This window comes from Schistocerca nitens, chromosome 8 (genome assembly GCF_023898315.1).
Source record: "Schistocerca nitens isolate TAMUIC-IGC-003100 chromosome 8, iqSchNite1.1, whole genome shotgun sequence".
NCBI lineage: Eukaryota > Metazoa > Arthropoda > Insecta > Orthoptera > Acrididae > Schistocerca > Schistocerca nitens.
Genome location: NC_064621.1, coordinates 580,988,836 through 581,060,924, shown reverse-complemented (window position 1 = coordinate 581,060,924; position 72,089 = coordinate 580,988,836).

Here is a 72,089-nt window from a genome sequence, read left to right as displayed (position 1 = left end):
GTTACACTTTTCTATGATAGCAACTAGCACAAACTCTGAATCACTTCACATGTTAGATAACTTGAAAGTAATAAGATATTTTCCAACAGGAGCGTCAGTTCACGCTGGACGCTGTTTTTGTGGAGTTGCTACAGAAGCGGCTGCAGGAGGAGGATTAAAGCCGTGCTGTCACGGTGAGTGGTACTTCGATCTGTGTAGAGAACAACAGATTTTGGTTTCTAAGTGTATTTCTCGTTTCATGACCACATGGTAGCTTTCTTCAGAAGGGGAATCTTGAAGATATTTTCCGAGTCTACAGTTTTACTATTTTTAATATAACTGAAATGCTATCAGCTTAGATATATCACCATGGCTACCAAATTCTATGGTCGACCCATAAATTTTGTCGGTACCCAGAGACTGCCCTTGTTTTATACCAGTTGTGAACTATGACGAGATACATAATCCTTTCGCGACCTACATATCTTTTCGCTCTAGTATTGGTAGGATATGCTTAATCTCAAGAATCAATGGTACATACAATACGGTTGGCTACCCTTTCACATTACGGAGAGCCTTTCAGAAAACATTCTCGTATGTCCCCTTATAAAATAAATAAAATAAAATATAATAAATGAAATATTTCAATTATTGACTATTTGTGATGTATATGATTGTGATTGGTTGTAATTGATATTTCCTTATCTGGAACGTGGACGTTTAATTATTCGGAATCAGACGCTTGACAATGGCTATTTGGCAAAGGCAATGTTACTCGTAGTTGACCGTGAAATAAAACTGAAATAATCGGACTTCGTAATTAAATCGTTTCCAAAGACTGCTGCGGTAGGTACGGACTCATAATCTAATCTCAATATTACAATGATTTGCCAGCCATGCCAATACGTCGTACAGAGGTGATTGTCTACTGAACATAAAAAAGTTACATAGTTAGTTAAATCAGATATATTCAATGAAATTGTCTACAGTTCATAATCCTACTTACTTTTACAAATTCAAATTCTTTTCAGAATCGAGTGCCTAGTGTGGTTGCAACTCGCAGTATTCTTCTATAGCATGAAAATATGGCGGTGTGCCAGACAATAAAATAAAATACGTGCTTCTCGCACCACTTCTACCAGAGCTCTCTCTTCTTAATCAAACATAAGAGTAACGTAATTATGCTTTTGTTTTTATCAGCGACACAGCGCTGCAGTTGTGTGCCATAGGCTTTATTTATTTGTTACTGATTATTTATTTAATTAATATTTCGCGTTTCCGCGGAAACTCACGCTCGGCATGCAAATGTGCCTTTATACCCTCCTGCCCATAAAACAGTTATTAAGTTTTCAACACAGTGTCACCTTGAGCGTCCCACGATTATACTTGGTATTTTGATCCGATTTCTTATGCAGCATGATCGTTTATTTTTTTGTTATCCTTGAAGCTCTCCGAATTGGAACTGAACATTTACACAACTTGTTTTAAGAAGCTCTACTATTTTGGTATGGATGGATTTAGCAACAGTCACAATTCTCTCCGTTCCTTAATGAATATAGTTCAGGTGAGGATAATACATGCGTCTGCGTGAGATATCGACTAACTCACAAATATTCTGGTCCGTCTAACAACTATCTACCACCATGATGCAATAATTTAGTAGATCATTTCACCACAATAGACCACACTCCGGGAGGAGTAAATAGGCAAACATTCACTGTCGGTAGTTTTCATATTTGCGATAATTAGTATTCTAGGGTTCATGTGTTGGCGCGATAGAAACACCCCTTCTATGGATACAGAAAACGACCGTTTGTTAGCATGGGGGGGGGGGGGGGCGGTCCTACGATAATATATCACTTCCCTTTACAGATGTCGTATCAACCCACCATAACAGGGCGACGTTTATAATTTTGAAATTTATTTTTGTCGGCAGATCACTCCAGTGTCCTCCGCGCCCACCTTGGAGGTCTGTACATCACACCGCGCAGCTCTTGAGAGCCGCCATGCCAGACGCTGGATGTGTTCACGCGTGGCCACCAACGCGACGTCTAGAGAAGACCGTCTGGCTGCTATAATGTGCGACCGCGATATCGCGGCCAATACCACCAGAAACCACAGTTACCAATCCAATAAATCTTTGGATTAATAACAAGTCTCGTTATTTCTTTTATTTGCAACAGGCGGCGTTGTGGTAATGCAGTTGACTTGCATGACGGTGGTTGAAGTTCTCTTTCGACCAGCAAGTTCTAGGGGTCGATGGCTTCTCTTAGTAGATTAAGGCAAACGCAATAATGGTTCCTTAGGAATAAAAATCATTCGATTTTCTCTCCAATGCGAGCCCTGTCTGCCATTACCTCTCAGTTGATGAAAGTGGAAGTTAGACGTGCATAATTCCCACTTTTTATTTTTATTAGAGTTACGAAATGAATATAAGCAATAATAGTAATAACCTGATGTGACAATGGCACTCGAATGGAAAAATCTGGAATCCACAGGACTTCTCTTTCAAAATTTGAGTATGAAGCTTAACAGGAAAATCATTGACACTAATACTAACACACAAAAGACTAGAGTGACTACAAAATGCCTGCTCCTAAGAATAACAAAGTAGTCCTTATAATACCGATATTTACTGTTCAACTCACTGAGCCACATATAATATGGCCCTACACACGCAGGAACAAAAACGTAAACAACATTTGACGCCCTCAGCATACATTGTTCACTCATTAACTACTGTCTATACTTGTACATAGAAAAGTCTGATCAGCCAGAACATTAAGACCATCTACCTAATAGCCGGTATTTCCACCTCTGGCACGGGTATCAACGGTGACGTGTCGTGGCAAGGAAAACGCAAGAAAATACTTTCGGCTCATAGTCCAATGGTGAAAAACGTACAGTGCTGCACAACAGGTAACGCCTCTTTCCGTTGCTGACGAGCAAATTTTGTGTTTCTAGGAATACATAACTTTATTTATGAAATGCTAGATTTGTATACCTCTTGAGTATGACACAGCATACCAATTAAACACCGACCCACTCGAAATCTAAGTGAGTAGTATTTTACTAATTCGGTCCGATAGAGACACGCTTGTGTACAGATACTCAGCTTTATTAAAACAGACTTTCGTCGTAAGGTTATCGTGGGTAGTTTTATCTCATTTCTTATAATACAGTGCATAATTGTCGTAGGGTTTCTTTTAGTGTTGTTTAAACAATAGTAAAGATGAGAGAGAAACTAATCATCAACGATATATACTGAAACGTCCCCTTTCAATAATAGTACACTACTGTGCTTAAACTGACGCACAATATTTTTAGCGCAACGCAATCTGACTTTAAATAATCTCTACAAGAGAATGGCCCTGACTAAAATTAACCTGTACTTTTCACAAATCACTTACCTCACAAAAATCTTGGTTACTCCCACTACTGCAATAAAGCTAGCGCCACTACTGCCAGCTAAATAAAAGATTCAAACTATGGAAGGCACTAAATACTAATAGGGATAGTTAGCAAATGAAAGATATTAATAGAGAACAACCAATGTATTTACCTCAATAGTCATAATATATATAGCAGTTCATGACAAATTTCAAAACTCCGCCATCTCTCTCCCCACATCCACCACTGCTGGCGGCTCACCTCCAACTGCGCAACGCTACGCGCTGTTCACAGCCAGCTGCCTAACACTACAATGGCGAGTATTACAACAATGCAAAGCAGCCACAGACTGCACACAGCACAGCCAGTGATTTTCATACAGAGGTGGCGTTACCAATAAAAAACCTAAACAGCCTACTTACATAGCCCCCATGCTCCCCGCAAAAAATTTTACAAATTGTGTTGGACAGTGACCAATACAGATTTGAAGAAATTTTTCATAATTACAATAACAAAGATATCAAATGCACACACTTATTGATACAATGTTGGTCAAAAGCAAAAATTTTCTCACAGTCCATAAAGATAGTCCTGATCATTCATCATAATAGTAATTACAGTTTTTTTTTCACAAAGTCTCATTAGTAAAAGAAATTGCACACAGAAGTAGTGGATTTCCATGCAGTCTTGAAGAAGTAGTGTTGTCCTTCCAACGGAAAGACAGTGCTGACTCTTGACATGCTGACAGGTAATGGGCCACAACAGAGCAAACCCACAGCAGAGTCAGTCGAAGTTTTGAAGAGTATTGGTAGGTAGGTGCAGACCCAATGCAGTCCTTGTAGAAATAATGGTATTGGTGGGTCATGAGAGGTGCAGACCCACTGCAGTCCTTGTAGAAATAATGGTATTGGTGGGTCATCAAAGATGCAGACCCACTGTAGTCCTTGTAGAGATGGCCAGCAGCCATCTGTTGTGACTGTGCAGGTGCACAATCACCAATGAAGAGTCTTGCAGATAATATAGCAAGTCCATAACCACCACTTGTGCACTCACAAAGTTTTTGGAATTGTCCTTAGAACCAGCAGTGCTGTTATCCAGTCCCTTGAGGAATTATTAACACACGTGCAAACACTATCAGTCCCTACTTCTCACATATTGTCCATATACTATGACCAACAGAAACGTGTGCAGTGAAATGTAACTTACAAGTTAATAATATGATGAACTGGTGTCAATTACAATTGTATAACATGAGAATACAATAACAAAGGTACAAAATACATCATTAAATAACATAACAATACAGATAACATTTGTAATAGAGGCTTTACAAAAGAATCGAAATAACATATACATCAGTGTAAAAAAAATAATGACATAAGTACATACATAAAAGATCAGAATAACTTTTGGAATATCAACTTCACACATGAGCATTAAAACAAAACAGAATAAATAATGTCTAAGCATATTTACAAGGTAAATAACATATTATTAATGCCAATTATATTTGAGGATAACAGTATTCCTCATCATAGTGAATGTAGCTTAGTATTAGAAAAATTCTACAACATAAGTCTTATCAGATAAACATATAAATACAGGAAAAACATAAATACACAAGGGAACACAAACACATAGTGGGATAACACAAGGAAAGGACAGGGTTTCTTTTACTGCAGTATTTTGCAAACAAAACTTTCTTTACTTCTCAGAGATCTCCCTTCGTTCCTCACTATTTCCAAAAAGTCCTGTCTATACCTGTTTTCTGTATTCTAACCATATTTCTTTCAAAATAATTATGGCTCATTGTACAATACTCATTTTGGCCCAAATCTTTTTTTATATACCTTGTCAATGCATTGCTTCCAATTCATCATAGTTAGTTTCTTATATAGTCTACCCCCTCTTAAGCTAACTTAAATCTACTGAGCTCAGATGCTAAACTAAGGGACGAGGCAATGCACTAGCACAAAACAATTAACACAAACATCAATGACAAAAAATTTAAATAGGTAAAGCAATTGCAATATTACAACTAATATAAGGCACTGAGCAGCAAACAAGAAAAATAAATCAGTAGTAAACTGGCTTAAAAGAATAATACAAAGTGAAATTTAGTAGCACTATGCATGGCAAACAGCAGCAGCAAATGCTGTAATTATTACCTAAGCATGGCAAAGATCAAGCAGAAAAAATATTACACTAAAAATGGCCATGTCTAATACCTAGGTCACATCTTAACACTAGAGTGAAGCATCACGATAACTTACTCTACCAAAAAAATTACCAAGTAGTTGAAAAGAAAATTATGTATGCAGTTCCTGTTACTAGTCCCTTCTTATTGTTCTTTCCATTCCAAGAGCTCCTTTTCCGAAGAATGTGGATCATAAAGTAATTATTTAATAGATCTGTTGACAGAAAGTGTTCACATTAGCAAATGCATTTAATTTTATTTTATGAAACCAATGCTGCGAGACAGCTGGAAACCAGATATCAAATGAAATGAGCAATTACGCAAACCAAAGCATAAAAATATCATTCAATAGTCATGTGACATTTCATAAGTTAGTAGAAATTCTGTCAACTCTCGTAGAAAGACGCTTGTCAGAATCAGGCGTGCAGATGTAAAAATATTTCTCGTCATTTCATTAGGCATTTCTGTAAATATCATAAATTAAGAGCTCCACAGTGTCAACATATGTTTTCAAGTTCGACCGTGTCGTTTTTGCAATGCTCTCTACAAAGGAACGTGAATAGCGAGGATAATGGCCTCCCTTTTTTTTTTTACCTGTGCCGCTGAAAAGGGCTCGCAATAATGACTTTTTCTCCAGGCGTCTGACACACCTGGCCGCTCAGCTGGGTGCCCACGACGCATTACGTGCAGGTGGTCACTGAACTTTCGTACCGAAATATTTATGACACCAGTTTCCGCTACAGTGACAGTCTCATATAAAAATATTTCACAGGTCATGAATTTGGGTTACAAATCTGTAGAAACAAAATTCTATAAATATAACAGCGTCCAAAAAATTTTCGCCAGCATTGTGATACATTCACGCATATACACACATTTCATAACTCTTAAAGTACGATTCTTGGTTTCCAACATCCTTTTTCACAAGTCAGTGTCCCTAACCGCTACTCATTACTCCTTACCTTATTACACATATATATATTCGTCGATGCTTCTTTAATATTTCATTATATGAAATTTGTACCATAATCAAATTCCTCATATAGCATCAGCTTCTTGACCATAAACATACCTCAGCAGCATAATACACATCGTCGTCGTAAAAATAACATCATAACACCTCAGTCAACTCTCAAAATCGTCGTAGCTTCCTCCAATAGTTTCAAAACCTAAAAAAATTCTCTGCTCATTTCAACAGTGTCATCTACCTCAAACGTACTTTAAAAATTATGATCCCATACCAAATATATCATTCAAAGCTCTCATAATATCACAATGGGTCCGCAAAAATATGAACAGTTCACAAAGTACAGACAAAATACAATTTCATAAGTGTGAAATTATCCAACTGTGTCATTACGTAAACATCTGTCACTAATGTAGTAAAAAAAATGTTTATCTCTCAGTTACATGATCAGATAGCTGTGTAATTTGTGTGTTAGAGAAATATGGTAGCGATGTGTAAAGTTGTATAAGCAAATACCATATTAGCTAGGGTTCCTTGTGGTTGCCACACACATGGTACACAAAGTAAGCGTGTACCCCCCTGAGGATTAATGTAATTATACCCTCAGGTGTTACAGATTACAGCAATGGAATGAAATGTATCACGGAAAACCCTTGTATCATTGCACTTCAAATATCTTTAAAAAAATAAATGTTTTAAGTGCGAAATTAATCACTCAAATGCGTGTACTGTAGCGCTAAACTGTGCGTCATGTTGTAAGATAATCTCTGTGGAAGTCTCGTAGTTATCGTCCTCCGAAAGCTAAGTTCTGCAGAAGTCAATGTACTTACCTCATGATAAACAAAAGTGAAATGCTTTGTGTATAGATATCGTAGTTATTACGCTTATTGTTGTGATGAAGAAAGTACTGTGCTGTAATGTATTGTTGTACTACGGAAAAGGCTGTCTCATTGTTGCTATACCACAAAAGTTGCTACTAAAACATGTTTTACTTTCCAGAAGAATTCAGAAAAACTGTGCAGATATAAACAGAAACACCGCAATAGCAACATTGTAAATTGTCACTCATTAGTAGCGTCGTGATATAATCGTGTAGCTGTCAAAGAAACCAAATGCTAAGTCATCTTTAATCCCACAGAAAGTACTTCAAATAAAGGATGTATTTTCAAGCAAACGAAAATGTTGCATTAAAATCTCATTAGCAGTACCTGTATATGCTCGAAGTATGTGAGCCTTATAGTCGTTACGTAATCGTGCAACTAACAAGCTAGAATGCACACACACAATAACACTGTGTCGTCTCTTCACAATAACAATGCATTCGTAATTTCTGTTTAAATAAGTTCTCTTGGTTCTTTACTGGATATTTAACTTCAAACATTGTTGCATATTAACAGATTCTAATTCTGACAAAGCATACTAGAAACGTGAAGTGAAAAATTTTATGGCAAAGACTAAGTTAAAAAGCAGATCATCTCTCAATAAATGGTTTTACATGTGAAATATGGTGTAACCCTTTGCTCTTCCTAGTATGCAGAGTTTCAACTTTAACGCAATTGTCAAGTGGTATACGTCGGTAAAGAATACTGGAATTTTTCTCAAGGTTAGCGTCTATGTTATTTTTCCCTGAGCCAGCTGGCGCAAGCGGCTGCCTGCTGTGCGGGTCATTGTCTGTCTCTTTGTTGGCGAGCGTCGTTATTGGGATTAGGACACCCAACTTCTACAAATTCGCCTTGCCGAGAGGGCCCAGCTCTGTTAGAATCCCGCCAGTTATGATGAAATTCAGGTCTGTCGTTTTGTCGGTAGTTTACACAGTTTCTTTCTTGTCGGTCACGTGGTGGAGAATTTCTCCCTGAATCGTAACTGCGCGCTGAACTGTTGCGTCTGAAATTATTCTGTCTCCCTTGATAATAATAGTTCTGGTTACCATATTGTCTGTTTCTATGATTGTCTCTGTCATATTCATTACTACGCAAATGCGATCTTTCCCTGTAATTATTACTACTCTGCCAACGGTTGTCATACGGGTGGTGTCTGTTTTGGTCACGATTTACGTTATAAGAATAGCCTTGTCGTGTATTATTTCTGTCATCGCGGAATTGTAACAGATGTGACCTGTAATTGTTGTGCTCCTGTTCTCGCGTTCCGCGATTGTCAGTGTCAATTTCCAGTTCTTGTAACAGTCCCCGAAAAGCTTCAATGTCGTCTTTGCAACGTCCTGCTAAAATAATGTGTCGTAAATGTTCAGGCAATTTGATTAAGCAAATGCGGATAAGTTCTGAGGGGCTGTATGGGTTTGAAAGATACTGATTCTTATGCAACATGTCTTCAAAATATTTGACAAGACTGGAAAATTCAGATTGTTCAAAGTGTTTCATCATCATGATGCTATGTTTTACTCGGTCTTGTGTAGCTTGAGACCAATATGCTGAGAGGAAGGCATGGTAAAATTCTCCTTCACTGTGACAATCATGAATGACCGATCGCATTCTTACAGCTGGTTCATTCTCTAAGTAGCCACACATAAATTCTAATCTTTGTTCTAATGACCAGTTGGGAGGAAAACAATGAGAGAATTGATGAAGCCACGCTTGTGGATGAATGTCGTTGGCAGAATTCTTAAACGTTTTGAATTTACGAGTAGTAATGAACAGCTTATAGTCAAAATCATCGAGTCGGCGAGTCGCATATCGGTCATTGTTACGTCGTGTCGGCGGTTCCATCTCAAAATCCAATGCGCCTTGCCAATTTCTTTCATAAATTCCGAAGTGTCCTGTGTTATTATTTTGTGGTTGTTCCGTATTTCTATGTCCCTCTGCCCGTGTTGGAGCGCGAGTGTCCTCTGAAATACGTAATTCTTGTATTACCTGAGTCAGCTGATCTTGTACATCCCAGATTTCTCTTTGGTGTTGCGTATTAATTTGATTCTGATTTTGTTTGAATTTCCTAATTTGTTCGCACTCTTCTGTGTCATTAAAGACTACCGGTTTTGTGTCATTCAGATTATCATCTACCTTTGTAGATAAGTTAGTGAACTGATCTGAAAGTTCGGCTCCTTTGTCCGATAGTGTACTTATATCCTCAGTGTGTTTTTCTGAACCAAGTTTCAGAGTATCTACTGTGTCCTTTAAATTTTCCTGAGTTTTAGCAAGTTGCGTAACCGAATCGGTAGATGCAACTGAGTCAAATTTAGCTTGCAAGGTCTCATGATTTTCATGAACAGTAGTTTGCAGTTCTTTTATGGCTGCTTCGTGATTCTGTAGTGCATTTTCATGACGCGAAAAAATAGGTTGGAAATGCTCACAAATTTGTGTTTTTACGTCATTACAGACTTTTTGACATTTCGATTCGATGTTATGTAACTCAGTAGTTAAATCTTCACGTGTTTGATCAAGCTTATGTTCCACTGAGTCTAACTTTTGAAGCTTTTGTTCCATTGCGTCTAATTGTTGCTGTGTTTGTCTCTGGTGTTGTTCCATTGTGTCTAACTTTTTAAGATTTTGTTCCACTGTGTCTAACTTTTGAAGCTTTTGCTGTGTTTGTCTCTGATTTTGTTTCATTGTGTCTAACTGTTGCTGTGTTTGTCTCTGATTTTGTTCCATTGTGTCTAACTTTTCAAGCTTTTGTCCCATTTGTTGCATTAATTGTAATAACAATGCACTGGTGTCTGGAACATGTTCCTCTATGCTTTTCGGCAGTCATTTGCACCGGCAACATTCACATTTTGACCAGCAGAAATTGTGTCTTGACTTATTTGAGAAAACGGTGAGGACCCAAAACCTGAATCTACAGTATTTGCAAAATTGTGTCCTGTCATTCCCGATTCCTGAGGCGAGCTGTTGCCGACCGATCGATCGATAATGCTTCCCTCTTCACTAATTGTTTCACTGTCCACGCCATTGTTTGCCACTCGCTCCATTTCCCTATGCACAGTTACCAAATTACTACTTTGAATATTAGTTAATTCATTACATGGTGGCGCTAACACACTGCTTTCGTCTTCGCTGTCATTTCTCAATTTACTTTGGAGCCTAGTGTTACGTTTTTCACAGGCCATTATTGTCACAATATTTCACACGACAACACAGAAAAACACAATTTGAAGAGCAAAAATACGGGAACACATTAACATAGCACTGAAAATAATATCTAGTTAATTGCAGCTGCGAAATACTTGGTGCAAATCTACATGCGTGCCACACCTGTTTTACTGTACAACAATGAAAGACTGCAACTACAAAGTAGATTCTCTCTACAATTATGTGCTAGCAATAAACAAAATCTACACTAATTACACAAACTACAAGAAAAAAATCAGAAGATTCCAGTGAGGTATCCTGGCAGGGTCGCCATACGAAACGTCCCCTTTCAATAATAGTACACTACTGTGCTTAAACTGACGCACAATATTTTTAGCGCAACGCAATCTGACTTTAAATAATCTCTACAAGAGAATGGCCCTGACTAAAATTAACCTGTACTTTTCACAAATCACTTACCTCACAAAAATCTTGGTTACTCCCACTACTGCAATAAAGCTAGCGCCACTACTGCCAGCTAAATAAAAGATTCAAACTATGGAAGGCACTAACTACTGATAAGGATAGTTAGCAAATGAAAGATATTAATAGAGAACAACCAATGTATTTACCTCAATAGTCATAATATATATAGCAGTTCATGACAAATTACAAAACTCCGCCATCTCTCTCCCCACATCCACCACTGCTGGCAGCTCACCTCCAACTGCGCAACGCTACGCGCTGTTCACAGCCAGCTGCCTAACACTACAATGGCGAGTATTACAACAATGCAAAGCAGCCACAGACTGCACACAGCACAGCCAGTGATTTTCGTACAGAAGTGGCGTTAATAATAAAAAAACCTAAACAGCCTACTTACAATACGAATTCTCTGATGTTATCTATTAACAGTCTGACAATGCACATGCATGTAGAAAACTTATTCTGAGTTAAAGTTGTCAAACAACGTTTGAAGAAGAATAAAATGCCACTACCACATGACAGCTAATGTAGACAAAACTTTTCTGACGTATTTTGGCACTATGCGCTCTCCCCATAAATAATACAAAAGTTTCGAGATGCATCTGCTACCTGGCCGTCTATTAAACATGAAAAGAACAAAATGTCGCAGTACTTGGCCCTTTTTCCACATGCAGCTATTTGGGGTTGAGAAGTGAAGGGAATTATCTTCAAAGTTACATCAGATTGATAACTTCAGCAGACAGCAGAATTGCGTTTAAAAAATGTTACAGTGAATGTATTTGACCTCGCAACGTTTTGTCTATGGTACACTACACTGACCATTACACTACTAGCTGAACCATAGTTACTGCACCTCCAGATGTCAACAACAATTCCTCCAGAACTTCCGCATTCCACAGTGTTGTGAGATAATGCATATGGCCGGATGTAGACTTCTGAGAGACACAGTTACAGCTTTTCTTTTGGACTGCACGACGTTTTCAACAAACAGATAGAGCAATAGAGTAGCTCAAGTGCAAAGCAACACTTCCTATTTAAATTTCTGCATCATACACTGTTGGCAGTTCAGTGTAGGTGGCAGTTACGTGATTTTATTTCGGTGATTACAAAGTAGAGTCGAATGTATGCACTGGGTGCTGAGGCAGCTAGTTCATGGCGATTCGATCAACCAAGTAAATGAATGTACTGAACATACTGCAAACCACTACAGGAAGCCTGTGTGTCACAATTGTCACCCAGTGTGGCGCAACTTCATTACAATAGATAAATGAGACACAGACAAGAGGATTTGGTGGTCTGTTGGATTGCTGGTAGATACATATACGCAGGGTCTGGGTTCGTTTCCAACTTCTGCCAATGATTTTTGATAGGGAGAGACAGGTTCTATTCTCATCTGGCTACGCCAAGTGAAGAAGGCATAGTGGCACTGTGGTCTGAAACTCACATTAAACATGATATTCCTTCTCTACCAAGTAGAAATTAGGTTGAACTACAATAAGGTCAGGAGTGGCGACATGTAGAATCTCTATCACCAGTAACCTTTCTTATACTAGTTATTTATCTCTAGTGACGAAACAAACGCTATGTAGGGTCACAGGACACTTATTCCACCTTTTATTTGAACTTCTGTATCTCGATAAAATTGGTTCTGAACTGGGAATGCAACAGAGACCGCCCTTAACGCGGATTTTGATCCCTTCCTGACAATACAGCTCGACTACAATTTGTTGTTTGTTCAAAACTGCAGATTCCTCAACATCTCCACATACTGCGCATGAATGGGTTCGAATCCTGCCCAGGCACTAAAGTTTTCGTTATGTATTATCAAGCTCTAGCATGAGAAAACCTATCTGCTGGTGTATAATAATTTTGATTTTTAATGTATTTTCATTCGTTGTCAACACTTACGATGTCTGACATTTTTGACTCCCAGTGAGACACAGAACTATTTGCGAGAGCACTGTAAGTTCAAGAATGTTATTCCGAGCTGCTGGTGGAGGAAAATTGGGTAGTTGGCGTCTCTTTGTGTGTAGTCGACAACGATATGTGTGGGGTCGAATACCAGTCAGCACTGAACTCTTGGTTATATTATTTCTAGTTCAAACATGCTCACATGTCGCTGCTGGTGTAACAAACAGATATTTAACATTCGTTTTCTCTAGAATACAACAGCGATAGGTGCCTGGTTGGAGTCCTGGGAGGGAAAAAACTAATGTTTCGTCTCGTCATTTCAGTTAACACATCTTGGTACTGCCGAGAAAATCCGACATGTCACAGTTGATAGTGCTTCGATAACAATCCGATTAGGTTCTGGGTTCGAATCCCTGTCCAACACAAAGCTTTACCTCACGACATTTCAAGTAATTTACTTGTGAAGAAGCAATATTTAACATCTCTCGTAGTTCGTTAACGACAACAGATGCTGGGTAGGAATTCGTGTTTATTAAAAATGTTTACCTTACGTAATTTAAAGTTGATATTTGCTAAGTGATACTATCTGAAATCGAGGACTTTAACTCTCTGTATGACTAGTCAGGAATGACTGTTAGTTTTCGTCAGTCACGAAATCTTTGCTTAGTCTGCATGACTTGGGTTTGAATCCATATGCATATTCTCAACTAGCAGCTCGTGAATAACTTAAATTTTTAATGTAATTTTGTATTAAATAATAAGTACGGTATGTACTTTGAAGAGGAAATCATGAGTAGGACGAACTTACTATGTGCATTACCTATCTGACGTAATAATGAGAGTGGTAACATTTCAGGTATGTCGTTTATTGTAATAAATGTGAGCTTACAAGCCTTAAGGACAGTCTTATCTGTGACACGGTGTTCTCTGATATTTGTCGCATCGTGGTATTACTTTACATCTTGAGTTATTGCGATACAGAGCAGTGTTTTCTAGTGGTCATTTGTTGGAACCATTTTCCATAGTCAAACGACTTTACCGAGGAGCGATTAGAGTACCTGCTACACAGCTTCGTTATGAGGGTTGTATGCGAATCAGGCGAAATGCAATGCGGGTCGTTCGGATACTTTTGAGCAGGACTGTACATATAATCTAGCAAAGTTCTTTCACTGTTGGATTTTTGTGGTAAATCTGCGCACGCTAACGGTTGTTTATTATCTCATAAGGCCTCTGTAACCGGAGTTCGTATGACTGTAAGTCTGCTCCAGGTCGCATGTGGCTGTTGGCTACCAGGTAGCGTGGATGGGCAGCACGCCTACCTAAGCTATGACGTGGTGTGAGGTCTGCTGCAAGTTGTTTGGTGGCAGCATGGCACACCTCATGTGCCGACGATCAGAAGAAATTAGCTTTACTAACTACGTTGGTGTTGAGCAATGTACCTGAAGGGCTGGAGCAGGTAGCACTCAAAGAGTCTAAAAGGAAAACTCTACAGTCAGGCAGCTTATCAGTCAACGATGACAGCCTGGGGGCCGTCATGCGAGCCATCAGGTAAATGTACAACAGAACTCACTGTGGATCACATGGGGGTCACACACGTAAAGAAGAAAGCTTTCGTTTGCTTTTCTTGTCTCATTATCTGTATTGCCATCACGGGTACGTGAGGCCGAGTCCTCCCTCGGGCAGAGTGTGTGTGTTGTCCTTAGAATAAGTTAATTTGCGTTAGATTAAGTAGTGTGTAAGCCCAGGGACCGATGACCTCAGCCGTTTGGTCCCATAGCAACTTACCACCGTCAAGTGTGATGTCTTCCCTGATAGTGATGTCGCCTTCGAGCAGCGTAATTGTCTGTGTCACAAAGCCAGGCTACTACTAAAGTGGATTCAGTAGCGTCATGGTAAAATTACGTCTACGTCTTGGTGTGAAATTCGTCTAAAATGAACCCCATCGGGCGCATGCTCCATGTCAACAAAGTCCTAAAATTGTTAATTTCTGATTATATCACCTCAAAAAGTATTTCTTTTGTCATTTGTTATTTAACGTCAAACATGTAGTTAAAACAATGAATAGTTCTGTATTGCCGAACGGGGTAGTCGTGCGGTCTGAGGCGTCTCCCCACGTTGGTGGTTCGAATCCTCTCTCGGGCATGGGTGTGTGTGTTGTGAATAGGATAAGTTAGTTTACGTTAGATTAAGTAGTGCGTAAGCCTAGGGACCGATGACCTAAGCAGTTTGGTCCCATAGTTCTCACCCCAAATTTCCAAGTCTGTATTCGGATTGAGTGTGTCGCAACGCTAAACGTCGAAGATCACGCAAGGACTGACCATTTCAGCTGAAATGAGGCGATTAGGAATTTATCCAGTCTCTGATATCGAGCAGCGATTACTGCACATGGATATACGAATGTTTGTTGCACATACAACTTGAAACGTCGTATCTATGTGCACTAATCACTCGTTGATATCTGGCGATGGATACATTCTGAAACGCATTGTATGAGCAACAAGATCATTCTTTGCTTGATGGTTGTCTTCTACCAGCACAACAAAATCAACCTGAATAGAGAGTTGTTGATTCTTATAATAATGGTCACCTGCCTTCTGCACGACTTTATGTCACATTTATATTTTGAAATTAAAATATTATCGAAAACCTTGGACTCTCTGGGCCGATACCTTGCCGGTATCAACGTCAATAACAGACAAAAATGGTCGAGCTACTCGATTCCAGAAATGGTGACGCAACTCTCAACAAATATATTGGGTATTCAATCATAATCGATATGAGATGATTTGCAGCAAAATAATCAAAACTATAGGCACACACAACATACATCTTCTTGGGTTCACATTAGTAACTCTTTCCCATCATGTTCCTATATACAGAACTGATGTTTCCACCACTACAGCAAACGAAAAGTTGTTGAATGTGCTACATCGCAGAACATTGTGCGGCAGTTTACACCACAACAGGAGCATTTGGCATGAGGTACTCTGTAAGAAAAAGGTAATGTTTATTTCTGTGAATAATAACGACCACCCCCATGGAGTTACAAAAATCAGCTTAATACAAGGTTCTTTAGGCACGAAGTCATATTTGAGGGAATTTTGTACGATCATTGAGACAAGCAACGTGTGTGTGTTGTTTCTATGCACAGTGTGTGGTCTACGCACCAGAAACATTTACTTTGGGTGGAAACTTGGTGATGTATATTTATTTAAGTATAAGCTGAGGTATCCTTTTAATGCATGTGTCACTCCCAAGTGAACACAAAGTTCGATTCAGATGATTGAACAACAGAAGTAAAGAAAAGGATAATGCCCACCCATTCTTAACATCGAAACGCACCCTAGCATGGGGGATTGATATACTGTATGGATGACTTGGATATGAGTTTCAGCGAAACTAAGACAAGGCTCTTAACAAAATAAGGAACATAATTTAGGAACTTAAGTAACATTGTATACTTTGGTACTAAGATCAAGTGAATTTTCTATTCACAACTGAGATATGTCAGCATTCTTATATATTAAGATAAGCATCCTGCTTGTGGCATGTAACGACTGTACGTATACGGGCGAGAGTGTCATGGGATGAAAATCAGTAAGACAGTGCAATAATATTTCGGAAACCCCTACCAAGTAGGGAGGAATGACCATCACCTTAGAATAAGAAAAATCTGAACTCACATGGAAAGTTTTAGTAGTTGTTTTTTCTTTGTCCATTGTAGAAGGAAATTTTTAGTACTGTCACTTTATTAATGTATAGATATGTGCTGTCATCCCTCTTCTATACTGTTGCACAATATTTTGACAGCATGTGCTCCTCTTTCTTCTATGACAATAGATATATATAGTTTCACGTCTTCTGATATGTAGTTCTTCTATTGCAAATTCTGATTAATTTCCCCGTATACTGCTTTTTCTAACTGTATCTATAAATCACTGGATTATTACTGAAGCCGGAATTTTTAGGGATTCTGACGTGTGGTTGCAGAGATCGAAATTATAATTGTTACTTTATGGAGGGTTCGTGTAACATCAGAATTGGATATTTTCCATTGCTGCCTCGAATACTTACGAAGTGACTTATCGAATGATAAATCTCTAGAGAAATTGACTATTTTCTGTGTGTTTGCATATTGCAGGTATCCCCAGCGGCTGGGTTAGACTTCTGAAATGGATGCGCCCATGATAGATCAAGATTGGGGCTCAGACATGGAATCACCTGCATTAGGTCTACACATAAAACGACGCAATCTGCCTAGCAGTTTAAAATTGGGTAAGTCAGTTTCTAGAAAATTATTTACATCTTAGATCTATAAAGTATATAAGACATTTTGATAGCTGCAGTTAATTGGTAATCTGTTATCGACAGAGGAGACTAAAATCTGTACTATCTTTCCTAGGTAGCGATGGAGCTAGATTTTGTACGAATCAGTGAGCATAAAGGTGTATTTATCGACTAATAAATTCATTTGAAGATCAATGCAATTAGCAAAGCGATTTAGAAAAGATATCTGAATGGTGCGAAAATTGGCAGTTGACCCTAAATAACGAACAGTGTGAGGTCATCCACATGAGTGCTAAAAGGAATCCGTTAAACTTCGGTTACACGCTAACTCAGTCAAATCTAGAAGCTGTAAATTCAACTAAATACCTAGGTATTACAATTACGAACAATCCAAATTGGAAGGAACACACAGAAAATGTTGTGGGGAAGGCCAACCAGAGACTGCGTATTATTGGCAGGACACTTAGGAAATATAACACACCTACTAAGGAGACTGCCTACACTACGTTTGTTCCTCTTCTTTTAGAATACTGCTGCACGATGTGAGATCCTTACCAGATAGGACTGATGGAGTACATCCAAAATGTTCAAAGAAAGGCAGCACGTTTTGTATTATCGCGAAATATGGGAGAGAGTGTCACAGAAATGACACAGGATTTCGGCTGGAAATCATTAAAAAAAAGGAGTTTTTCGTTGCAACGGAATCTTCTCACGAAATTCCAATCACCAACTTTCTCCTCCAAATGCGAAAATATTTTGTTGACACCGATCTACATAGGGAGGAACGATCAGCACGATAAAATAAGGGAAATCAGAGCTGTTACGGAAATATATAGGTGTCTGTTCTTTCCGCACGCTATACGAGATTGGAATAATAGAGAATTGGGAAGGTGGTTCGATGAACTCTCTGCCAGGCACTTAAATGTGTTTCGCAGAGTATCCATGTAGATGTAGATGTGAATCATGGTTAACAGTCTTCTCTGTCTTCTGGGGTGACAGCATAAAAGAGACCATTTAACATCACTTACAATGACACACACAGGAACTCTAGCCTGTAAGTAATTATCTTCAACTACATGAACACAGGACCTTGTGCCTGCTCACAAATAACCTCAATAAAACAACGCATTACGTATCTTCATGTCAACAAAACTTATCTGCCCTCTGGGGGATAACAGGTGGAAGTCATCTGTCCTCTCTTATCAACTTACAGCGGTAAAACAGATCAATTCTCTTCCATCATTATAGCTCTTATCACGGTACATCGTAGCTTTGTGCATTAAGATAACCAATCAAAGAACTACCACTTACGAAAACAGAAGGCATGGACAGAAAAAGAATAAATGGTCAGGAAAGAGGATGCAGAGAGACGAGAAAGAAAAGAAAGAGAAGGTAGAAAAGTTCATACACTATTTGCGCCAACGGTTTCGAAAAACCTTGCAGATGCGGTATGATGGCACATGGCGTTACAGAGCCCTTAAAGCGCTCACGTCTGTGGAGCAAGGAGAAGGAACCTACTTTCATCATAGGGCGGAGAAATGAGGCTTACAGGAAATGAAATAAATAAGAGCTGATCATGAGATGAAAACGAAACGGGGGAAAATGCCATGAACGGCTGGGAGACTCTGTGGTTGCCAAACACATTGTGCAAGCTGGAAATCCCTGAAGATTAACTGCAAGCTCTCAAAGAAATCTTAAAAAACTTCTCATCACAACAACTACGCATGAAATACCTTGACGACAACAGAGTTTAAAACAAGGATACGAGGTTTGTGGCAGTAGAGATGTTCAATGGAAGTGTATTTTTAAACTAATATCCACCTAACATACATCTGAGGATCTTATCCACGAATTCAGCATACATCATGGCAGTTAGACCAACAAAAATTTAAAGTTCAAATCGTTCTTGTATATGAAGTCACATCCAAACAAAAGGCAAGAATTGTATAAGACGCAAAATCTATGCTCTTATTTACTGATCTCTAAGTCATTCTCTGGATAAATGGCTGCAATGCCTCAGTGCATATCAACAATGACAGTACAGAAGAGACAGTGGCGGCTGAAGTGCGGCTACAGAAGGCCGTATGCACACGGTACTCACGTAGCAGCGGCATGGGCGGTGGGGCAGCTGGCTGCACGGCACTGAAAGTATGTGCCCCGTACATTGATGCCAGGACGCAAACACAGATGGCAGTGGAGAGCTGACCGGCGGTGAATGTGGGGTGGCAGATGGGCTGCGGCAGCAGCTGGGAAGCCGTGCCAACCATGAACAGCGCGCCTGTGCGCTCAGAAAGTCATGGCACTGGAAACGGTGAGGACGCATCGCGGTTTTCCCTTAGTGCCTTGGTGCCTGGTTCAGAGGCAGCAGGAGGCGACAGAGAAAGTGGGCCGACTGCGACCGTCAAATGGGGCCGGAGCACACGACATGCACACGTATGCTGAGGATTACCTCTCGGTGGACTCAGCGGGCACGTGTAGGAGTGGCAGGTAGTAGACTTTGCTTCGTTCTCTGGTATGTGCGGACGCAGCGTCTGACACGGCGTCGGAACCGGCGCGCTGCAGCACCCTGGCTCGGCTTGTAGTGGAATAACAATGGCGAATTCTGACTGACCACACAACTTCAAAAATGAACCAAAAGTAAACGGCTACCCTGTGGAATGAACGGTGGGAGCGAATCGCGATTCTGACTTCTGACAGCAATGTTAATGTATATGGGCAGGAAGGGGGGGGGGAGGAGAAAGTTGTTACATAATCCTCGTGGCGGCAGTGTGTAGGTGGTCGAGCGGTCAGGATTTGAGAGTGTGCATCCAGGGCTGCCGTTAAAAGTACGGTGTAGAAGGGGTGCACCTAGTGTACAAGGAGCACACCTAGAGTCGGAAGTTACCAGGTACAGGCGAGTCTAGGCGGTCGAACAATTAACTGCAATGAGCAATGGAAGGGGAAGTGGTTCATGTTAACTTATGTTGGTGGCCGATCGTGAAGAGCAGAACCAGGGGGTCTGCCTTCCAAATAGACGTCTGTTCTGCTCGAGGTCTGGATTGCAAGAGAAAGAGGTTATTGTGTTCCGCACCGCAGAACAATCCAGCGTCCACACACGTGACCTGAATCCCACGCACACTATTGGCTAAAACCAAAGGCGTGAATTCGCTAGCGGTTTCAGCAGAGGTCTCAGGGCGTCTCTTGTCAGCAACTTTAACTGCACAGAACTGCATCCGGTTTTAAAAGACAAGTGACTTGTGTCACGGAGATACAGCGTAAGTTACTCTGGAAGAAAACTGGCAAAGATTTCACTCGGCCTTTAAAATAAATTTTTTAATCAGTTCCCCTAAATTATTCCTTGACTGACTGCCACCCTGTACAGCATACCACTTTGTAACACATGCCGTAGATGGTGCTGTTTTGTTTTACAGTTCAGTAGTTTCAAGCAGTTGACAGGTTTCGGTAATGGATTTAAAAAGTAATAATTTGATTGTTGTTTTGTACGGTTTCATACTAAATGATTTTTACCTGCCAACATGGCCCACTATTTTGTAATCCGCGCTGTATGTGGCACTACTGCGTAGTACTGGTCAGTGATTTTAAGTGTTTGACTCTTCTTGGTAAATATTTTAAAGAGAATTAATTTTATTGTAGACTTGTACGGTTATTGTATGAAGTGTTGTATTTTTGATGAGTGGAGAACATTTTAATAAATAAAAGATTTTTCTATACCCTGCGCGAGATTTTCTTACGGCAGAGGAATGAGTAAACTGCCAGTTATCTCTATGCACTGTAAATGTACATTACATATTGTTGACGTCTTCGGAAATGCCTTTTTCGACTTTACAATGAATATTTAAAACGATATGTACTGGATCTTTGTCATATGCTTAAGAATTGGTAATACCTGTATTATGCATGAGTGTAAATCGTTTTTTCTGCCCTGTAGGTTGATTTGAAAGTGTGTGTCGTTTCGAAACTAGTCATCGAATGAAAAATACAGTATGTGCAGCTTGAACTGGTTTTTGGTTTTATTGAATTTGTAATTCTTTTTCACCTAGGGTAGCAATGTCATCACGGAATCATATCAGTGATATATCTTTGACCTGAATGTTTTCTCTCATTTTCAGCTTTCATTTATTTCCGTCGTTGCTTCTTCGGTGTAGTGAGTGTCACACAGGCACGAAAGACTACATGCCTGCATTTCACCCTTTTCAACTGGGTCACTTCGTTCCTTCTTTCCCTTTTTGGTAGTTGTACCCGACATTCGTACACCTTACTCCTATCTTGTTCAGAATATCCAACGTTTTGCACCATTTTAGGTTGTCAAGTACTTTTTCTAGGTCCACAGATGCTATGAACACGTAATGATTCTTCTTAGGTCTTGCTTCCAGCATCAACGGTAACGTCAGAACTGCCTCTCTGATGCCTTTACCTTTCCTAATGCTAAACTGATCGTCATCGAACATATCCTCAGCTTTCTTTTTCATTCGTCTTTATATTATTCCTGTGATCAAATTGGATGCATCAGTTGTTAAGCTGACTGTGAAATAACTATCGCACTTGTAAGCTCGCAATATTTGGGATTGGGTGGATGCTGTTTTTCCGAAAGTCAGATGGTCATCACTAGACTCATACGTTCTACACACCAATGTGAATAGTCGTTTGTCTGCCATTTCCCCCAATTATTTTAGAATTTCTGATGGATCGTCATCTATCTCTTCTGCCTTATTTGATCTCAAGTCGTCCAGAGCTATGTTAAATTGTGACTCTAAAACCGGATCCCCTGTTGTAAGTAGGCTGTTTAGGTTTTTTAATGGTAACGCCACCTCTGTATGAAAATCACTGGCTGTGCTGTGTGCAGTCTGTGGCTGCTTTGCATTGTTGTAATACTCGGCATTGTAGTGTTAGGCAGCTGGCTGTGAACAGCGCTTAGCGTTGCGCAGTTGGAGGTGAGCCGCCAGCAGTGGTGGATGTGGGGAGAGAGATGGCGGAGTTTTGTAATTTGTCATGAACTGCTATATATATTATGACTATTGAGGTAAATACATTGGTTGTTCTCTATCAAAATCTTTCATTTGCTAACTATGCCTATCAGTAGTTAGTGCCTTCCATAGTTTGAATCTTTTATTTAGCTGGCAGTAGTGGCGCTCGCTGTATTGCAGTAGCTTGAGTAGCGAAGATTTTTGTGAGGTAAGTGATTTGTGAAAGGTATAGTTTAATGTTAGTCAGGGCCATTCTTTTGTAGGGATTTTTTGAAAGTCAGATTGCGTTGCGCTAAAAATACTATGTGTCAGTTTAAGCACAGTCAGGTATAAATTTATCAAAAGGGGACGTTTCATATGTCGACCCTTAGCCGAGGATACCTCACTGGAATCTTCTGATTTATTTCTTGTAGTTTGTGTAATTAGTGTAGCTTTTGTTTATTGCCAGCGCGTAATTATAGAGAGAATTTCCATTGTAGTTGTAGTTTTTCATTGTTGTACAGTAAAACAGTTGTGGCATGCATGTAGATTTGCACCAAGTATTTCGCAGCTGCGCTTGCAATTAAGTAGACATTATTTCCATTGCTATGTTATTTTATTTTGCTCTTCAAATTGTGCTTTTCTGTGTTGTCGTGTGAAATATTGTGACAATAATGGCGTGTGAAAAACGTAATACTAGGCTCCAAAGTAAACTGAGAAATGACAGTGAAAACGAAAGCAGTGTGTTAGCGCCACCGAGTAATGAATTAACTAATGATCAAAGTAGTAATTTGGTAACTGTGCATAGGGAAATGGAGCGGTCGGCAAACAATGGCGTAGACAGTGAAACAATTATTGAGCAGGGAAGCATTATCGATCGGTCGGTCGACAACAGCCCGCCTCAGGAATCGGGAATGACAGGACACAATTTTGCAAATATTGTAGACTCAGGTTTTGGGTTCTCACCGTTTTCTCAAATGAGTCAAGACACATTTTCCGCTTGTCAAAATGTGAATGTTGCCGGTGCAAATTCACTGCCGAAAAGCACTGAGGAACATGTTCCAGACACCAGTGCATTGTTATTACAATTAATGCAACAAATGGGACAAAAGCTTGAAAAGTTAGACACAATGGAACAAAATCAGAGACAAACACAGCAACAGTTAGACACAATGAAACAAAATCAGAGACAAACACAGCAAAAGCTTCAAAAGTTAGACACAGTGGAACAAAATCTTAAAAAGTTAGACACAATGGAACAACACCAGAGACAAACACAGCAACAATTAGACGCAATGGAACAAAAGCTTCAAAAGTTAGACTCAGTGGAACATAAGCTTGAACAAACACGTGAAGATTTAACTACTGAGTTACATAACATCGAATCGAAATGTCAAAAAGTCTGTAATGACGTAAAAACACAAATTTGGGAGCATTTTCAACCTATTTTTTCGCGGCATGAAAATGCATTACAGAATCACGAAGCAGCCATAAAAGAACTGCAAACCATTGTTCATGAAAATCACGACACCTTGCAAGCTAAAATTGACTCAGTTGCATCTACCGGTTCGGTTACGCAACTTGCAAAAACTCAGGAAAATTTAAAGGACACAGTAAATACTCTGAAACTTGGTTCAGAAAAACACACTGAGGAAATAAGTACACTATCGGAGAAAGTAGCCGAACTTTCGGATCAGTTCACTAACTTATCTATCTATCTCAATGACACAAGACCGGTAGTCTTTAATGACACAGAAGAGTGCGAACAAATTAGGAAATTCAAACAAAATCAGAATCAAATAAATACGCAACACCAAAGAGAAATCCGGGAAGTACAAGATCAGCTGACACAGGTAATACAAGAGTTACGTATTTCAGAGGACACTCGCACCCCAATACGGGAAGAGGGACATAGAAATACGGAAAAGCCACAAAATAATAACACTGGGCATTTCGGAAACTATGAAAGAAATTGGCAAGGTGCACCGAATTATGAAATGGAACCGCCGAAACGACGTAACAATGACCGATATGCTATTCGCCGACACGATGATTTTGACTATAAGCTGTTCATTACTACACGTAAATTCAAAACGTTTAAGAATTCTGCCAACGACATTCATCCACAAGCGTGGCTCCATCAATTCTCTCATTGTTTTCCTCCCAACTGGTCATTGGAGCACAGGTTAGAATTTATGTGAGGCTACTTGGAGAATGAGCCAGCTGTAAGAATGCGGTCGATCATTCACGATTGTCACAGTGAAGAAGATTTTTATCATGCCTTCCTCTCAGCATATTGGTCTCAAGCTACACAAGACCGAGTAAAACATAGCATCATAATGATGAAACATTTCGAAGAATCTGAATTCTCCAGTCTTGTGAAATATTTTGAAGACATGTTGCACAAGAATCAATATCTTTCAAATCCATACAGCCCTTCAGAACTCATCCGCATTTGCTTAATCAAATTACCTGAACATTTACGACATATTATTTTAGCAGGACGTTGCAAAGACAGCATTGAAGCTTTTCAGGGACTGTTACAAGAACTGGAAATTGACACTGACAGCCGCGGAATGCAGGAGCACAACAATTACAGATCACATCCGTCGCAATTCCGCGATGAAAGAAATAATAACTGGACACGACAAGGCTATTCTCACAACACAAATCGTGACCAAAACAGACACCATCCGTATGAGAACTGTTGGCAGAATAATAGTAACAGAGAAGGATCGCTTTTCCATAGTAATGAATGTGACAGAGACAACCATAGAAACAGACAATATGGGAACCAAAATAATTATTATCAAGGGAGACAGAATAACTTTAGACGCAACGGTCCAGCGCGCAGTTACAATTCAGGGAGAAATTCTCCACCTCGTGACCGACAAGAAAGAAACTATGGAATCTACCGACATGACGACAGACGATATGATCGTAACGACAGATCTGAAATGCATCAGAACTGGCGGGATTTAAACAGGGCAGGGCCTTCTCGGCAAGGTGAATTTGTAGAAGTTAGGTCTCCTAATCCCAATAACGACGCGCGCCAACAAAGGGACAGACAATGACTCGCAACGCAGGCAGCTGCATGCGCCGGCTGGCTCAGAGAAAAATGACATAGACGCTAACCTTGAGAAAAATTCCAGTATTCTTTACCGACGTATACTGCATGATAATTGCGTTCAAGTTGAAAATCTGAGTACTATGAAGAGTAAAAGATTGCACCTCATTTCACATATAAAACCGCTTATTGAGAGATAATCTGCTTTTTAACTTAGTCTTTACCAAAACTTTTCACTTCACATTTCTAGTATGCTTTGTCAGACTTAAGAAACTGTTAACATGGAACAATGTTTGAAGTTAAATATCCAGCCTAGAACCTAGGGAACATTTTTAAACAGAAATTACGAATGCATTGTTATAGTGAACAGACTACACAGTGTTGTATTTGTACATTCTTGCTTGTTAGTTGCACGATTACGTAACGACTATCAGGCTTACATACTTCGAGCATATACTGGTACTGCTAATGAGATTTTCATGCAACATTTTGGTTTACTTACAAAGACATTCTTTATTTGAAGTACTTTCTGTGGGATTAAAGATGACTTAGCACTTGGTTTCTTTGACAGCTACACAATTATATCACGACGCTACTAATGTGTGACAAAATTTACATTGTTGCTTTGAGCTGTATCTGCTTTATATCAGCACAGTTTTTCTGTATTATTCTGGAAAGTAAAACATGTTTTAGTTGTAACTTTTGTGGTATAGCAACAATGAGACAGCCTTTTTCGTGGCACAACAATACGTTACTGTACAGTACTTTCTTCATCGCGCCAATAAGCATAATAACTAAGATATCTATACGCAAAGCATTTCACTTTTGTTTATCATGAGGTAAGTACATTGACTTCTGCAGAACTTAGCTTTCGGAGGACGACAACTACGACACTTCCACAGAGATTATCTTATAACAAGACACACAGTTTAGCGCTACAGTACATGTATTTGAGTGATTAATTTTATACTTAAAAAAATTATTTTTAAAGGTTCTTGATTTACAAAGGTATTTCGTGATACATTTCATTCCATTGCTGTAATCTGTAACACCTGAGGGTATTATTCATTTATCCTCAGGGGGGTACACGCCTACTTTGTGTACCATGTGTTTGGCAAGCACAAGGAGCCCTAGCTAATATGGTATTTGCTTATACAACTTTACACATCGGTACCATATTTCTCTAACACATAATTACACAGCTATCTGATCATTTAACTGAGAGAGACAAACATTTTTTTTACTACGTCTGTGACAGATGTTTACGTAATTACACCATTGGATAACTTCATGTTTACGCAATTTCACAGTTGGGTAACTTCACACTTATGAAATTGTATTTTGTCTGTACTTTGTAAACTGTTCATATTTTTTCGGAACCATTGTGATATTATGAGAGCTTTGAATGATATATTTGGTATGGGATCACGATTTTTAAAGTACGTTTGAGGCAGATGACACTTTTGACATGAGCAGAGAATTTTTTTTAGGTTTTGAAATTATTGCAGAATGCTACGACGTATTTGAGATTTGACTGAGGTGTTATGATATTATTGCGACGACGATGTGTATTATGCTGTTGAGGAATGTTTATTATGATATGTATTTATTATGATGAAATACTGAAGAAGTGTCGATGAATATGTATATGTGTAATAAGGTAAGGAGCAATGAATAGTGGTTAGGGACTCTGATTTGTGGAAAAGGATGTTGGAAACCAAGAATCGTACTTTAAGAGTTATGAAATGTGTGTATATGTGTGAATGTATCACAATGCTGGCGGAATTTTTTTTGGACACTGTTATATCTATAAGATTTTGTTTCTACAGATTTGTAACGCTAATTCTTGACCTGTGAAATTTTTTATATGAGACTGCCACTGTAGCGGAAACTGCTGTCATAAATATTTCAGTAAGAAAGGTAAGTGACCTTGATGTTATGCGTTGTGGCGCCCAGCTGGGCAAGCCGCCCGGAGAAAAAGCCATTAGGTGGAGAAAAAAGAGGCCATTAACCTCGCTTCTGACATTCCTTTGTAGAAAGCATCGCAAAAACGACACGGTCGAACTTGAAAACATATGATTACACTGTGGAGCTCCTAATTTATGATATTTACAGAAATGCCATATGGCTTGCTTTATGTATATATTTGTTCATTTCGTTTAATATCTAGTTTCTAGCTGCACTGTAGCATTGGTTAAAATAAAATTTTATAGATGTACTAATATAAATATTTTCTGTCTACAGATCGAGTAAATAATAATTTTTTCAAAAAAAAATGAGGGAGCACAAAAAGACATTTACCTTCACAGGAACTGCAATCATAGTATTCTATCCAATTACTTGGTAATTTCTTTTGTAGAATAAATTGTGATACATCACTCTAGTGTTAAGATGTGACATAGGTATTAGACATGGCCATTTTTAGTGTAATACTTTATCTGCTTGAACTTTGTCATGTTTAGGTATAAGTTATGCTGTTTGCCAGGCATAGTGCTACTGAATTTTAATTTGTGTTACTCTGTTAAGCCAGTTTTACTACTGATTTATTTTTCTTGTTTGCTGCTCAATGCCTTATATTAGTTGTAATTTATGCTGCTTGCTACGCCATTTGTATTTTTGATCATTGCTGTTTGTGTTAATTGTTTTGTGCTGCCGCATTGCCTCGTCCCTTAGTTTAGCATCTGAGCTCAGTAGATTTAAGTTAGCTTAAGAGGGGGTAGACTATATAAGAGAATGAGTTGCGATGAATTGGAAGAAATGCATTGAGAAGTCATATGAAAAAAGTACAGAAAGCCGGTATAGATAGGACTTTTTGGAAATAATGAGGAACGAAGGGAGATCTCCGAGAAGTAAAGAAAGTTTTGTTTGCAAAATACTGCAGTAAAAGAAACCCTGTCCTTTCCTTGTGTTATCCCACTATGTGTTTGTGTTCCCTTGTGTATTTGTGTTTTTCCTGTCTTTATGTGTTTAGCTGATGTTGTTCCGTAGTAGAATTTTTCTAATACTGTGTTATTTACTTTGTAAAGATGTTTAGACATTTTTTATTCTGTTTTGTTTTGATGCTCATGTGTGAAGTTGATGTTTCGAAAGTCATTCTGATCTTTTATGTATGTACTCATGTCATAATTCCTGTAACACTGATGTATATGTTATTTCGATTCTTTTGTAAAGTTTGTTACTACAAATGTTATCTGTATTGTTACGTTCTTTAATGATGTTTTCTGTATCTTTGTAATTGTATTCTCATGTTATAAAATTGTAATTGGCACCAGTTCATCATATTATTAACTTGTAAGTTACATTTCACTGCACACATTTATGTTGGTCATAGTATATGGACAATATGTGAGAAGTAGGGACTGTTAGTGTTTGCACGTGTGTTAATAATTCAGCAAGGGACTGGATAACAGCATTGCTGGTTCTAAGGACAATTCCAAAAACTTTGTGAGTGCACAAGTGGTGGTTATGGACTTGCTATATTATCCGCAAGACTCTTCAATGGTGATTGTGCACCTGCACAGTCACAACAGATGGCTGCTGGCCATCTCTACAAGGACTGCAGTGGGTCTGCACCTCTGGTGGCCCACCAGTACCGTAATCTCTACAAGGACTACAGTGGGTCTGCATCTTTGATGACCCACCAGTACCATTATCTCTACAAGGACTACAGTGGGTCTGCGTCTTTGTAGGGATTTTTTGAAAGTCAGATTGCGTTGCGCTAAAAATACTGTGTGTTAGTTTAAGCACAGTCAGGTATAAATTTATCAAAAAGGGACGTTTCACTGTGTCTTCTTTGACGACTCCTGTTTCTTCTCCTATCACGTCTACTCAGAAGTCCTATCCCTTATTGAACCTTCAAAGTACTCTTTCACCTCCCCGATATCTCCTCTGCAACAGTATATAAACACAAGAATAATGTACATCAGAGATAAGTTAAATGAAGTAGCGCTGTTTTAAACGTACACGATCTGACGAAACTTATCGCCACACACTATGTAATGCGGAACTGACCACTCGATGTCACGGGAAGCAGATTCGCAAGTTTAAACGGTCAGTTGTCAGCAGGGAAGCAGTAACAGCATAGTGGGTCAGTCAGCAGTACCCAGTGACTTCCAGCGAGGAGTAGTCACTGTATGTCACTAGAGATACAAATCTATCAGGGACAATTTAACCCGCTTAAAGCTACCCAAATCGACTGTTAACTATGTTAGTTTGAAGTGAAAATGCGAAGAAACAACCACTGCAAGCAAAGACCAGGCAAAATTTATTTACTGACGACAGGCAACTTTAACATTGCGGAAGGTGGTTGTAGAAAGTCGCGTGAAATGAGTGGAAGGCATCACTCTTGAGTTTGAAACTGCCACCAAGAAAGTTGCAACCGTAGGGGGTGAAAAGGAATGTGTGCATCAGCCACACATTTACGTAACCACTGATAAGCGATGGTTGAAGTGTTGCAGGGAGTAACTGCAGTGGACAGTGGATAACTGGAGAGGAGTGATTTGTACAGGTGACACAGGAAATACCCGATGGCAATCCGATGGAAGTGACCGCCTGGTGAACGTTACCTGCCGTCATGTGTAGTGACAACAATGAAGAACAGGTGACGTGGTGTGTACGTACGGGTGTGTTTTTCTTGGTTAGGGTATGTTACCCTTATTGCGCTAAAAAAAAGATGCTGAAGCATATGAACACATTTACAGAATCGTGTACTGCCTAAAGCAGAGGAGCGTTTCAGAGACGATTGTATCAGTATGACAATACACCGATTCATAAAGCAGCATCTGTTAGACAATGGTATATGGACAACAACAGATACGGGGTGGACATCAATATCCGACTGTTTGCTGATGAGATTTTAATATGAGGGGAACGTTCGTCGTTGAGTGACTGTCGATTGATCCCGAATCACTTAGACAAAATTTATTTTTGATTTGATCTATGGCGGTGTGCTCTAAATGGAGAAAAATGTAAGTTACTGCAGATGAGTAGAAGAAGCAACCAAATAATGTTCGAATGCAGTGTTAATTTTGACCTGCAATCGACCCGTCTAAAATACAAGCAAACGTAGAGTGGTCGACTCCATATCAGATCTACGTGAATCAAGAAACAGAAGATATGTTCCACAGGAAGCGGAAGACCTAGTCCCAGTCGACAGTAGCCAGGAATTGGCGTCGTGCCGTAGCCTAGCGTCAGCAACATGGAGAGGAGTGTCACATTTTGTCGACATTCCAGAACCAATTACTGTAGAGTTTATTGAGAGGCCACATCGTAACTGCACAAGAGATTAGAGACAGCAGTTACAAAGTTACTAATAATACAGTGTCTTAAGTGCGTAATAACTCAGGCAAAGTTGTGTTGCATGATAAATGAACTTGAGCTACAGCAATATTGCAAGTGAAACTGATCGTCGAGAAAGCTTTAAGAGAGACAGTATAAATCACGAAGCACTGTCCTCAAGACAAGAAGACACTTCCTGATCACGTGTGAAATCACACCAGATGAAGTTCGTGAACTTTGTTCAAGAGCAGACGATGTGGGAAACAACGGCATCAACCCAAGCTGCAGCGGCTGCTGACAGTGAGATGTTTTTGGTACAGAAACGCCAGCAACGGGAGGTTTCTCAACTTTCCATCGTGCCATCAGACATCGCATCTACATGGAACCACTGCAAAGGGTTTGATAAAGAACCTGATGATGGTCACGATAACATCGACATCACATGTTCAGTAGCAGTTGGCACCTATGCAGCTTCGACATCATCTGCAGGGCCTCCCCTATTTCCGCGTCTACTGGAGGATGGTGACCGTGATAATACTGACGAGTACAAGAATTGCAAACAGAGAAGTGCAGTGGAAATAGGGGTCCTTCTATCAAAGACAAAACGTATTTCTAACATTTCGAATACTGACAAAAATAATTTTTAATTGCACACAAACATAATTTATAATAATTTGGAAGTTAATGTGCAGTTAATTCATTTTGGAGGATCCCAGTTTACTGCAGGTTGTTCTTAGACGTATTATCAGAGATAGATCTGCTAAAGGCAGATGTATTACGTATCCTACACCCGAGACACTAGACAGGATACTTTTGAGTTTCAAGTACTAGTGACCTACTCCAGCAGGTGTTAACAGGAAGAAAGCAACCGTTCAACATTGAACATTTATACACGGATTTTGTAAAAGCATATGGTCGCCTTTTCTTTGCCCCAGCCCTTCCCTCTCCGAAGTGCTCGAAATGCTTTTATGACATTGGGAACACGTAAAAGGATAAACATACTAGAATAAACGCTGTTCGAAGCAAACTGGCTGAAAAAAGAAAACTAAATGCCGAACTAAGTGTTGATGTGGTCTGTTTGCAGGAAACAACCTGTAGAAAAAATAACCTCCCGCATTTTCCAGAGGATATAGTAACAGCTACTGGCCACTTCGAGTCACAATAGAAGTGAAGCAGTGCAGACAAAGTGGGTCGTAGTAAACATATATATGCAGTATTCTCACCCTATTGTACCCGATGTGCGTGCCTCCTTGTGGCAACAGAGGTGAATGCAAAATCCTTTCTGTGGCACTGTAGGCAAACTGACGGAGGAGTTGAGATACTAGAGGACGCAATACAGTAACTACACCTAATTGTTTTAAATCTAGAAGGCCAACTGCGTACATTCGAGGGAAAAGCAGATGTAGCCACTAACATAGATTTCACTTTATCAAACTGCTTGGCAGCAGTTAGGATTAATAGTTGGCAAGTGCTCCAGTACCTAATATCCAGGGACTGTCAGCGTAGGGGAATTTACAATAACACAGGAGGCAAACAAAGGAAAGCAGAATTGTGTTAGACATCATAAAGACGGATTGGGATAGCTTAGTTGCCCACGTTGGAGCATTTACAATGGCAACCCTTCCGGTACATGTAGACTTGGGTGTACAGCTACTAACTGTACTCTTGCAGCCGACCGTGGTGGCCGAGTGGTTCTAGACGCTACAGTCTGGAACCGCAGGTCCGGTACGGTCGCAGGTTCGAATCCTGCCTCAGGCATGGATGTGTGTGATGTCCTTAGGTTAGTTAGGTTTAAGTAGTTCTAAGTTCTAGAGAACTGATGACCTCAGGAGTTATGTCCCATAGTGCTCAGAGCAATTTGAACCATTTGTACTGTTGCAAAGGGTGCAGTATTTTTTTATATTCCTAAGAAGGAAGTAAACAGTCAATTTACAATCCCTTGGAGTCCAGAAGATTCCACGCTGAGACGAAGGGTAAAATGGAGAAGCAGAGCTTATCAGGGAGCCCAGTTTTAGGCTCCATGAATACAGGACAATGAAGATGCGCTGCAAAACATTGCTGCAGGAAACTAAAAGAGTACACTGAGAGAAATTTCGACGAAGGCCACTGCAATCTGACATATGCGGAATATCGTATCAACTATTGTCTGAAAACGTTAATCGACCTACTATAAAGTCCAATTCGTAAGGAGGATGGCTGCATGACGGTCGGACGGAGGGAATCAGCAAAATATCAGCTAACCGCCCTACTTCCAGATGATAACACAGACACAGGTACTGAAATACGTGCACAACTTAGAAGTGGTCTAGAAACGTATATGACAATCATTCGTTGGTGATACCTTTCGCCCAAGAAGAAGTTCGTGTTGCAGTTTCCAAAGTCGAAACTAGAAAGGCCCCTGTTCCGGATGGCGTGCGAATGGTAGGTCCACTGACAGTTCTAGATTTGGCAGTATTACATGCGAGACGTCGCGAATAGGTAGGACTCTGGCGATGTGGAAAACAGCTAGAGCAATAATGATTAAAAAGACCAAGGATAAGAATCCGGCATCACCGAAAAGCTAGAAATCTACTTGCTTATTAAACATCTTGACCAAAGTTCACGAACGTCTGCGCTTGCGTTCAAATCCGTGTCAATATGGATTTAGAAAAGGGAAATCTATACACGATGTGGTTAATAAAGTTTTCAGATTGTAGACATTTTGACAGCGAAGTATGTAGTCACCATAATGACTGACATCGCATGCGCATTTGACAATCTTTGGTGGTCTACGATATTCGCACGTCCTTGAGATCCCAGTGAACCCAGATGTCTGTCTAAGAGCTTTGTAGATTATTGTAGTGGACGTAGCGTCCAGTGGCTTGCGCGGCGGGTAAGGTAATCAAAACGGTTACCAAGAGCCGCCCTCAAAACTCCGTAAGTGGTCCACTGTTCTGGGATGTTGGTATTGAACCACTCTTACATCTATTAGACGGGACAGATACTGTTGAAGATGTTGTTGCATACGCAGAAGACTTCCTAGTAGCTGAGTCTGCAGACTCCAGGGCGAGTCTAGATCAAAAGACGAAAGTTGCGCTTGCTCAGATGCAGTATTGTTGCAAGAGAAACAAAGTGACAGTAGTTGTTTATAAAAGCACATACACAGTTCTGAAGCGAAGACTTTCTTTTGCCAGAAATCGTTCCCTGAAGCTTGACTGAATATATGTAAAACGCAGCACTGTTTGTAGATATTTAGGCATTTTCTAGACGAGAAGAGAAACTTTCCAGAACATATAAAATTTTGTTACTCAGAAAACGGCCAAAATTATGCAATAGATTGCTCGTGCTGACACTGCTCACTATAAATTACCGTTTCGTGTGGTGTGGTCATATTAGAAGTTATCTTCTACGCCACTGTGGACAGCCGGCCGCTGTGGCAGAGCAGTTCTAGGCGCTTCAGTCCGGGACCGCGCTTTTTACGGTCACAGGTTCGAATCCTGCCTCGGACATGGATATGTGTGATGTCCTTAGCTTAGTTAGGTTTAAGTAGTTCTAAGTCTAGGGGACTGATGACCTAGATGTTATGTCCCATAGTGCTTAGAGCCATTTGAACCATTTTAACCACTGTAGACTTCACTGGCAGCGTCTGGGGCTATCGCCTTAACCTGTCGGCACACGGACCATGCATCCGAACGTTGAGCGTGCCGAGTTTCTGACGTCATAGCGTGGAAGAGCACGTTCGGGAGTCTTTCCGAACGTGCAGAGCAATGTCTGGCATGTCAGATATTCTCAGCGTGCTTCTGACTGTTGAGATAGCACAACGCCACCTACGTCACACGCACGCCGTCTCCCTTCAGTACAGAGTTGTGAGGCGCCATATTGGCATTCATTTCAAGCTTATATGTATAAATGCCGTTTCTGAGCACCAGCAAATTGAGAATAACTGGAAAAACCTTTGTTAATTGTGTGATTCGTTCCAATAAAATAATGAGAAACATCATATTCATGGCAAAAGAATTATTGTAACTTGCGTATTACGGAAGTAGGCATCCGGCACGGTAGCTCAGCGTGTTCGGTCAGAGGGTTACGTACCCTCTGTAATAAAAAAAACTTAGTTAATCGATCAACAACGAACTTCATCGGATGTCTTACGACGTCCGCCCTGAGCAGATACAACGAACAAAAGCGAACTAAAATTGAGATAAAAAAAAACAAAAACAGAAGCGTAACGAGTAGCGTCTCTGTATTGTAACGAGTTTGGATGAGGGCGGTGGTTCGCGTCAAAAAATTCCAATTTTTTTTCCTAACATTCGCTTTTTTATTAGGTTCTGATAGTTTATTATTACTTTAAGTATATGTTATAATATTTGATGTTACGTAAATGTAAGTTCACCTTTTTTTTGAGGGGTGGCTTTGTTCGATTGGCTTAATCTACAGGACAGATTGCGCTACATGTATAAAGATATTTTGCTCATTTTTCTTTTACGTTTCGTAATTCACGAGTTGCAAAGATTTTACTACTGGGTAGGAACAGTGATCAAGTAAGACCGACTTTGGGGTTTTACTAAAATGTGGGAATGATGAAATAATGTTTATCTTATGCGGAGAAGTATGCGAAATTTGTACCGCACTGTTTGTAATGGAACTTTTATAAGCCTGTGTCCTTATTGATTGGACATGGTACTTTCCTTTTCGTGGACGATGAAGGAAATATGCGTTTTAATAGAGCTAACGCGGGAATTTTACGCGCGCCCGTTGAGCAAACTGTGTGATTTACGAGCTAGAAACGTCCCTCAACTGCCGCTGGAGTGCGTTGCGATCGTGTATACGTCGTTGGGCCCCACGTACCGTATGCACAAGTGGCATCGTTCCTGAGCGTTCAGCAGCACGTTGAACTTGACACGCTCAACGTTGACGTTCGACAGCACGGTCCGTGTGCCGACGGCTTTAGACTACACAGCTACAAAACATTACTGTGACGAATTCATCGGAGTGTGCTTTGATATTCACGGGTGCCTTTCGCATGACATCTGTAGAGTGTTTACTGCTACTCCTCGGGATATGTCCGATGGATATAGTGATACGTTACCTGGCAGCACCGTATTGGTTGGGCCTTGAGTAATATGATTGTGTGTGTGAAATCACAGGAACAAATATTACTGATAAATGATATTAAGAGGCTAGAAGTTAGATGAATGGATGATTGGCAGTCTGACTAGTAAACTAGTAGCACGGCAAGGTGTGTTTACAGCAGATTCCAAAGCATCAGGAACAGGCTCAAACTGCACAACGCTGCCCCTACTCGAGGTATGGTGCAGCTGTTAACAAGTCGCGATCATATATATATATATATATATATATATATATATATATATATATATATATATATATATATAGGGTGGTCCATTGATCGTCACCGGGCCAAATATCACATGAAATAAGCGTCAAACGAAAAAACTACAAAGAACAAAACTTGTCGAGCTGTAAGGGGGAAACCAGATGACGCTATAGTTGGCCCGCTAGATGGCGCAGTCATAGGTCAAACGGATATCATCTGCGTTTTTTAAAATAGGAACCCCCATTTTTTATTACATATTCATGTAGTACCTAAAGAAATATGAATGTTTAGTTGGACCACTTTCTTCGCTCACAATTTTAGACGAACAGATGGTAATAGGTAGGTTTTTTAAATTAAAAAACAGAACGTAGGTACGTTTGAACATTTTATTTCCGTTATTCCAATGTGATACATGTATCTTTGTGAATTTATCATTTCTGAGGACGCATGCTGTTACAGCGTGATAACCTGTAAATACCACATTAATGCAATAAATGCGCAAAATGATGTCCGTCAACCTCAATGCATTTGGCAATACGTGTAACGACATTCCTGTCAACAGCGAGTAGTTCGCCTTCCGTAAAGTTGGCACATGCATTGATTATGCGCTGACGCATGTTGGCAGGCGTTGTCGGTGGATCACTATAGCAAATATCCTTCAGCTTTCCCCACAGAAAGAAACCTGGGGACATCAGATCCGGTGAACATGCGGGCCATAGTATGGTGCTTCGACGACCAATCCACCTGTCATGAAATATGCTATTCAATACCGCTTCAACCGCACGCGAGCTATGTGCCGGACAACAATCATGTTGGAAGTACATCGCCATTCTGTCATGCAGTGAAACATCTTGTAGTAACATCGGTAGAACATTACGTAGGAAATCAGCATACATTGCACCATTTAGATTGCCATCGATAAAATAGGGACAATTATCATTCGTTCCATAATGCCGCACCATACATTAACCCGCCAAGATCGCTGATGTTCCACTTGTCGCAGCCATCGTGGATTTTCCGTTGCCCAATAGCGCATATTATGCCGGTTTACGTTACCGCTTTTGGTGAATGACGCTTCGTCGCTAAATAGAACGCGTGCAAAAAAATCTGTCATCGTCCCGTAATTTTTCTCGTGCCCAGTGGCAGAACTGTACACGACGTTCAAAGTCGTCGCCATGCAATTACTGGTGCATAGAAATACGGTATGGGTGCAATAGATGTTGATGTAGCATTCTCAAAACCGACGTTTTTGAGAGTCCCGATTGTCGCGCAATTTGTCTGCTACTGTTGTGCAGATTAGCCGCGACAGCAGCTAAAACACCTACCAGGGCATCATCATTTGTTGCAGGTCGTGGTTGACGTTTCGCATGTGGCTGAACACTTCCTGTTTCCTTAAATAACCTAACTATCCGGCGAACGGTCCGGACACTTGGATGATGTCGTCCAGGATAGCAAGCAGCATACATAGCACACGCCCGTTGGGCATTTTGATCACAATAGCTATACATAAACACGACATCGACCTTTTCCGCAATTGATAAACGGTCCATTTTAACACGGGTCATGTATCACGAAGCAAATACCGTCCGCAATGGCGGAATGTTACGTACTACACGAATGTGTAATAAAAAATGGGGGTTCCTATTTAAAAAAAAAACGCTGTTGATATACGTTTGACTTATGGCAGCACTATCTAGGGCCAACCATAGAGCCATCTGGTTTTCCCCGTCAAGCTAGACGAGTATCGTCCTTTGTAGTTTTTTCGTTTTTCGTTTGATGCTTATGTCGTGAGATATGTGGCTAGGTCATTATCAATGGACCACCCTGTATATATATATATATATATATATATATATATATATATATATATATATATATATATATACTCCTGGAAATTGAAATAAGAACACCGTGAATTCATTGTCCCAGGAAGGGGAAACTTTATTGACACATTCCTGGGGTCAGATACATCACATGATCACACTGACAGAACCACAGGCACATAGACACAGGCAACAGAGCATGCACAATGTCGGCACTAGTACAGTGTATATCCACCTTTCGCAGCAATGCAGGCTGCTATTCTCCCATGGAGACGATCGTAGAGATGCTGGATGTAGTCCTGTGGAACGGCTTGCCATGCCATTTCCACCTGGCGCCTCAGTTGGACCAGCGTTCGTGCTGGACGTGCAGACCGCGTGAGACGACGCTTCATCCAGTCCCAAACATGCTCAATGGGGGACAGATACGGAGATCTTGCTGGCCAGGGTAGTTGACTTACACCTTCTAGAGCACGTTGGGTGGCACGGGATACATGCGGACGTGCATTGTCCTGTTGGAACAGCAAGTTCCCTTGCCGGTCTAGGAATGGTAGAACGATGGGTTCGATGACGGTTTGGATGTACCGTGCACTATTCAGTGTCCCCTCGACGACCACCAGTGGTGTACGGCCAGTGTAGGAGATCGCTCCCCACACCATGATGCCGGGTGTTGGCCCTGTGTGCCTCGGTCGTATGCAGTCCTGATTGTGGCGCTCACCTGCACGGCGCCAAACACGCATACGACCATCATTGGCACCAAGGCAGAAGCGACTCTCATCGCTGAAGACGACACGTCTCCATTCGTCCCTCCATTCACGCCTGTCGCGACACCACTGGAGGCGGGCTGCACGATGTTGGGGCGTGAGCGGAAGACGGCCTAACGGTGTGCGGGACCGTAGCCCAGCTTCATGGAGACGGTTGCGAATGGTCCTCGCCGATACCCCAGGAGCAACAGTGTCCCTAAGTTGCTGGGAAGTGGCGGTGCGGTCCCCTACGGCACTGCGTAGGATCCTACGGTCTTGGCGTGCATCCGTGCGTCGCTGCGGTCCGGTCCCAGGTCGACGGGCACGTGCACCTTCCGCCGACCACTGGCGACAACATCGATGTACTGTGGAGACCTCACGCCCCACGTGTTGAGCAATTCGGCGGTACGTCCACCCGGCCTCCCGCATGCCCACTATACGCCCTCGCTCAAAGTCCGTCAACTGCACATACGGTTCACGTCCACGCTGTCGCGGCATGCTACCAGTGTTAAAGACTGCGATGGAGCTCCGTATGCCACGGCAAACTGGCTGACACTGACGGCGGCGGTGCACAAATGCTGCGCAGCTAGCGCCATTCGACGGCCAACACCGCGGTTCCTGGTATGCCCGCTGTGCCGTGCGTGTGATCATTGCTTGTACAGCCCTCTCGCAGTGTCCGGAGCAAGTATGGTGGGTCTGACACACCGGTGTCAATGTGTTCTTTTTTCCATTTCCAGGAGTATATATATATATATATATATATATATATATATATATATATATATATATATATATATATATATATATATATATAAGCATAAAGGAAAAGAAGGGAAAGAATGGTATGGCCACCCACACAGGTATGCTTAGAATCGAGGACTGCCGAGACACACATATAGCTCTGTGAGTGATGTAGAATAGTATAGCAACAATAGATTAAAGGTAAGTATTGTTGTAGTTTGCCTGGAAACATCGAGTTCTTCCGCAGGTTGCCAGTGATATAACTAATAATTTCAGATTTAAGTTATTCACTTGAAACTTCAGTTAATTGATTCTTATTTTTCATATGTTCTAGTATATTTCTTCGTTAATATCACCAATGGTTGCGGTTAACATGATTTATTACTACCTACATAATATGAAAACGTTTTATGTCACCATGATATAACGAATATGTAAGACCTGTTTAGAGTTTCCATATAACTGGTCTAAAATTCTTAGCCATTAATTCAGTTAAATTGAACTGAATTTTAAATTTTACTGATTGACACAATCACTTCTTTTAAATATCTAGCCGTATTGTAGCAAAGGGCTAGGAAATAGAACAAGCATATAAAGACTGTAGTAAAGAAGGCTTCGATTTACTCAGAGAGTATTAGGAAAGTGTAGTTCATCTACAAAGAAGACTGCGTATGGTACAGGAGCGTGACAATTTGCTCAGTACTGCTCGAGTGTTTGGGGAACTCACCAGGTGGAATAAAACGAAATCATCGAAGTAGTTCTGAGGTGTGTTGCTGGGTCTTTACTTTACATTTATCGTTTTCCATGGATCCCTTGGAGAGGAGTCTCTGGGATGTCAAAGGATTTTTTTTTACTCAGATACATGGATATCGAACAATTCTAATACAGACAGAGTTATGAGCTATAATCCTTGCGAAGATATTCATAGATGGAGTACAAGGAGTTGGAAAACAGGAGGTTCTTCAATTCGCTCTAAAACCGATCTTTAGCACTTATAAGACCTATGATATGCTCTGGTAAGTTACTGAATATATGAGTACCCATGTATTTGACACTCCTTTTTGTACTTATGTTAAGCTTTCATAGTCCTAATACAAATTGTATTTGGTTCTGGTATTATACTCATGTTTTGCACTATTTTCTGTAAAAAGAGACATGTTGGAAATTATAAAGAACATCGATGAGTACATATACTGGAAAGTAGTAGTTAGAATACCAAGTTTCTTGCTCGCGCGATTCCAGACTGAGGCGCCTAGAACCGCTCGTCCACAGCGGCCGGCTTTCCAATTTAGGTTGTGATCAATTTGTAGCCCTAAAAATTTGACAATGTCTACAGCTTTAAATTCATTGTTTGAATACATTATTTTTATAGTGTCAGGTATTCTTTGTGAGGTACTAAACTGTATATACTGCGTCTTGTCAAAATTCAGTGACTATCCATTTGCTGTGAACCACCCATTGATACTTACAAATATTTAATTAAATGAATGCTCAGTTACATCACGGGTACTGTTTTGTATACCAATACTTGTATCATCTGCAAATAAGACAAAATTTTGCATTTGGTGCCACTGCACATGGAGGTCAATAATATATAATAGGAACAAAAAGTGGCCTAAAATAGAGCCCTGGGACACCCAATGTCTGATGGTTTCATATTTTGAATGACTATTGTTATGTGGTAAGTCTGATACAGACACACACTCTTTTCTATTAAAAAGATAGGAAGAGAACAACGAGCCTGCTACTCCTGTGATCCCATAATATTTTAACTTTTGTATAAGGATATCATGCTTAACACAGTTAAAAGCTTTATCCTGATCACAGAATACTCCAACTGGCAATAACTTTTGAATTATTGATTCTAATATATCATCTGTAAAAGTAACTATAGCTTTATCGGTTGACAATACTGCCCAAAATCCAAACTGATTGTGAATGAGAATATTTTTCTGTACTAAGAGTTTATAAGTCTATTGTACATAACCCTCTCAAACACTTTTGAAAATATTGCCAATAATAAAATGAGGCGTAAGTTTTCCACTGATGATTTGTCTTCTTTTTTGTGTAATGGTTTGACAATTGCATATTTAAGCCTATCTGGAAAAGTACCACTGTGGAGGGAGTAATTACATAAGTAACTCAAAATGTAACGAAGTTCTGAGGAACATCATTTAATTATGGTAGTGCTGATTTCGTCATAACCACTGGAACATGTGTTTTTAAGAGAGCTAATAATATTAGAAATCTCTTTTGGTGAGGAAAGATATAGTTGAATTTTGTTAAACTTCGGCAGAAATGCATTTTTTAAATATTTTAAGCTGTCCTCTGAGGAACTATGCAAACCTAAGTAGTAGAAAAGGAAAAAGGTTGTTGAAAGTGTCTGCAATTTTGGAGGTATCTCTAATCAACTCATTATTTATATTTAACATAATTTCCTCATTTGCCTGATTAGTTTATCCTGTTTCACTTTTTACTATGTTCCATATAGTTTTTATCTTGTTATTAGAGGCATTTATTTTTTGTTGAAAAGAAATACATTTTGAGGTTCTGATTATTTTGTTTAGAATTTTTCGATATAATTTGTAATGTGATTTAGCTCTGTATTCATCGTTTTAATTTGATCTTAAGTACAGTCTTCTTTCTCTTTTTCAAGATACTTTTATTCCATTTGTAATCCAAGGTTTTGAAGCATTTAATCTATTTGTTTTGATTACTTTCTTAGGCAGCAGTTTTCAATGTGACCTATGACTGTATGAGACAAACAGTTATATTTCTCATTTATCCTTGGTGAATTGTATACATCTTTCCAGTCTGTATTCCTGTTTTGTTTAATATTCGCACGGTTTTCCTCTTCCTATTATTAGTTGAATCAGACCCAACTATATGAAATATAAGCAACTGGCCATCATGATCTGAAAGGCCATTAAATATCTGATTTATACTACGATTTGTTAGTGTGGTAGTATCTATGTAAATGTTATCAATAGCAGTGCTGCTGGTACCTATAAGACTGGTTGGAAACTACTAAGGGAGTGAGATTATAAGAACTGGTAAGAGATTCTAGTATGGATATTGAGTGACTATCCTCCAGAAAATTTAAATTATAAACTCCACTGAGTATGAGTTCATTATTTCTAGAAGTTAAGAAATATAATACAGCATTGAGGTGTTTAGTGAATAGATGGAAATTTAACAGTTGGAGCCCTGTGTATTGTGACTATACTTATTTTTCTTTTTTGTGTTTCTACTTTTGTTGCACATGCTTCAAAATGCTGATCATTACAGTATTTAAGAATGACAGTGTTTTTATAATTGTGACCTTTTCTAATGTAAGTGGCAACTTCTCCTTTCTCCATCTCTACAATACTTTGAAGTTAAGGTATACCCTTTCATATCAAGCATTTCAATTTCACTACCTAAATGATGTTCAGAAATACAAATAATATCAACAGGATTTGTAGGCTGTAGCAGATGTAAACAGATCTGAAATTCATTAATTTTGTTTTTAAACCTCTGATATTTTGATGTAGTAAATTAACTGTTACTTTATTTTGCCTAAACATGTATTATGCTTCACCTTTTCAGAAACATATTGTTTCAATATTGAATGTGTAGATAATGAGCTTAACCTAAAAAAGAGCTGCTTCTATAAGTTGCAGTGTCCCACCTTAAAGAATTTGCTGTCAACCTAGCCAGTATATCCTTCCCTATTTTATTGAGATGCAGGCCATGAGAAGTAAAGCCCTACCTACCAATATTGTCAACAGGAACCAAACCAATCCCTGACACAGCACCAGCCGGAAGCAGTCGATCGAACTCGATATTGACCCTCTTCACAGACCTGTTCAACTGGGGTCTATCGTACCGCTTGAAAACAGGCACAAACTCAACGTCAGTATGGTAGAATCTCACAGTTCAGGTGAGTTTTGAATCACGACCCTCCATGCAATAGTTTATTATCATAACCACTACACCACGGTGACTTTGTTATCGGTAGGTTCGATCAACACGCAAGTGTTATGGGGATGCCTTGTAAACGATACGGGGATTTCTGGAGGGAAGACGACGCTCTTTTCGCCAAACACTATTGGGACAATTTAGAGAACAGATATTTACCACTGATGACCTCAGATGTTAAGTCCCATAGTGCTCAGAGCCATTTGAACCATACCTTGGTCAGGGAGGTCGCCGGATCTCTCCGCTATCGAGAACTTTTGGAGCTTTGTGGGCGGGGCCTCCGGCCATCCCTGAATTTTGCCGATCTAAAGCGTCAGTTAGACTGAATTTGTCACGATATCCCTCAGGATTACATACAACTACTCTATCAATCAATACCAGCCGAATAGCTACTTGCATAAGGGCGAGACATAGACCAAGTCCTTACAGACTTCCTCAATTTCCAATGTTCTTTCTCGTGAATAAACTGTCCAGTTTTATGAAATTGCACTCCTTCGCTTGTCTGTTCATGTGCACCATATCTAGCAATTTCCGCCCCTTTTCTATAATATCGTCGTTGTGCGTCATCATTTGTTTTTATTTATTTGTCGCAGTGCACTTCATATATTGAATTTTTAGTGAGATAAAACTGGTGCAGTCATTGCGTCGTCAGACACTGCCTCCTCGTGGGAGCTTTAACATGCTTTTTCCGACAGCAACATCTGAGAAAAAAAAATTATTGTCCACTTAGGCGACAGATACTGTATTTTGTATCGGTGTATATCTTGGACTGGTTGATAGGGCCCATCCTGAGACAACAACAGTTACCTCTGTATGTGGGCTGCAGTAGTTTTGCACCAATAATTTGGTTAGAATAACTGGGAGAGCAGCGTCAAAACAGTCTTCGGGCTGGGGACCGCAACAGTAACAAGACCGACAACAATATTTATCGTGCGACAGATTTAATAGTTGTAGGGAAAAGAGGATAAGGAGTAAAGTTTGTATGTATCTTTCATAAAAATATGGAAAGTTTGTTTAGTGTAATTTTATTCCTTTTGTCTCAGGTACGGTTGAAAGGAGTGTATACTCCGCTAGTCACTGAAATGTATTTAAAAATATTAGGGAAGTGTACAAGGGAAATATATGTACTGTAAAATGTAATAATAAAACTGTCATCACCACGAAATTTGTTTCGAACACAGCAGTAATTTACTAGGCATGGTCTTGTTGCTTCCTCGTCCTTATTTAGCGAGTCTGTTACAAGTGGCCCTGCAGTTTAACAAAGAATAAAAACCATGGACTGACCACGCATTTGTCACATTAAGATATCATTGTCGAACGAGAAAGAAGTGATTAAGTGTACAAAAAGTCTTTAGGCCAACCCCGGATGAGCCCTGGGCCTTTGAGATGGATAGGCTGATACTTACACCCTGAACTGCCGAACAAATTTGAAACGATAAAATTATTTAGTCTTCCATTAATTACGTAAACAGACCGTCTAACATTAAAACGTTAAAAATTATTTGTTGCCTTTCCAAAGTGATATATGCATGGTAGTTTAATGATGAGAGAGGAGCTCTTCACTGTACGGCACTTTACTTCAGAACGTCCCCCTTGAAAGGGTTAGTTAGTGATAGGATGGTAGGCGTAGAGTGGCAATGGAGAGGGAGCAGGAAAATTCGGGCTTAACAAACTGTAATACTTTGCTATATACCCGTGTTGTTGAGATGTAAATATTTCTATTCTTATCTAACTACAGGTACGATTTGTGTCAGCTGCGTAGGTAATTTCAGTTTTTAGCAATTTCCTAGTCTGAAAATTACAAAATCGTCATCTTATCTTACAAGTTACATGACGAAGCAATTTTGCTACGGATGTTGGATGAATGTGACTAATGATCTGTATCTACAGTATTTCTGGTGCGTCTATGGAACTGATCTTGTAACAGTAAGAATGTTGAGACACGTGACTCGACATCACAGGGGTGACCTTACGGAGAATCTACTCAGCTTTCTGGCTAATATCCCTCCAGCTGGGAGCCCAAGGGAAAGTTCCAAGACGCAAGAGACCGTTTCAAAGCGACATGTTAGGCTTTTGTTCTCTAAGACATCCTAATGTAGTTGGACAATGAAAGTTTACAGTCTCAAATGATTCTTTTCAGGAGAACACCAATTAAAGTATATAAAAGGCATCATACGGTAATTTTATACGTTAAATGTATTTATAAAGTAATAAAATATATGGATGAGGCCAATAAAGTGGTTATGGCTCACGTGATCCATCGCATAGATAAGTCCCCCATTTTCACGATGAAGAGATTAATCGAAAGATATGGGTAATTACACTCCGGGATACAGGTTAGTGGTATCAAGCAAACGGACATGGAACACAGGCGGAAGTCACATGAGAGAATCAATTTTTCTGCGTGACGAAACATTTAAATATATGACTAAGTACGGGATCGAAGGCACGAGCATTCGACGTCGTTATGTTTCGATGCCATTCTCTGAAAAGCTGAAGTATACGTTTAACTTTTATAAAATTTTATTTCCATGTTAGTTTAACCATTGACATCGAGGTTGCTAAACAATGGATGCTCTGCATTTACTGCGGTTGCTGTTTAATATTGATCACAGTGTATGCAACAACAATGCCATATCATCCAAACTGTCGTGGACCGTTGCCTAGCAATTATTTCCGTATTCTCTGGAGTACTCGAAGTATTCATACGAATTCGCTCTGCGAGTTATTGAGTGTAAGAAGCTTCAGTTGTGAACTAAGTATTGCAGTGTTGCATTTTTTGTTTCGAGCAAATCTATCGGAACATTTTAAAGTTCTTGAGGAGTTTTAGAAGCTTTCTGCGAAGCAAACGCCCAGCTTCAGAGGCGAGGAGCGTTGAGCCAGCAAGAGGTATGAGCCGTTGATTTAACTATCACCTATTTACTTATCATGCAGAATCCTTTGCAGTTGCAATATCATATAATCTTTTAAATGGCTGAGTATGTAGTGGAGAAGTACTGGCAAAATGATGCGTGTGGCGGAGCGTGATATGATCTCAGAAAGTGCAGTTGTTAAGGGTATATAACGCGAATAGCGCATTGTTTTACTTCTTGATGTAGTTTCAAAGATTCGATGTTTAGTTCTAGAGATACATTTCTGTTCTTAGTTCTTGACGAAGTTCATGTTCTTGCATTATGTATTCTCAAACTAATTGCTTAGTTCCACAATCACGGCAGTGTAATCGATCTTTCTCTCTTGTGGATACTCACAAATACTCCATGTGACTGTTGGGGGTTAGTGCTAATGGAATTTTTTTGTGTATGTGAAAAAAAATTTCGATCTCGTGGCAAGTGCATTAGATCGTATTGAGTAAAGCTGGCACCATAACATTAAGAAATGTGAATTATTATCTTGGAGTACGAGGTGTGTGAAAAAGACAGTGAGACTGATTTCTAATATACCAGGGTTTTATTTCTTTCAAACGACAATAATGTCCCCTGAAAAGTAGTTCCCTTCGGCAGCTTTGGCCGGCGAAATCGTTGTTCGCCAGTCTCGCTAGAAGCGATGAAAGCCTTCAGTTGGTAGGGACTTAAACACGTCTATCACATGTGTTTCAGGGTTCTACAGAATCCCAAAATTTTTGAAAAGTAAACAAGTCTCAATGACCAAGATTAAGTGAATAGGGGAAGGGGGCCGGAGGAACAACAGGAATGCCTTTTGAAGTCAAAAACTGCGTGATGGAAGTGACCATGTGGCATGGGGATTTATCATGATGCAACATCCACTTGTCTGCAATGTCCGATTTCACTCGATTCACCTCTTTCCTAAGCCTTTCCAGGACATAGTTGTAATAGAGATGGTTGGCAGTTTATACTATATGAACAAATCGTTCATGCGACAAAAGCAAATATGTTAAAAAAGCAAATCAGTTTTGCTTCTGTCTTTGATTTACTCATTCGAGCTTATTTCAGTCGAGAAGATGTCTCGGTGTGCCACTCCTCACTTTGCCTCTTTGGCTCAGGATCGTACTAAAAAATCCAGGATTCATAACCTGTCATTACACGACTGTCATCTCAAGAGGATCAATGCACTCGTTTCAGCGATTGTCCTCCTGCTCAGTTGTGAGGATTTTAGTCACCATTTGGCACAAGTCTTTCGCACGTGCAAAAATACGGTCTAAATTTGATGTATGGTGAAAGTGTTTAACATGTTTATCAATCGTCTTTATTGTTACACGTCAGTCTGATCTCACAAGGGAACACTCAAGTCCGACGTATTCGTCCGTCTTAGAAGCTGAAGGCCTCCCTGAACCAGGTTCATCTCAAAGTGTTCTCGGCCTTCCAGAAATGATTTGTGCCACCGAGAAACTTGCACTATTGATGAGGAATGTTCCCCATAGGATTGTTTCAACTTATCAATGGTCACACTCAGTGGCGTAACGTTGCCCTGAATTCCGCTCTTCCACATCTGAAACACGCTGCAACACTTTCGTAACACTCAAAGAAAAAAACAAACACAACTTCCCTGACGGCGCTTTAAAAAATCACGTAACGGCTGTACTGATCAGCACGTAGAAGAGATGACAAACAGCTCTACCCGAGTGTAACAACAAGGCGTTGCCAGATCGCTCGGTGTGTTGTCAGTGTCATTACTTTTCTCACGTACTTCGCATTGTTAACTATTAAATCCATTGGGAGTTTTTCGGTTATTCTGGTGTTTTCATTATTTAGGTACCGTTGGGTATCTTTCAATCCCAAAACATGGTCATTTCGTCTTAGATAGATTTAAATTGTTTGAAATTTAATTGCAGTGCTTGTTTGGCTATTGACGTCCCTAAACCATGATGCACTCTGCAGTTACCAGGGTTGCTGCTTAATGTTGATAACAGGGTATGCTAACAACAATGACATGCCATGTAAACCGTCGAGTATCGTTGCCTAGCAATTACTTCCGTATTCTCTAGAATACTCGAAGTATTCATACGAATTCGTTCTCCGAGTTATTGAGTGTAAGAAGCTTTAGTTGTGAATTAAGTATTCCAGGGTTGTTCTTTGTGTTTCGAGCACATCTAGCGAAACAGTTTAAAGTTCTAGAGAAGCTTTAGAAACTCTCAGCGAAGCGAACGTCCAGCTACACAGGCGAGGTGCATCGTACTCGCAAGAGGTATGAGCCACTGACTTAATTGTTGCATATTTATTCACCATACACAATATCGTAAAAGCTTATAAATGACTGAGAATGTAGTGGAGAAGTACTGGAAAATTGAAGCGTGTGGAGGAATGTCGTGTGACTTCAGAACATGCAGTTATGAATGGTACATAACGTAAAAAATCACTTTGTTTTAATTTTTCATGGAGTTTCACACGTCCTGTGGTAATTGTAGAGGTAGACATCTATATCTAATTTTTTATAAAGTTCATCAGCTTTCGTCGTGTATTCTCAAATTAGCCGGCCGGTGTGGTGGAGCGGTTCTAGGCGCTTCAATCTGGATCCACGCGACGGTAGGAGGTTCGAATCCTGCCTCGGGCAAGGATGTGTGTGATGTCCTTAGTTAGGTTTAAGTTGTTCTAAGTTCTAGGGGTCTGATGACTTCAGATGTTAAGTCTCATAGTGCTCAGAGCCATTTGAACTATTTATTATCAAACTAATTGCTTAGTTTAACAATAACAACCATGTCAAATGCTCTGTCCAATTCTATTCGTCTAGTTTGATGTCATGAATTTACGTTGCGAAGAGTATAAGCGGCCTGTTATTAAATGTTATCTGTTGTTGTGTTAGTTTGCTAGCGCAAGAAAGTTTGTAAAATATGCTGTTCATTCCAAATATGTCTTGATATACGACGGTGTCGTTTGTTGGTGAGGGAGAGGGAGGAGGGGGGAGTGGGCAGCTTGAGACCACAGGTTAAACTGTCGATGGAGATATTAGTTGCGATTGTATTTTTGTCTGGTTTGCTAATAAATATTTAATGGTTTCTTACTGTACTCCGCAGGATTTCCTAGGGTGAGGGTAGGCAGTACCTTAAGAGCCGAAGACAATCTTTTGCGACTGTAGTGATTAGAGATAATTATTATCATTTTGATTCTTTCAATTATTTAGCTGTCTTTGCAATGTCGAATAGCAAGGAACCTAAGTTCAAAATGCTTCAAATGGCTCTGAGCACTATGGGACTTAACATCTGAGGTCATCAGTCCCCTAGAACTAAGAACTACTTAAACCTAACTAACCTAAGGACATCACACACATCCATGCCCGAGGCAGAATTCGAACGTGCGACCGTAGCGGTCACGCGGTTCCAGACTAAAGCGCCTAGAACCGCTCCGCCACCCTTGCCGGCGAACCTAAGTTCATTGCTGAAATTATCTTGAGATGAACGAGTAGTAATGTTAGTCGTATTTTTTTAACTTATTAATAATTGGCTGTTTTTTCCTTAGAATATGACGTCAGTGAGTGGCTGTGTATATGGAGTCGACTCTTTTATAGGGTTCATTTTCTTGTTACCGGTGGCTCACCCTTTCGGTGTATTATTGTTTTGGTGCAGTGGTACATAGTAGTTGTTTAGGTGAATGGGATCGAGTTTTTGGTTTAATTAGTCACTTGCATGCCTTCGGTTTTTCGCCTGTTTATTTTGTTTGTAGTGTGATTCCACATTTTAGTATTTATTTTCTCTCTGCTTATTCTGGAAGAATTTGTGTGGGTTACTTTTCGATTAGGTCGTTTTAATGTGGAGTTTTCTCTTGTATCACTGTTCTCGTTTTAGCAATAGAGTTTACCCGAAATATACTCTCTCTTCCGCTTTTTTCGGTTTATTCCGAAGAAATTCTTGTGCGTCTTGTTCTGTGTGTGTGTGTGTGTGTGTGTGTGTGTGTGTGTATGTGGGTGGGTGGGTGGGTGGCACTGATGTTCTCTGTTGACATACAGGTTGATTCACGAAGATATGTAAATATTTTAATGTGTTATTCTACAAGTAAAACTAAAGAAAAAAGTTCATGTGAACATAGTTCCTCAAATGTTTAGTTATGGAGATTTTTCCTGAAATTTAGTAACTTCGCTAATATGAAGCCATTGCAAATCTGTTCGAGGTTAACGTAAAGCACGATTTCCATTTATTTTGTTGTTATTGATATGGCGAATCTAATAAAACGTGTCCCAGGCATGTATCTGCAGTAGTACTCTAGAAAATACAGAGAAGCAAAGAAGTAATTTCGTAAAATTTTTAATTTATTAACTACTTGGCCAAATTTGTTTCTTAAATTCCAGACAATTGCACAAAATTTTCAATAAGAGTTGAAGAGAATTTCATTTTGGAAAAAAGATTCTACAGTTTTAATGAAAAGTAAACAAATTTACTTGTATAATAGTCTTTGCTTTTCTGGATGCTCTGGAAAACAATTGCACATACACGCCTGGGACATGTTTTATTAGATTCGCCAAACCAGTAACAACAAAAGAAATGGAAATCGTGCTTTACTTTAACCTCGTACAGTTTTGCGATGGCTTCATATTAGTGAAGTTCCTACATTTCGGGCAAAATCTTCTATTAGCCGTAACTCAGTAACTAAACATCTCCGGACCTATGTTTGTATGAACTTTTTTCCTTAGTTTTACTTGTAGATTAAAAAATGAAAATATTTGCATGTCTTCGTGAAACACCCTGTATATATGTCCATTGTACACTGTGATATCACTTGTGTGTTATTTTTTAATATTTTTTGTAGGTTTGTTGTGGAATAGTTCCTGTCTGTATTACGTTGTTGTTTTGTGAATGTGTTTCTGGTAACCCTGGCCAAGTTTGATCTTCGTAGATTAAGCGAATTATTCGAATGCAATTTTGTATTTTCTATATATTTTCTTTGGGTTTATTCTAGAGGAATACATGTGAGAAATTTTTCGATTTTTTGATTAGAATGATCTTAGCATTATCAAACATTTTTGTTAGTTTGTTGCTGCCCAGAACTCTCTCATTCCTCCAGCTGTCCCGTTACTCTGATTTTATGTGCTCTTCCAATAACTTCTAGTGTTTTTTATGTTTGTAAAGAACTGCATTTTGCAATACGCAACTGTAGGGGTATATTTTATTAGAAAGTATCGATTCCGATGGAGGATCAGACCGTCATCAAGTCCAAAAACGATCTCAGCTATGAACTGACGTATTTGAAATAGCGGTTTGGATTTATATTGTTCCATCGTTGATATTAACTGTATGGACGTTACATTACGTCCATTTAACCGCATAGACCTTTTATCCCAGTGTTATGTATATACGGATAATATCAATGGTCGAATTATGTACGTTTGATAACTGCTGTTGGAAATGGGCGAAAGCATAGCTGAGACAATTTTCGAACCAGATGACAGCCCGATTGTTGACCGAAATCGAAGGTCTCTAATGGAATGTGCACAACGACTCCTCTATAAAATACCTTTTTATGATTCTTTTCGACCGTAATGGTCTATCTTGTGATCGTCTTATCCAAGAATATAATCGGACTGTTATTAAGTGTTATCTGTGGTTGTCGTCGTCGACGCTGTGTCCTTTAATTACTTACTTTCACAATAAGCACAGTGTAACAGAATTTCCTGTCTTGTCGATTACACATACATACTGCTTGTGATCATTGTAGGGTCATATTGCTGGAATTTCTTCCGTCTACGAAGAAGAACACACTTTGTATACTGACTCCACCTGTGTAGATTTAAATTACTTAAAATTGTATTGCAGTTCTTGTTTAATTAATGATATCGACGTTCCTGTACAATGATGTGTTCTGCCGTCACCGAGGTTGTGCTTAACGTTGGTCACAGAGTTCGCTAACAACCTTCCTATGACACCTTAGCCGTGGTGGACCATTGCGTAGCAGTTACTTCCCTATTCTCTCGAGTACTTACAGTATCAAAGCGAATTGCTTATGTGAGTTATTGACTAAAAGGATGTTTAATTTTGATTCGTGCTTTATAGTGTTGGATTTTGTTTTATCTGTCGCCTACTTATTTTTCATATACTTCTGCATTTAGAATATCGAATAAGCTTTTAGGTGAATGTGTATGTAATGGAAAAATACTGGGAAACTGAAGTATAACGGCATAGTGTGATATGATTTCGCAACATGTTATTAGTAATAGGACTGCATATTAAAAGGGAAACACTCTTCGCTTTAGATTCCAGGGCGTTGTTTTAATATGTAATGCAGCTTCAAAAGGTTCCGATAATGCTTGACATGTAGGGACAGATTTCTCTATTGAGTTGTTGACAACGTTCAAGTGCTAGAATATTGTATTCTCAAATTTATGGCCTAGTTTCACGATGAGAACGGCGTCACCTCTCTCTCGTTTTCTATTACATATATACATGGTATGTTTCATTGTTGGTTCGTGCTACTGTAATTTTCTGCCGTCTGTGAAAAAGAAAACTCGTAAATAGGTTCTAGTTGGGTAGGGTTATACTGAGTTGACATGGCAGTATAGCAAAAATATTGTCTTTTCCTCTTACTCAAGGAAATAGAATGAATATCTTTGAGCACTGTTAAATTTTAAAGCTATTAGGTGTTTATAGGCTATTCTTCTGTTTACTTCCTTTTTAAGTCACTGGAAAAAATATCAGTCGCAAAAGTGGTTGTTATGTCGTACAGATTATTGTTTAACCCACGTGGTGATGAAGAATGCTTCAGATTTAAGGTTACGCTTAAGTAGTTGGTGACTCTGACACAAAGAAGGGACGGTGCAGCAAGGCAAGAATACCCCGTAACATGGATAGCCGTAAAAATCGTATTCTCGTCATACACCGCGGAAGAGTTTCTAATATAAGCTACGAGACTGCAGCGCAGTTTGTTAATTAGTGACTGTATTCCACCACCAACACAGTGATGTACATACATGCGAAACAAATTTCTGTTCCTGCCTCAGAGTAAGATAGTTATTAAATCAAGCTGTAACAGCTGACAAATCCAAAGTTGTAAAAACTGAACTAGGTATTTATCTGAAACTAATTGAGTTTTGTATTGTCTGGCTAATTACTTTTCCGTCTAATAACGATGCTTTCAGGTAGTTGCTATGAAAACAAGTTTATCCTTTTCAGAATAAATATACCACATAATGAACACGCCTTTGCCTGACTGCAAAGAAATGTTGCAGGTCTACAACTTTGCTTCCGTCGTTTTTTCTCGAAGTTCGGGGCTTTATTGTGAAAAACTTACAAAAAAATTATAATTCGTCGTATTTCCCATAGCTGGCCACTAAATTCTCCCATCTTTCGGATAGCATACGAATCCCGTGGCGGTAGAACTGGGCGTCTTTTGTGGGGATCCATGACTCGACTCAATTTGCACTTGTTTGTATGATCGGAAGTGCTGGTCAGCCAGTCTGTACGCCACTGATCGAAAAAGGTGATAGTCAGACAGAGCAACGTATGGAGAATAGGGCGGGAGGGATAGGACTTCTAATTACAGCGTTTCCATATATATTTTGACGGGTTTCGCGACATGGGGTCGAGCACTGACCTGCTGCAAAATTACCTTTACGTGTCTATCGCTGTATTGTGGCCGTTTGTGTTTCAGTGCTGGGCTCGAACGCATCAGTTACTTTCGATAATGATGTCCTGTGACAGTCTTCGTCTGTTTCAGTAGCAACGGAAACGTTCTGTCTTCCACCGATATGCCTGTTTTTGACATCAAAATCACCGTCCTTAAGGCAATGAAAACATTCTCTGCACGTTCTTCCACTAATAGTTCCCTCACCATTGGTCCTACCCAGCATTTTAAGAGCCACAGACGCAGATTTCTTCATGTTAAAGTAGAAAATTAAAACTTCCCGCAAATGGCGAGAAATGAGTATTTAAGATGACGTTATTAATCGAGAATAACCTTATGATGCAATCACAAATCGACTAATATTTTCATGGCATTATGTTTACAGATGCCTAAGCTTATTGTATTACAACTATGACCAACCACCCGAACCCCACATGCCGCTGCTACCGTCTATTGCAAAACGGCAGAAGCAAAGTTGTATACCTAATATTTTGATTCATCCACTACGTATTACTGAAAAAAAAATTAAAATGACTAATTCTCGACTAGTAACCAATGTATAAGCGTAATGAAATATATGGACTGCATATGTCGGTGATGTCAGTGACAGCTGCTTTTATTACAAAAGTTAAGTTTACAGAGATGTCGTCACGGTCCCAGGTTTTCCTTGCGACCCAGTAGTGAGATACTGCTGTAAGACTTACTCGTGGACACGGTCTGGGCAGATCTAACGTGCTGTTTGTTATCGTTACAGCAATGTTCCGACGCATGAAGAAGTTTTTCTCCCAGTGTGTGCGAGGGGAGAAAGACGATCTGCGACTGGAGAAGAACTTGGTCGCTGTTCGGGGTACTGTACAGGTGAGCCACGTCACATTTCATCACTGGTGACGTAACATGCAAAGCAGTAAAGTCTGAGAGCTACCTGATTGTACATAACATGGTCATTAGATATTGCAGACTGTCACGATTTACTGTAAATGAATATTTCGTTCGCTACAAACAACCCATGTGACACGTCATTGTAAATAGCACGCCTCAGATAGGCATCTCTGCTCGAGTGATGACTGTGACGATTATATAAAATACTAGCTAACTACCTAACTCCGTCCAAACAGGCCTCTGAAGTTACAAAGGGACCGATCGACCGGCTCGTCATCATTAGCCGACAGACGTCACTGTATGGAGGCGCATGTGGTCAGCATACTGCTCTTCCGGACATTGTCAGTTTTCGTGATCAGATATAAATCCCGGCAGTTATGAATGTCACTGGTGGATGGATGGATTTGTTGATCACTGGAGCATAAACGTCTTCATCCTAAAACTTGACCTGGTCTCCAGACCTACATAAAATTTTTAAAATTTACCATAGTCATTTCGACTTCAAGTAAAACAAAGAGCTGGAGTAGTCTTAAATTTACTTCTGATTTCGCAGAAGCGCCGTAAAATATGGAGTATAAGAATTCTAACACTACATGCGTCACAGATCTAGTGGTCGTTTAAGATGAGTACAAAGCTATTAGAAATGTGTCCTATTCGGATGGGAGCCAGGATGACTTCAGCATATCAGAGTCGTATATTCTCTGACCTGTCGGGTAGCCTCATAGTGTGTGTCTCGCTGTGTTCCCTGCAGGCCTCCTTCGCTATGTTATCTACTGGCTCTTTTCCCTAGATCCCACTGGCCCAAGCTCTTCTCCTCCGTGTTATTACCAAATTATATCTGGTCTTGTCGCAGTAGTAACATAATGTTGATAATCGAACCTGCAGGCTGATTAAACAATTCTGACAACTGTATTGAGGCCCATTAAACTTAACACTGACCTAAGACATGGACAGTTGATTCTAACCATTAATCACTCCGGGAAATTAGGTGTGGTATTTGTTAACACTGGACAAATAACTATGTGAGAGGCTTGAGAATGGTAATATCCATCTCAAGTTACAGATGATTATGCTGAAAAATATTTTAAGAACAGATCTTCACTTAATATACTTCCAACACTATCGACTGGTTGAAGACGACGTTTCAGACCTGGTTGCTCAGCCAGTAACCTGCTGACCGTGGTTAGTATGAGACTGACCAAAGGAAATGTACGGTGTAGTCAGAGAACAGAGAAACAGGAACTGCTAGCAAAACTTGTTACAGTCCCATTTACCTTCATTTTCAGAGAAATAGCAAGGAGGATCTCGTAATAAAAAGACCGTGGCTCAAGTAGTAACATTGTAGGCCTCTGTCATTCCAATTTAACTCATCGTACGTAGGATAATTGTAGTGAATATCGGAAGAACAGAATTCTAGCTGATACTACAGATAGTCGGTGAATACTCACTATCACTATCTCTAGGCCAAAAATTCGAAATAAATGTAATAATTTGTAACATATGTATATGTAAAGAGCTAGCGCTACCTCTGAATTACTAAACACACTCTACCACTCATCAAACTAATAAGTTCTTTTCGAACAGGAACGTCAGTTCACCCTGGACTCGTTTTTTGAGGAGGTGCTGCAGAAGCGGCTGCAGGAGGAGAAAGAAGTCCGTGCTGCTCCGGTTAGTATAAATGCGAACAGTACAAGGAATAGTAGCATTTGGTTTCAAAGTGAATTTTTCGTTTTCTCACTGCATGATAACCTACTCTCGAAGATGGTGCTAGTTACTGGTCTGCTTCCGGGTGTTAGGCCGAATTGTTGTGTTCATTTTGTGCATAATATTTCAACGGACGTCCCAGCGATCAACTTCATGTGCTGCGAACTTTGCGGTAATGTACTCTCAGCTTGACTAAAATCAGTCAGGAAACGTCTCACGATCTGGAGAAGATGACTCGGTTAGCTGTTGAAATTTTGACCATAAAGCAGGAACAACAACACGGCATAACCTCAGAAGCACACCATTAACCAGTCGTACCCAGAAAACGTTAAAGATAATGGGATATTAGTTATTTGTTAGTATTAATAGTATCTGAGAAGTGAAACGAATTGTGTTAGATACTAAATTGAATTACTATATTCTTAATTTCGATACCTGTACCATGCTAATTTGTGGTAAATGTTACAAGTCGTTACACTTTTCTATGATAGCAACTAGCACAAACTCTGAATCACTTCACATGTTAGATAACTTGAAAGTAATAAGATATTTTCCAACAGGAGCGTCAGTTCACGCTGGACGCTGTTTTTGTGGAGTTGCTACAGAAGCGGCTGCAGGAGGAGGATTAAAGCCGTGCTGTCACGGTGAGTGGTACTTCGATCTGTGTAGAGAACAACAGATTTTGGTTTCTAAGTGTATTTCTCGTTTCATGACCACACGGTAGCTTTCTTCAGAAGGGGAATCTTGAAGATATTTTCCGAGTCTACAGTTTTACTATTTTTAATATAACTGAAATGCTATCAGCTTAGATATATCACCATGGCTACCAAATTCTATGGTCGACCCATAAATTTTGTCGGTACCCAGAGACTGCCCATGTTTTATACCAGTTGTGAACTATGATCAGATACATAATCCTTTCGCGTCCTACATATCTTTTCGCTCTAGTATTGGTAGGATATACTTAATCTCAAGAATCAATGGTACATACAATACGGTTGGCTACCCTTTCACATTACGGAGAGCCTTTCAGAAAACATTCTCCTATGTCCACTCCTGCCCATAAAACAGTTATTAAGTTTTCAGCACAGTGTCACCTTGAGCGTCCGATTATACTTGGTATTTTGATCCGATTTCTTACGCAGCATGATCGTTTATTTTTCTGTTATCCTTGAAGCTCTCCGAATTTGAACTGAACATTTACACAACTTGTTTTAAGAAACTCTACTAATTTGGTATGGATGGATTTAGCAACAGTCACAATTCTCTCCGTTCCTTAATGAATATAGTTCAGGTGAGGATAATACATGCGTCTGCGTGAGATATCGACTAACTCACAAATATTCTGGTCCATGTAACAACTATCTACCACCATGATGCAATAATTTAGTAGATCATTTTACCACAATAGACCACACTCCGGGAGGAGTACATAGGCAAACATTCACTGTCGGTAGTTTTCATATTTGCGATAATTAGTATTCTAGGGTTCATGAGTTGGCGCGATAGAAACACCCCTTCTATGGATACAGAAAACGACCATTTATTAGCATGGGGGGGGGGGAGAGAGGTCCTACGATAATATATCACTTTCCTTTACAGATGTCGTATCAACCCACCATAACAGCGCGACGTTTATAATTTTGAAATTTATTTTTGTCGACAGATCACTCCAGTGTCCTCCGCGCCCACCTTGGAGGTCTGTACATCACACCGCGCAGCTCTTGAGAGCCGCCATGCCAGACGCTTGATGTGTTCACGCGTGGCCACCAACGCGACGTCTAGAGAAGACCGTCTGGCTGCTAAAATGTTCGACCGCGAGATCGCGGCCAATACCACCTGAAACCACAGTTACCAATCCAATAAATCTTTGGATTAATAACAAGTCTCGTTATTTCTTTTATTTGCAACAGGCGGCGTTGTGGTAATGCAGTTGACTTGCATGACGGTGGTTGAAGTTCTCTTTCGACCAGCAAGTTCTAGGGGTCGATGGCTTCTCTTAGTAGATTAAGGCAAACGCAATAATGGTTGCTTAGGAATAAAAATCATTCGATTTTCTCTCCAATGCGAGCCCTGTCTGCCATTACCTCTCCGTCGATGAAAGTGGAAGTTAGACGTGCATAAATCCCACTTGTTATTTTTATTAAAGTTACAAAATGAATATAAGCAATAACAGTAATAAAAAACTGTTGTGACAATGGCACTCGAATGGAAAAATCTGGAATCCACAGGACTTCTCTTTCAAAATTTGAGTATGAAGCTTAACAGGAAAATCATTGACACTAATGATAACACACAAAAGACTAGAGTGACTACAAAATGTCTCCTCCTAAGAATAACAAAGTAGTCCATATAATACCGATATTTACTGTTCAACTCACTGAGCCACATACAGGGTGTTACAAAAAGGTACGGACAAACTTTCAGGAAACATTCCTTACACACAAAGAAAGAAAATATGTTATGGTGACATGTGTCCGGAAACGCTTACTTTCCATGTTAGAGCTCATTTTATTACTTCTCTTCAAATCACATGGAATGGAAACATACAGCAACAGAACGTACCAGCGTGACTTCAAGCACTTTATTACAGGAAATGTTCAAAATGTCCTCCGTTAGCGAGGCCACATGCATCAACCCTCAGTCGCATGGAATCCCTGATGTGCTGATGCAGCCCTGGAGAATGGCGTATTGTATCACAGCCGTCCACAATACGAGCACGAAGAGTCTCTACGTTTGGTACCGGGGTTGCGTAGACAAGAGCTTTCAAAAGCCCCCATAAATGAAAGTCAAGAGGGTTGAGGTCAGGAGAGCGTGGAGGCCATGGAATTGGTCCGCCTCTACCAATCCATCGGTCACCGAATCTGTTGTTGAGAAGCGTACGAACACTTCGACTGAAATGTGCAGGAGCTCCATCGTGCATGAACCACCACATGTTGTGTCGTACTTGTAAAGGCACATGTTCTAGCAGCACAGGTAGAGTATCCCGTATGAAATCATGATAACGTGCTCCATTGAGCGTAGATGGAAGAACATGGGGCCCAATAAAGACATCACCAATAATGCCTGCCCAAACGTTCACAGAAAATCTGTGTTGATGACGTGATTGCACAATTTTGCGTGCGAATCTCGTCAGACCACACATGTTGATTGTGAAAATTTACAATTTGAACACGTTGGAATGAAGCCTCATCCGTAAAGAGAACATTTGCACTGAAATGAGGATTGACACATTGTTGGATGAACCATTCGGAGACGTGTACCCATGGAGGCCAATCAGCTGCTGATAGTGCCTTCACACGCTGTACATGGTACGGAAACTACTGGTTCTCCCGTAGCACTCTCCATACAGTGACGTGGTCAACGTTACCTTGTACAGCAGCAACTTCTCTGACGCTGACGTTATGGTTATCGTCAACTGCACGAAGAATTGCCTCGCCCATTGCAGGTGCCCTCGTCGTTCTAGGTCTTCCTCAGTCGCGAGTCATAGGCTGGAATGTTCCGTGCTCCCTAAGACGCCGATCAATTGCTTCGAACGTCTTCCTATCGGGACATCTTCGTTCTGGAAATCTGTCTCGATACAAACGTAACTCGCCACGGCTATTGCCCCGTGCTAATCCATAAATCAAATGAGCATCTGCCAATTCCGCATTTGTAAACATTGCACTGACTGCAAAACCACGTTCGTGATGAACACTAACCTGTTGATGCTACGTATGATGTGCTTGATGTAGAGCAATGAGTCGCATGTCAACACAAGCACCCAAGTCGACAATACCTTCCTTCAATTGGGCTAACTGGCGGTGAATCGAGGAAGTACAGTACATACTGACGAAACTAAAATGAGCTCTAACATGGAAATTAAGCGTTTCCGGACACATGTCCACATATCTTTTCTTTATTTCTGTGTGAAGAATGTTTCCTGGAAGTTTGGCCGCACCTTTTTGTAACACCCTGTATAATATGGCCCTACACACGCAGGAACAAAAACGTAATCAACATTTAACGCCCTCAGCATCCATTGTTCACTCATTAACTACTGTCTATACTTGTAGATAGAAAAGTAAACTGATCAGCCAGAACATTAAGACCATCTACCTAATAGCCAGTATTACCACCTCTGGCACGGGTATCAACGGTGAAATGTCGTGGCAATGATGCAATGAGGCCTTGGTAGGTCGCCGGAGGGAATTGGCATCACATCTGCACACACAAGTCACCTAATTCCCGTACATTACGGGAGGGATGCGATGAGCTGTGACACCACGTTCCGAGATGTCTTCGATCGGGTTGGGATGGCCAACACGTCAACTGGAATTCAGGACCGTATTCCTCGAACCACTCCACACACTCCACTCCATCAGACTCCTGGCCTTGTGATATGGCACCTTCTCTTGTTGAAAAATGCACTACCATAAGGAAACACGATCGTCGTAAAAGGATATCCGCGGTCTGCAAACAGTGCACGGCACTCCTTGGCCGTCATGGTACCTTGCACAAACTCCACTGGACCCATGGATGTTCCCCAGAGCGTAATGGAGCCGCGTCCAGCTTGTCGCCATCCCACAGTAAAGGCATCAAGGAACTGTTGCCCTACAAGAGACGGATTCGCGTCCTCCCATCCGCGTGATGATGAAAGTATCGAGATAAATCAGACCATACAACGCTCTGCGACTGCGCTAATGTCCAGTGCCGATGGTCAAGAGACCAATTTAGTCGTAGTTTCCGATGTCGTGGTGTTAACATTGACACATATACAGGGTGTTACAAAAAGGTACGGCCAAACTTTCAGGAAACATTCCTCACACACAAAGAAAGAAAATATGTTATGTGGACATGTGTCCGGAAACGCTTACTTTCCATGTTAGAGCACATTTTATTACTTCTCTTCAAATCACATTAATCATGGAATGCAAACACACAGCAACAGAACGTACCAGCGTGACTTCAAGCACTTTGTTACAGGAAATGTTCAAAATGTCCTCCGTTAGCGAGGACACATGCATCCACCCTCAGTTGCATGGAATTCCTGATGCGCTGATGCAGCCCTGGAGAATGGCGTATTGTATCACAGCCGTCCACAATACGAGCACGAAGAGTCTCTACATTTGGTACCGGGGTTGCGTAGACAAGAGCTTTCAAAAGCCCCCATTAATGAAAGTCAAGAGGGTTGAGGTCAGGAGTGCGTGGAGGCCATGGAATTGGTCCGCCCGTACCAACTAACGAAACTAAAATGGGCTCTAACATGGAAATTAAGCTTTTCCGGACACATGTCCCCATAACATGTTTTCTTTATTTGTGTGTGAGGAATGTTTCCTGAAAGTTTGGGCGTCCCATTTTGAAACACCCTGTATGTTACGTCGGCTATGGAGGCGCTTCGTCACGAGTCATCGGTACGCTGCGTTCAGACACACTTGCATTGCACTGCGTCCAGCATTAAACTCTAATGTTCGTTCTGCCGTAGTTTGTCGTCTGTCCTGTTTTACCAGTCTGCCCAGCTTAGATCTACGAGATCTATAATGCTAGGTGGCCGCGACAATTCCTGCAGTTTCAGCAACGCACGTACAGTCGTGCTCAAAAGTATCCGAACGACCTGAATTGCATTTCGCCTGATTCGCATACAACCCTCATAACACAGCTGCCTAGCAGGTAATCGCTCTTCGGTACAGTCATTTGACTATTGAAAATGGTTCCAACAAATCACCACTAGAAAACACTGCTCTGTATCGCAATAACTCAAGATGTAAAGTAATACCACGATACGACAAATATCAGGGAACACCGTATCACAGATAAGACTGTCCTTAAGGCTTGTAAGCTCACATTTATTACAATAAATGACATACCTGAAATGTTACCACTCTCATTATTACGTCAGATAGGTAATGCACATAGTAAGTTCGTCCTACTCATGATTTCCTCTTCAAAGTACATACCGTACTTATTATTTAATACAAAATGACATTAAAATTTAAGTTATTCACGAGCTGCTAGTTGAGAATATGCATATGGATTCAAACCCAGGTCATGCAGACTAAGCAAAGATTTCGTGACTGACGAAAACTAACAGTCATTCCTGACTAGGCATACAGAGAGTTAAAGACCTCGATTTCAGATAGTATCACTTAGCAAATATCAACTTTAAATTACGTAAGGTAAACATTTTTAATGGACGCTAATTCCTACCCAGCATCTATTGTCCCTGTTAATGAACTACGAGAGATGTTAAATACTGCTTCTTCACAAGTAACTTACTTGAAATGCCGTGAGGTAAAGCTTTGTGTTGGGCAGGGATTCGAAACCAGAACCTAATCGGATTGTTATCGAAGCACAATCAACTGTCACATGTCGGATTTTCTCGGCAGTACCAAGATGTTTTAACTGAAATGACGAGACGAAACATTAATTTTTTCCTTCCCACGACTCCAACCCGACACCTATCGCTGTTATAATGTAGAGAAAACGAATGTTAAATATGGGTTTGTTACATCAGCATTGACATATGATGTAACATCCACGAGATAAATTTTAGCTACAGTGCGACGAGAGGAAATTATGCCTGTAACAGTTATAAACATTATCCATTCGACATATGAAAAAAATAGTGAAAACAATGATAAATATTAATTATTTATATAATATTCTATGATGTAATTGGACATATCGATGTGTATTATACAAAGACAATGTTGATTGTAAATTCCTTAAATGATCTGCGTTTGTCTTCCTTTGTTTTTTACCTTTTGTTGGTTGGCTTTTGTAGGTTGCGGACGCGTGTCAAACGGAGGTCTGTTAAGAAATTGTAATTATTTGTTAATTATTACTTGAGAATAGAGTTCATTATTATTATAAATATGAGAGAATAATTATTTGTAACTTTAATTCCTCTCTAAGTAAGCATTATCTCTGTTAATTACTTCTTTCCGCTGAAAGGAGCGCAGCCATTGATGATAGCGATTTGTATCGAGATTTTGCCTGGGTTTTCCTTATAAACAAATCAAATGTTTGCTTGATGAAGTCTAAATAGTGCACAATACGAAAGTATAGTTTATAGAGTTTAATAAGCATTTAAAATCTTACTTATTTGGTCTAACAATAGAAAATCTCATTTCTGGATGTACTAGTCCAGAGGAAAGCAGATGGATCAATTGGCCACAGTGTGTACCGAAAACCAACACACACTGATTTATATCTGCAGGCCAGCAGCTGTCACCACCCTGCACAGAAGAATGGGGTTCTGAAGACTTTGGTCCACAGAGCACATGCCCTGTCAGACCAAGAGAATCTACCTATAGAGATAGAACGTCTCAAAATAGTTTTCTCCAAGAATGGATACACGGACAGACAAATTGAGAGGGCACTCCAACCAGCCACCATACCACGGGTTCCTGAAGAAGACCAAGATGAAACAAAGAAGGTGGCATATCTGACCTATGCTGGCTCTATTTCTGCCAGAAACAGTAGGATCCTTCGTAAACACAATATCAAGAGTGTTTTCTGTCCATCCAACAAGATTGGGGAACTGCTGGGGAGTGTCAAAGACGACCTGGGGTTACGAAAACCAGGGATTTACAATATACCTTGTCAATGTGGCAGGTCCTACGTTGGCCAGACGACAAGAACTGTGGAGATCAGGTGCAAAGAACATCAGAGGCACACTAGATTAAGACAGGTGACTAAGTCAGCCATTGCTGAACACTGTCTAGATCATGCCATGAAGTATGAGGATACCAGGATTCTAGCACAAACACCCAGATTTTGGGACAGTGTTATAAGAGAATCGATAGAAATTAAAATGGATGACGATCTTATGAACCGTGACACAGGGTACCAGCTAAGCAGAGTCTGGGATCCGGCTCTGGAATTGTTAAAGGAGCAACGGGGCCAGCTGCAACACTGCACAAACAGAAGAACCAGAGACATGGAGATGGAAAACGAGCCCCTGACGGACTGCCAGGAGCACCAGACCGAAGATGGAACACCCAGAAGTGGGACTGGTGGGCGCGGACCGCAGAGGGAACATCCAGAGCCGCAGTGGACGAAAAACGGAGCGGCAACGCTCCAACATGTCGTGGTGAGCGGGCGCGGACCGCAGGGGGAACGCTTGGTACCCCAGACAGTAGATGAAACCCCCAGGAGCGGAGTTGGTGGGCGCGGACCGCAGAGGGAACACCTAGAACCGCAGCGGACGGAAAACGGAGCAGCAACGCTCCAGCAGGTCGCAGGGAATGGGCGCGGACCACAGAGGAAGCGCCTGCAGCCGTTGGTGGAGGGGGAAGGCCATAGGCATAAATACTGGACCAGGTCGACTCGAGGAGCAGTCTCAGGTCGCACCTGATGAAGGTTACGAGCTACGTGACCGAAATATTGTGCAAGTACGACGCTGATATCCGGCAGAACACCCGACAACCCGAGATGTCATTAGATCGCCGGGATAGCCTGAAGAGTTACATCAAGGAATATCATGTTGAATGTGAATTTCAGACCACAATGCCACTATACCTTCTTCACTTGGCATAGCCAGACTAGAGTAGAACCTGTCCCTCCCTATCAAAAATCATTGGCAGGAGTTGGAAACGAACCCAGACTCTGCGTATATGAATCTACCAGCAATCCAACAGACCACCAAATCCCCTTCTCTGTAGCTCATTTACCTATTGTAATGCCGTTACGCCACACTGGATGACAATTGTGACACACAGGCTCCCTGTAGTGGTTTGCAGTATGTTCAGTACATTCATTTACTTGGTTGACCGAATCGCCATGAACTAGCTGCCTCGGCACCCAGTGCATACATTCAATTCTACTTTGTAATCACCGAAATAAAATCATGTAACTGCCACCTACACAGAACTGCCAACAGTGTATGATGCCGAAATTTAAATAGGAAGTGTTCCTTTCCACTTGAGCTACCCATTGCGCTGTTTGTTTGTTGAAAACGTCGTGCAGTCCAAAAGAAAAGCTGTAACTGTGTCTCTCAGAAGTCTACATCCGGCCACATGCATTGTCTCTCAACATTGTGGAATGCGGAAGTTCTGGAGGAATTGTTGTTGACGTCTGGAGGTGCAGTAACTACAGTTCAGTTAGTAGTCTAATGGGCAGTGTAGTGTACCGTAGACAGAACGTCGCGAGATCAAATACATTCTCAGCTACATTTTTTAAACGCAATTCTGCTGTAGTTATCAATCTAATGGAACTTTGAACGTAATTCCCTTCACTTCTCAACCCCAAATAGTTGCGTGTGGAAAAAGGACCAGCTACTGCGACATTTTGTTCTTTTCATGTTTAATAGATGGCCAGATATCAGATGCATCTTGAAACTTTTGTATTATGTATGGAGAGAGCGCATCGTGCCAAAATATGTCTGAAAAGTACAGGGTGTTTCAAAAATGACCGGTATATTTGAAACGGCAATAAAAACTAAACGAGCAGCGATAGAAATACACCGTTTGTTGCAATATGCTTGGGACAACAGTACATTTTCAGGCAGACAAACTTTCGAAATTACAGTAGTTACAATTTTCAACAACAGATGGCGCTGCGGTCTGGGAAACTCTATAGTACGATATTTTCCACATATCCACCATGCGTAGCAATAATATGGCGTAGTCTCTGAATGAAATTACCCGAAACCTTTGACAACGTGTCTGGCGGAATGGCTTCACATGCAGATGAGATGTACTGCTTCAGCTGTTCAATTGTTTCTGGATTCTGGCGGTACACCTGGTCTTTCAAGGGTCCCCACAGAAAGAAGTCACAGGGGTTCATGTCTGGCGAATAGGGAGGCCAATCCACGCCGCCTCCTGTATGTTTCGGATAGCCCAAAGCAATCACACGATCATCGAAATATTCATTCAGGAAATTAAAGACGTCGGCCGTGCGATGTGGCCGGGCACCATCTTGCATAAACCACGAGGTGTTCGCAGTGTCGTCTAAGGCAGTTTGTACCGCCACAAATTCACGAAGAATGTCCAGATAGCGTGATGCAGTAATCGTTTCGGATCTGAAAAATGGGCCAATGATTCCTTTGGGAGAAATGGCGGCCCAGACCAGTACTTTTTGAGGATGCAGGGATGATGGGACTGCAACATGGGGCTTTTCGGTTCCCCATATGCGCCAGTTCTGTTTATTGACGAAGCCGTCCAGGTAAAAATAAGCTTCGTCAGTAAACCAAATGCTGCCCACATGCATATCGCCGTCATCAATCCTGTGCACTATATCGTTAGCGAATGTCTCTCGTGCAGCAATGGTAGCGGCGCTGAGGGGTTGCCGCGTTTGAATTTTGTATGGATAGAGGTGTAAACTCTGGCGCATGAGACGATACGTGGACGTTGGCGTCATTTGGACCGCAGCTGCAACACGGCGAACGGAAACCCGAGGCCGCTGTTGGATCACCTGCTGCACTAGCTGCGCGTTGCCATTTGTGGTTGCCGTATGCGGTCGCCCTACCTTTCCAGCACGTTCATCCGTCACGTTCCCTGTCCGTTGAAATTTTTCAAACAGATCCTTTATTGTATCGCTTTTCGGTCCTTTGGTTACATTAAACCTCCGTTGAAAACGTCGTCTTGTTGCAACAACACTGTGTTCTAGGCGGTGGAATTCCAACACCAGAAAAATCCTCTGTTCTAAGGAATAAACCATGTTGTCTACAGCACACTTGCACGTTGTGAACAGCACACGCTTACAGCAGAAAGACGACGTACAGAATGGCGCACCCACAGACTGCGTTGTCTTCTATATCTTTCACATCACTTGCAGTGCCATCTGTTGTTGAAAATTGTAACTACTGTAATTTCGAAAGTTTGTCCGCCTGAAAATGTACTGTTATCCCAAGCATATTGCAACAAACGGTGTATTTCTATCGCTGCTCGTTTAGTTTTTATTGCCGTTTCAAATATACCGGTCATTTTTGAAACACCCTGTATTTTCTACATTAGCTGTCGTGTGGTAGTGGCATTTTATTCTTCTTCAAACCTTGTTTGACAGCTTAAACTCAGAAAAAGTTTTCTACATGCATGTGTATTGTCAGACTGTTAATAGATAACATCAGAGAATTCGCATATATCGTTGATGATTAGTTTCTCTCTCATCTTTACTATTGTTTAAACAACACTAAAAGAAACCCTACGAAAATTATACACTGTATTATAAGAAATGAAATAAAACTACCCACGATAACCTTACGACGAAAGTCTGTTTTAATAAAGCTGAGTATCTGTACGCAAGCGTGCCTCTATCGGACCGAATTAGTAAAATACTACTCACTTAGATTTCGATTGGGTCGGTGTTTAATTGGTATTCTGTGTCATACTCAAGAGGTATGCAAATGTAGCATTTCATAAATAAAGTTATGTATTCCTAGAAACCCAAAACTTGCTTGTCAGCAATGGAAAGAGGCATTACCTGTTGTGCAGCATTGTACGTTTTTCACCATTGCACTTTGAGCCAAAAGTATTTTCTTGCGTTTTCCTTGTCGATGTTAAATCTGACTGCTTGTAGCTCTTTCACAGAAGGGATAAAATCGTCACAGTCAACGAGACTGGAACCGCGAACCAGAACAGACGCTTTTTTTTTTCAGGTCAGCATGTTACCACAGAGCTAGCGAATAGGTATGTGTCTGGGATTCCTATCACGAGGCTAATAGTGGCTAGAACTCGTAAAATCGCTATTTAAAGGACAAGATTAGTAGCGATTTCCACGTGCAACGACTTTCCTGGGCAGAAAACGGTAAATTAACAATCTTTCGTTACAACTCAAGCGATAATAACTCAGATTATTCAATGGAAATAACAGGAAAAATCAAGTGAACTTCGAGTCAAGTCGAACACGACAAACAAATAAAAATAAAAAACAAAGTGTATGTGTACATGTGTGTGAAAGTGTGTGTGTGTGTGTGTGAGAGAGAGAGAGAGAGAGAAATATAAAAAAGAATGAGAGAGAGAGTAAATAATTGTTGCAAAGAAATTGCATCATGGTATGTAAAGAAATCAATCATTAAAATGACACGTTCTACATTGTAACGACATGTCATATTCATGATCTATGGAACAAATATTAATCTAATCTAATCAAATCATATTGCTGACTAGTCATGAAGAGACTTAAATTACTGAAATTTTCGTCAATATCAGTAACCACATCTAAACGTGAATATAAAAGACCACAGTTTTTGTAATAAACCGGGACTCCTATCAAGACGCTATCGTCCCTGTTAACTAACCACGAAAGACGTCTTATATACCTCCATACAGAAGCAACAAAGTGTGCATCCATTTAAAGATGAAGCTCATGATGTGAAGTTCTGTGATGGAGATATGAACCCAACTCGTAAACTGATTGTTAACTAAGTAAAATCAAATGTTATGTATCGGTTTTTCTTACCAGCTGCTAGGTGTTTGAATCTAAAATAAGGATACAGATTTTTGTGCCTGAGCGGTAATCGAACTCCACACGTACCGTGCTTCTTTATCATCCACGACTATAGCTTAAGCATCAATTGGTTACTCACCAACAGTAAGATGTGTGCGTGTTTGACCAGAAATAACGACACGTATTGCGAATGTTGGCAAAACATGAACAGACATTAAAAATGCACATCAATTTTCACTAGCAGGCCGGTGTACACGTGATAGGGCTTTTTGTACTTGATCAGTATTCGGACCCTATGAGGTGACCTAGAGAATATTGCAGTCTTGGCAAAAGTAACAAAGTGACTGAATGTTACTGTTCCGAGAGATTCAGAACCTTGATAGAGGATATACGTATTCAAACCACAGTCCAGCACCAAATTTTTCAACGTCTGTAGTTCAATCAAGTACAAGTAGAATAAGAGCCCTGTTCCTCTAAATGGCTATCGCTTCATCAGATAAAATAAAATTTTCTAATGTAAGTAAGGTGACGCTGGCGACTGTATTTCTGTTTACCATAACTTCTGTCTATGTTATTTCCCAACGTAAACCGGATCTGCCCAGATGGTAATGAAGGAACGTGGTGTTTAATGTGGATTCTGAATTATAACGTCCTTCTCTTGAGGTTACCAGAGGTAAAGTAAATCTGTCTGTGCCTCTCAAAAGTAAATGCATGTACCCACGCATAGCACCTGTGGTAGTTCGTTCTACCAGACCGTTGTGGCCACATTTCCCAGCCCCAGGAGTGTGCTGTAACGGATGATATGCTTTGCTTTACAAAATTAGCCACGGTGGAAAAAATGCAAGTCTATTAAATGTTTAAGCAGAAGCAAGCTTCTGACGTGGACGTTATGCTATTCTCATGTCAGCAGGATGTAAAGACTCTTCTAGGCATCGTAACCTCGATGTAACCAGTTTGAAATTCTTAGTTCGAGAAAATCCACTGTGAAGTTTGAAGTTACAGGATAATTCGATTATTACCGTCATTATTACTATCATTTTATTCATACCGCTGCTGGAACACAAGTGCTTGAACATCATTTAATGCCTTTTGGTCATTATAGAAGTAGTGGACAAAGAAAAGGGTTCTTTCCCTGTCTACGGAATTCTTTTCATGTTAATATCAAACATCAGCAATTACTCGTACATTACATTAAAACTGAAGTAATTGATGAAGACGTCACTTGATAACAAAAACGCGCTGTCTTCCTTCATTAACTTGCACCTAGAAATGGCTGTCGAATACTGCCAAACCAAAAGCCAAGGGATCTTACTGCCTTCCGATATGCGTCGCTGTCAGTTCTTCCATATGATTTGGTCGACTTGACCTGTTTTAAGTTGTGTATGACAGAGAATGTTTTAGAAAATCAATTGTTTTCCTTTGCAATAAACAGAAAGATTTTCATTCTAAGCTATCAAAATTTTCGCAATATTAGTTCAAATATAATATTCGCTTCTGTAATATGGGAAAGTATTTCACAGTTGCAAAACTCGCATCGGACCTATAGACCTTACACCTAGTTGCTGACCATAAATTCAAGCTCAGAGTGAGACCAGTTTAAGTAACCTAGAGTAGCGAGGACTGTTTGCCAATGCTCTTTCTCACCGGAAAATACGCAGTTAACCCATTGGGCTCCATAAGTACACTGTAACAGTAATTTCTGTGTGTATGCAATGCATAGAAATTTTAGAACTTAGTGGTGCTCTCTCTTCCACTTCTGTACACTATATGCCTGATCTAAACGGGACCTTTATCATTACAGGCCCTGGGCAGTGCAACATCATACTGACGACAGTAATGTGCTTTTACTGACAACCTCACTGTTCGTTTTACCTGAATTTGTAATCATTTAAATAAAACAACATGACCTTCCAGTGTACGTTTTTTCTCATAAGACGCATAATGGCAATGAAGATTGAGGCAGCAAAGAGATACCGTTTATATTGTTTAATTTTTCTCCTTTCCTGTTTACGTCAACTTGAAGGCACTACATTCAATTCAGTTCTCTTTACTTTGGTGCAGTGACGCCCAAGTGCCAACGCAGGCACAAACAAGAGATTCCTTAATTTTAATGTCGAGAAGAAGCCACATGGCGGCAAAGTGATAAATAGCAAGACTACGTGTACGGCGGTCTCGTGTTCTATCCCTGGTCAGTCCCACGAATTTTATCTCCCATTTTACACTTATTTCCCCTCGGGCAGTGTTTGTTGATGTGGAAAAAGCCGAGTTGCAGTTTGGTCCGAAAGCCACGTTAAATTGTATGTTCCCCCATTAACTGTCAAGGCAAGTCAACTCAAAGGTCGGAGGAAAGCAACGGCATACCACCTCCAACAGGACCATGCCTATTAAAGCACTGTGGTGTTCAAACCATTCTTCTAACTGATGACTGCTTTACTTTACTATGGGTTCCAAAGTTAATGATCTTCAGTTTATTAACATATTTGTGTTTTCATGCTGTAGCTTTGATACCAGTAAACGTAAGTAAACGGCCGAGCACTGTCACCGTTCGAGTTGTCAAGGTGGTAGACGACGATGCTGTCGACCCCAGTTACAATCTTGTTAATGGCTATGTTTCACTCGAATACCCCTTTGTGCCTTTCTGTGTATTTCAAGACATACTTTTATACACTTGGTACGCATCCATATTGATATCTGATAGAGCTATATTTAGCAACATGAATTAGATATGTATTCCGAGCAATATATCAGACAATAGGTCAGTGCAGCGAGATTTCGTTTGTGTGTTGCGGATGGTGCAATAAATATTTGTGTTTTGCTTTCTTCTGTGATATGTTTCACCCCACTGAATCGGTTGTGTGTTGCGGATGGTGCAATAAATATTTGTGTTTTGCTTGCTTCTGTGACAGGTTTCACCCCACTGAATGCGCGCAAGCTCACGAATAGACTATCAATAATTGGAATGACGCAATAATACACTTAAAAGGTGTATTTTTGCATTATATAACCCGATGAAAATAACTGTAAATAGATTATATGCCTACTTGCTTATTACTCGCGCTTCTTGCTGCCTTCCTCAAAAAATTAAATGAAAAATAAAAAGCGAGAAAGAAAGACGGAGAGAGAAAACAAAAATGTATTTCAAATATCAGCTCGGTGACGCCATGTTCGTCTCGTGATGTAAAGCAAGGATAGTTGATAGGTAATATCTCGTCGTACTAGCGATATGTATGGCTACAGGCTTCTCTCTTTTCCCTCTGAAAACAACCAGAACAGAATTCAGTAACAAAGTGGTAAGAACACCTATGCAGTGCGCCAATTAAACCCTCAGCCTTTCTTGGTTATTTTGTTAATCCTTCACAGTTGTCTGTAATGCAGTCAACATCCTTGATAACTGATTTGTTACTACTACCTTTGTTATTGTTATTCGTCACCTCACAACAGCTTTCCTATCACTCATTGCTGCCGATGCACGTAACGAATGGATCAGGATGAATGGAATGTGGGCTGTTTCATCATGGAAAATATACACAT